The sequence below is a fragment of the Benincasa hispida genome, chromosome 7 (assembly GCF_027475165.1).
Source record: "Benincasa hispida cultivar pf3 chromosome 7, pf3_genome.v1.1, whole genome shotgun sequence".
NCBI classification, from domain to species: Eukaryota; Viridiplantae; Streptophyta; class Magnoliopsida; order Cucurbitales; family Cucurbitaceae; genus Benincasa; species Benincasa hispida.
Window position 1 is genome coordinate 49,326,332 of NC_143484.1, and position 72,089 is coordinate 49,398,420.

At 35.5% G+C, this 72,089-nt stretch overlaps 3 protein-coding genes across 3 annotated transcripts; all 3 read right to left on the reverse strand.

Moving 5' to 3' along the window:
* Positions 1-22,904: 22,904 nt before the first annotated feature.
* On the reverse strand, positions 22,905-24,421 carry LOC120081728 (aerobic coproporphyrinogen-III oxidase (DUF1218)). Its single transcript, XM_039036827.2, has 3 exons — positions 23,776-24,421; positions 23,465-23,670; positions 22,905-23,332 (listed from the first exon to the last, which is right to left on the reverse strand). Exons 1-3 carry the CDS (start codon positions 23,866-23,868, stop codon positions 23,038-23,040), a joined length of 594 nt encoding a protein of 197 aa, XP_038892755.1. The 5' UTR covers positions 23,869-24,421; the 3' UTR covers positions 22,905-23,037.
* Positions 24,422-27,222: 2,801 nt separating this feature from the next.
* LOC120081811 (uncharacterized) lies at positions 27,223-30,765 on the reverse strand. The gene is made up of 6 exons (XM_039036981.2): positions 29,973-30,765; positions 29,687-29,892; positions 28,638-28,926; positions 28,476-28,561; positions 28,306-28,397; positions 27,223-28,059 (listed from the first exon to the last, which is right to left on the reverse strand). Exons 1-6 carry the CDS (start codon positions 30,282-30,284, stop codon positions 27,809-27,811), a joined length of 1,236 nt encoding a protein of 411 aa, XP_038892909.1. The 5' UTR covers positions 30,285-30,765; the 3' UTR covers positions 27,223-27,808.
* A 3,700-nt stretch (positions 30,766-34,465) lies between these two features.
* Positions 34,466-36,692, reverse strand: LOC120080880 (putative F-box protein At5g55150). The gene is made up of 2 exons (XM_039035546.2): positions 36,460-36,692; positions 34,466-35,990 (listed from the first exon to the last, which is right to left on the reverse strand). Exon 2 carries the CDS (start codon positions 35,959-35,961, stop codon positions 34,711-34,713), a length of 1,251 nt encoding a protein of 416 aa, XP_038891474.1. The 5' UTR covers positions 35,962-35,990; positions 36,460-36,692; the 3' UTR covers positions 34,466-34,710.
* Positions 36,693-72,089: the final 35,397 nt, after the last annotated feature.

Sequence of the window (72,089 nt, forward strand, 5' to 3'; positions counted from 1 at the left end):
TTGTTATTATTATTGAATTGATTTAAGATGTATTAAAATTATAGGGACTAGATTTTAACATTAAAAGTAAGAGACTAAAGTAGAATTAAATCAAAAGTAGAAGACTCCCCATGGTAATTTTAACCAAAATGATATCACAAATCCATCTTTATCAGTGTTGTAATTCTTAATGTAGGGAGAGATCTGTATTTGGAAAGACAGTTATGTACTAATGAGCACAGTACACTAACATACATTATATACTAATAATTCCACGAAAACAATTTTGTCCCATAAAAGTTGGATGGGACGTTGGAAAATTTTAATTTATTTCAGTTAGCTAAGGACCCATTTGGTAACCATTTTTTGAAAACGAAGCTTATTTCATCATCATTTTTTACTAAAAAATTAGGTAGATCTAATACAAAATATAATGTCAAGCATCACAAACAATATGTATGACAATTGGGCAACATGAAAGCAAACAGAAAAATAACAACACAGAGATTGGTCACCCAGTTTAGTGAAAAACACCTACGTTTAGGGATAGTCTACCCAGTGGAATGAAACTTCACTATAAAGAGTTTAATAACTATAACGAAAGTACTTATCTGATAGACTCTATCTTCAGTGACTCACATTTAACTTCATTTTCAGTTTAACCTTAGACTCCCCCTAAGTTTGGGCTCCCCCACTTCCACAATAATGCTTCTTCAAGTTTTATATGAGATCCCCTCAATACAACATACTTAGACTCCCCTTAAGAGTGAGATCCTCTCACATTCATCATTTTTAGGCTCCCCTAAATATGAGTTTTCATCATCTTCAACGTACTTAGGCTGCTTCTAAATATAATATCAAATCAAACTCCTCCCGAGTTCTACAATGGCTGCCAAAACAAAAATCTCAATGACAAATACAAATATTTTCAATAACAATATATAGAGGTTAAGACTTAGACAAACCTTAAGCTCAAAACTCTCAATACACACTTTTCTAATAAGGCGACTAACCCTAAAAATGAATAAGAGTACAATATAAATAAAACTAGCTATGAGAATATATTTCTTGAGTGAATAAATATTCTATACAGGAAAATAAGGAAGGCAAATACGGAAATCTGCAAATCACGCAGACAGATATAGAAAAGATATTTTGTAAAATCTGCTGCCAAGCATGTAACAATATTTCTGGCAATGTCTTTATGCACAACATGTTGTTCAAGTTCTGCATGTAATAAAACCAATAAACCTGTAGTCCTTTAATAAATTTAGCCAATCACACTGCAGTAATAAGCTCCCCTTTTGGCTATTTTTTGAGGCAAAACATACCAATCAGAAAGGTATGACAATGGAAGCAAACCAACCAGACTAAAACAACTATCAATCCACAAAACAAATCAAAATAACCATCACAACTTCTTCTCCCCCTTTTGTTTGGTTTAAAAAAGCAACCAAAACTAACGAAAACCAAGACATTAAAAATAAGCAACCAACCAACAATAAGAAGAGTAACCTAAATGCACAAAACCTCTGACCCATCAGCAGAGCTATCAATATAGCCATCAGACTGTGTATCATCTAACACACGTTCAGAGCCATCAGCAACTAGCTCTGCTTAATGAAGTTTCCAACATAAGGAGAAATAGGGAGAGCACTATCCAAGACATCAATATCATCAGTAGGAAAAATATCCTCATCAACCAATAAAAGAATGCCTTGGACAATGATAGGCAAAAGATGTCATTGAAACAAATTACCACTAACATAAGTAACATTAAGATCGACAATGACGAGCTACCCATTCTTAAACTAATACTTACGAACACCTCTAGAGAGTCTAATAACCGTAAGAGTAAATCAGCATGCAGCGGAAGTAACAAGGATCAATAAACACTCTAATTCATTAATTTTGGCAGAAACTAAGCATGCTCATCTAATATAAGAGGGTTTGAAGTCATACCTTTGTAGAACTCTTCAAGATCTTGATTTTCAGTTGTTGTCTTCTCCGAAACTTGCTGTGAACTACCTCAAGATCTTCCTCACTATCCTCTTGGAGCTTTAGAATGAGTTATGGGGCTTAAGAACAGTTTGAACAACAGGAAATATGGAGTAAAGCTCACTGCTACAGAACCACTTGAAGAACAATTCTTCAACCTGAATTTTTCTGAAAAAACTTTTTGAATGCATGTCCCAATTCCACTCCAATCTTCTTTATTTATTACAGGTTATCATACAAAGAAGATGTCTGTATGAGATGTAGCTCATGCTTGGAATTAATGAAGCAAAAGTAAAATGTGTTTTGAGTGAGCTAGTTGAAGATGATAATAGAAAATCTCATTTTTCCATTTTGTGTAAACTTTCCAAATTTTCACTTTTTCATCAAAAGATTTCAAAATCAATTTGATTTTAAAATTAAAAATATTATTAATTTTATAAAATTAATTTATGCTAATAAAATTAATAAATAATTATTTAAATAATTCAATTAATTCTAATTAATTTAATATCAAATATTAAATTAATTTTTACACAAATCCACCTTCATATATTTAAATCATATTTAAATATAAATTCTCCTATTCCGCTTAATTCTAATTTGAACATTTCAAATTAACTTATCATGCTACTCTAAAGCTAATCCATTTACGAACTAGTAGGGGGACCTCGCGGACCTACAGATCATGGGCTTCAACAATCCGAGATTAATTGGCTAAACTTATTATACCGAATTTGCCCCTATTCGTTAACTAATAGGTCACTCAACTAAAGCTCATAGTTGAACTCCCCTCACTGTAGATATATTATGTCCACTTGATATAACCATGATCAGTAAGTCGATCCTTCACAAGTTGTTCGTAATCACAGCTGGGTCATGATCACCGTTTTACCCCTGTGAATACATATTGTTCCTTAATTTCCTACTTACCCTCTAATGAACAATTTTTTGTTCATAATTCTACGAATCAAGTCATTTCTTTATCATGAGAAGACGGGGCCTCGATTGTTCAAGACCTAGAATCATTACTTAAGAGAACAACCTATCTGCTAACCCTAAATCGGGTAGGAGTGAATTCCATCTTGTAGGGCTATATCCCTAGTTATTTATCTGGTCTTATCTCCAAAATGGAAGACTTATTGAGTAGTGCTGTTTGACTACTCTCACTCATGCAGATCAAAGGATAATATCGAACAAACAGGAGTTCATAGCTAGCTCTGGATTAAGATCGAGTTAACCTAGGTTACTCAATAATGAAATAGTCAGTTTTAACAGTAAACGATCGTTATAAAGAAAAGTGACTATTTCCATGGTCCAGTCTATATGCAAACTCATTGCATGGGATGCTCCACTCACATGTCTCTACATGAATGATTTGTGGATCACATCATTTGTACTACCTACAAAATGGGCCACATCCAATAGTGTTACCAGAATAAGATACCTAATTTCATTCATATACTTATTAGACCATTTAGGCTATATACTATTAACTTGATCTTGTTTATGTCACCACATAAAGTTAAAGTATTCAGACTATAGCCATGGATATGTTTATTGGATTTTCATAATAGAATGCAAAATCAACAACTTTATTGAATAAGTTACTCAATAGTATTTTATTGATAAATAGAATGTTTAACACGAACTGCGAGTTCTAGGACATTCCCAACAATCTTCCACTTTGACTAAAACTCCACTGAGAATAAATATATAAAACATAATGTTGAGAAACATAAAGGGAAAATACAATAAACTAGGGAATCTCTAATACCATAGATATCCTTTGTATGGAGATAAGGATCTGATCCTTATAGGATACACAGACTCTGACTTTCAGACCGATCGAGATTCTCGCAAATCGACATCAGGGTTAGTGTTTACTCTGAATGAAAGGGTTGTATTCTAGTGAAGCATCAAGCAAGGATGCATCACGGACTCCACTATGGAAGCTGAATACGTAGCCGCTTGTGAAGCAGCTAAATAGGTTGTTTGGCTGAGGAAGTTCCTTTCAGATTTGGAAGTCGTTCCAAATATGGATTTGCCTATCACACTATATTGTGATAACAGCGGGGTTGTGGTAAATTCAAAGGAGCTTCGGAGTCATTGTCGGGGTAAGCACATCGAATAGAAATATCACCTGATCAGGGATATTGTGCAACTATGATACTGGGGTATGCCCTAGTTTATTGTATATTATACATTTTTATATTGTATTGTACATTAGTCTCCTGAGTCATTAAGACAAGTGGGAGATTGTTGGGATTGGTGTCCTAAGTCTCCCGGAGTCTCGTTGTTTTGTAAAGATACACATTGTTAAATGAATAAAATAAGTGTTATTTAATTCTGGCATTTACTCATATCCAATAAATAAAGCTCCTTGGTTATCTTATGTATAATTGAAGGAAATTGGAATCAGGATTTCCGTGAGTAGCGGAAGCAAGACTATTCCAAATTACAATTATGAATCAATAAATTATTTATAGTCGACTTCAAACAAACGATTATACAAAAAATTTCAGAAATTACAGCATGAACAACAAATGCATAAAGAGAACTCTACGCACATATGTAGAACGTCTCCACGCTCCGATGCGTGACTCTGATCGTGCAACCGCAACCACGAGCGCTCGATCTACACGACTGCAACACCGCACGAACACTTCGCGCACGTCCTCAACGATCTCCTCGATCACGAACTCCTCCGCAACAGCGAATGAACACCACGTTCGTCCTCAAAGACACGAACGGCCCCCAGAAAACCTGACGGTGTTGAGTTGAGTCTGACACCACGAACAAGGCGACCGTGGTATTCTCATTGTGAGAATCTAGAGAGTGGGCTCTGTTCGGATTTGGTATGAGGTAGACGAACGGAGGAAACAACAATCGCGTACACGACTGGGCAAGTGGGAGAAGTCGGAGACCTATCGTATAGGTCGATACCCAATCGTTTAGATAAAACTATGCGATCGTCTAGCAAAAGCTATACGATCGTCTAGCTCTATCGTTTAGTTCGGTTTGTCGCCTACTAGCAAAATTATGCGATCGTTTAGTAAACACCGCACGATCGTTTAGCTCCCACCTGCACGATTGTTTAGCTCGCCCAGTTGTCGTTTAGTAAATCTGTATTTGTTTGACGACTTCCGTGAGTTTCTTTTCATCTAAAAGAAAACTCAAATTCTTTTTCAAAATGTTTGTAAAAACTTCTTTTTCAAAAGAGGAAACCACTTTTCTTTTAAACTCACGGTTACCATGATCCAATAACCACCCACTACTTTGGTTATTTAAAAGAAAAAGTATTAATTATCTAATAATTAATATTATTATAAATATAAATGATAACAAATTTATCCTACTATATTTATAACCTATAGTTTTAATATTTCATCTCATGAAACATATAAACCATAGTTCTTTTTCTATTCCATGGTACTTAATGTAAATCTCATTTACATCAATCCTCCACTAGATGTATCTTATACATCATACTGATTATATCATATATAATCAAAATACCTCTTGTCAATTGAACATTTCAAATCAACACCTAAAACTGATCCTCATCATGAATCCAAGCTCCAAGGGGACCTCATGGACCTGTAGATCCGAAGTTCCAACGGTACGTGAATAGCTGACTAAACTCTTTAGTCACAGGATTCACCATCTGTTAACTACCAGGCACTCCACTAAAGACCGACAACTGAACTCTCCTCACTACAGATATATTATGTGTCCATCTTAACCAATCAGCAGTGCGACAACCCGTCACAAAACACTCATAAGCATAGCTGGGCCAATAACTGTTATGCCTCTGTAGTTACATCTGTCTCCTTAAGTACCACTGATCCCTCTAATGAACATAAGTCATAGTTTTACTATGACCGAGTCTTCTCTTCCAAAGAGAAGCTGTGGCTACTATGTTCAAGCCCCGGAATCAGCCCTTAAGGGATAATCTCTCTGCCTATCCCTGCTTCGGAAAAGAAGTGAATTCCATATTGTGGATTGAGTTCCCAGCTCCCAGATCAGACAAGTCCCCAAAAAGGTAGGCATGTTGAGTTGGCAATCTGGAAAAGTCTGAACCAAACCAGCAAAGTCTAAACCGGACCAGTCAAAAACCTTTTGAAGCTAAATCGGATAGGACCTCAAGAAAATCGGTCGAACTGGTTGCTCTCGGTCCATGCTCAAAATCTCGATAAGGCTCATCATGTAGCACTAGTGTCTATCGTCTAGCACGATCATCTTGTGTCGACAGAGCTACACGATCGTGTAGTGTCTTCCAACTATCGTGTATCACCATCGTCTAGTGCCGAGTGGAGCTACACAATCGCTATCGTCTTGCAACTATCGTATATCGCCATGGTCTAGTGCTGGGTTAAGCTACACGATCGTTTAGCGCCATCACATAGCGCCTCTTCTTTATCATTTAGTATGCACATAAAACTACATGATCATGTAGTGCTATCTCATAACATCTCAACACATCGTCTAGCTCCCATGCAAAACTACATGATCATGTAGCACTATCGCATAGTACCTCTACACATCGTTTAACTCCCGCAGGTACACGATCGTCTAGCGCACAACACTACAATGACTAGTGCCCATAGCTACACGATCGTCTGACTTTTCTTCACATCATTTAGCGCCCCTCGCTAGACTATTGTCTAGCATTTAAACCTCAATTACAGTATTTGAGCAGAAGCTAAAAAACTAGAATCTGCAGCTCAACCTTCTTCACTTGTTTTTTCAATTACATCTTAATTTCAACTCTAATGACTCCAAATAAATTTCAGACTCTTGATAATACATATAAGCTCATGAATCAAGAGTCAATTACAAATTTAACCAAGAAATTAAAGAGAAATAAAATGCCAAATCTCAGAAAACCATATCAGTGCATCAGCTTCATATAACTCATGAAAAACACCCACCACACCAAAATTAAACCAAATTGAATGCTTATATGATGCTCTGATATCAATTGTAAGAGTAAATCAGCATGCAGCGGAAGTAACAAGGATCAATAAGCACTCTAATTCATTAATTTTGGCAGAAACTAAAGCATGCTCATATAATATAAGAGAGTTTGAAGTCATACCTTTGTATAACTCTTCAAGATCTTGATTCTCAGCTGTTGTCTTCTCCGAAACTTGCTGTGAACTACCTCAAGATCTTTTCCAGTATCTTCTTGGAGCTTTAGAATTAGTTGTGGGACTCGAGAACAGTTTGAACAACAAGAAATATGGAGTAAAGCTCACTGCTACAAAACTACTTGAAGAACAATTCTTCAACTCGAATTTTTCTGAAAAAACTCTTTGAATTCATGTCTCAATTCCACTCCAATCTTCTTTATTTATTGTAGGTTGTCATGCAAAGAAGATGGCTGCATGCTTGGAATCAATGAAGCGAAAGTAAAATGGATTTTGAGTGAGCTAGTTGAAGATGATAATGGAAAATCTCATTTTTCCATTTTGTGTAAACTTTCCAAATTTTCAATTTTTCATCAAAAGATTTTAAAATCAATTTGATTTTAAAATTGAAATATTATTAATTTTATAAAATTAATTTCATAAATTAATTTTCTAATAAAATTAATAAATAATTACTTAAATAATTCAATTAATTCTAATTAATTTAATATCAAATATTAAATTAATTTTTACACAAATCCACCTTCATATATTTAAATATAAATTATCCTATTCCGTTTAATTCTAATTTGAACGTTTCAAATTAACTTATCATGCTGCTCTAAAGCTAATCCATTTACGAGCTAGTAGGGGGACCTCGCCGACCTACAGATCATGGACTCCAACGATCCGAGATTAATTGGGTAAACTCATTATACCGAATTAACCCTCATTCGTTAACTAATGAGTCACTTCACTAAAACCCATAGTTGAAATCCCCTCACTGTAGATATATTATATCCACTTGATATAACCATGATCAGTAAGTCGATCCTTCACAGGTTGTTCGTAATCACAGCTGGGTCAAGATCACCATTTCACCCCTAAATCTTGTTCCTTAAATTCCTACTGACCCTCTAATGAATAATTTTTTATTCATAATTCCTATGAATCAAGTCCTTTCTCTATCATGAGAAAGTGGGGCCCCGATTGTTCAAGACCTAGAATCAATACTTAAGAGAACAATCGATCTGCTAACCCTAAATCGGGTAGAAGTGAATTCTATCGTACAGGGCTATGACCCCAACTATTCATCCGGTTTTATCCCCAAATTGAAAGGCTTATTGAGCAGTGCTGTTGGACTATTCTCACCCATGCAGATCAAAGGATAATCCCGAACAAATAGGAGTTCATACTAGCTCAGTATTAAGATCAAGTTAACCTAAGTTACTTAATAATGAAATAGTCAGTTTTAACAATAAACGGTCGTTATAAAGAAAAGTGACTATTTTTGTGGTCCAGTCTATATGCAAACTCATTGTATGGACGCCTCCACTCACATGTCTCTACATGAATGATCTGTGGATCACATCATTTATACTACCTACAAAATGGGCCGCATCCAATAGTGTTACCAGGATGAGATACCCAATTTCATCCATATACTTATTAGACCATTTAGGCTATATACTATTAACTTAATCCTATTTATGTCACCACATAAAGTTAAAGTATTCAGGCTATAGTCATGGATATGTTTATTAGATTTTCATAATAGAATGCAAAATCAACAACTTTATTGAATAAGTCACTCAATGGTATTTTATTGATAAATAGAATGTTTAACACGAACTCTTTTATAGTAGAACAACGCTCTGACAATCTTCCCTTTCTCAAATAAACTTTCTAATAATATTTTTTTGTAATTTTTTCTACAAGTTTCGATGTCTGTCTCTTTCACAAAAACTTTAGTAGAACAACTTGCACAACAATGTGCAGCTTACCCTAAAATTAAAAGCAATAACACCTCTAGATACAATACACAAAAGAAAGGAATACCATAGACACAACAAGAATAAAATCAGAAAGAATCACCCAGTGGATCTGCAACCAAATAAGGAATGAAAATTGAGTCAAATATTTGCCCATAAAACCAGAGAAAAAAGTCCGACAAGATAAATAAGAAAAATATTATCTTCCAACCAAAACCATAACAACCCATACCAAAAAAACCATTACATAAGAAACTTATATCATACCAAAGCAGCAAAAAACACGATCTCTGTCTCACGATCACAACCAACACATTTTCTCTTTTTTGCATGGAAAAAATCAGTCAATATAAGGGGGCTCAGAAGAAGACGTATAATTAGAAGATGTATCCCTCATGTTAGGCTTAACACTGAGAACAACAGAATCAACAACATCTTCAGCATCAACATGATCAATAGTAGGATTATTAGATATACTTTCTTCCTTAATCCTCTTGGAGCCTAAATTTTCCATGCCTAAATCTGAAACTGTTTTATTGATAACAAATAAATATCAACTTTTTCCACAATTGATTCATTGCCACAAGCATTCAACTTTGAAATATCTTCACATATATTCAAATCGGAAAGGAGATTGGGAATAATTGGATAAGTATAACAAAGAATATCTTCATCAGAGATAAAATAATCAAATACATCTTTATCAAAGCTATTTTTACCACCATGTGGACCATCATGACTCACAACCGTTTGATTAACCAAACCACTATCAACATTCATTTTCTCAGGCACATTCAAATCCGCAGGGCGATCTATATTAGTAACGCTAGCAGATACATCAGTAGAAATAATGTCATCCTTTAACACAATCTCAGAATAATCAACCAACTGACTAGTTGAAGCAATATTAACAACTTTATTAACCTAAAAAACACAAATAATGTCAGCGGAAGCATTATCAACAACAGATACGACGTTCCATATAACATTCTTAAAAAAAGCAAGATCAACAGCTTCTTGGGAATCAATGAAAACAACAACTAAAGCAGTGAATTCAATTTGATCAATAGTCAGAGACATATCATTCACAATATTTTTAAAGGAGATAATAAATACATGGCTAACATTTTCAACGCTTCTAATTGGAATAACAGATTCAACAACAATATTGAGAGACACGATGAATTTACCTAAAGATTCAGCAGGAGCACCATTATCAATAACCCCATCACATAACATATGAAGCTCAACCAATGTCTTAGCAGCTACAATACGATCCACCAAAGTTTCAACATAAGTAACATGATTAATATAATTCATATAATTAATCTCAGTACTTCCAATGATAAGCTTTGTAGAGACAATAGTATGAACAACACAAGCTAACACAAAAGGTTTGGCAGGAAATAACAGAGGAAACAAGCAGATCAACATTCTCATAAGTGGGTTCTATAGGCGCAATAATCAAAACATCAGATAGCTTAGCATGATAACTAATAGAGACAGATTTTATCACGATATTATCAAAATTATTAATAATTTGATCCCCACTCTCAACTTTAGTTTTTTCAATAAACACAAGCAAATCAAAAAAGTCAAATTTCTAGAAATCTCAATAGAAAAATAAGATTAGCAATAGATGTGTATCATTCAAGATCTTTAGTAGAAGCAGATACCTAATATGACGAATCAATAAACACATACTTGGTGAACTCAATGACATTACTTATGAGGTATTTCATTGTTAGGACAACCCGTTTAATATCACGCCTTTCCTTATTAGTTTTATTATGTATCTAGGCTCAACACTGAAAAAGAAAGAAAAATCCTGCACTTGAACGCCATAGGTATTGACTCTTGATGAAAATGACCCTTATTGAAATTATTTTTCTTCTTTACTGATCTATTACCATTTTACTTTTAGAAACCTGAGTATCTTGACAAGAATTCACCCTAGCGATAAAAAGTAAAATATGCACAATTGAGGGCAAACCAAACACAATACTGACTATCTCAGTATATTTCAGAATCACAATCGAGATTTTCCTGCTTATAAAAACTAACTTGATCCACTTTGACTTTCTCTGATAAGATATATTTAGTTTTTATAAGACAGTTCTGCAAAGATATAAGGTTCTTATAAGAAATTCATATTGTACAATATCCCCAGCTTCCATTTGTTTATTCTGAGATCTCAAAAAGTAAGTAAGTTGTTTGACCAATCTCATTTCAAGCTCAGTTTGCGTGTGTTGGATAGAATGTTCCACCATCTTCTGAGACGAAGGATATGTCATCACCCTAAATTTAAAAAACAATCAACTTTCCTTCTGACTTATTGAAAAACAGAATATGCTTCAGTTTGTACTCATGATGCACTCGACTATTGGTGGAATATCTCAGAATTATATTGTAATCACTATTTGGAACCCATTTTTGTCTCAAGGCACAATTAGCCAGAATATAACTCATGCTACCAAAAGGGATGAAAATATTTAACATTATCAGAACATTTAGAATTCCTTCCCCACCATATTTCATCATTTGAGCATGTTAGGTCTTTAAAAGACGTATATTTTCTATGTTAATTCCCCCAAAATCGTGTTTACTATTTTCTTTTAATGTTCATTTTGTAGGTGAAACGGTCTTAGAGGCGATTAGGAGTCATTCTGAGAAAATTGGGCCAAAAGGATAAAAACAAACGACCAAGAAAGTCAACAAAATTGAAGAGATTCAGAAAAATTACTAAAATTCCATCAAGCTTCAAGAATCATGACCCTAGGAGAAGCGTCGAGCAACGCTTGAAAACAGAAGGCTCACCTTTGCTGCAAAACAGGGCAGCGTTGCAACGCTCCGAAATTTGATGCGATTCATTCCCCGTGTGCCTCACGCAACGCAGTATCAAGGCTACCATCATGTCTCAAGTGCAACATTTCTTGGCTTTTTTGCGATTTAGCATTGTAACGTTAACCTCAGCGTCGCGACGCTACCCTACAAGTATAAATAGTTTTTCTTTCACTTTTGCAAGAGAGGGAGCACGATTTCGATGGAGGCTGGAATTTCTCTCTGTATCAATTAGTCTCAATGGTAATTTTGTTTTCTACTTAGGTTAGATTTTGATTTCTTTTTGGATTGTAATCAACAATTTGTAATTCTTCATGAATTTGTCTATGGATTTGTGAAGTAATCAATCTTGTTTCTATTTCAAGAGTTGTCGCAATTCTTTTGACTTTTCTACCTATCTTCATCATTTGTAATCTGATTTGAGCATTCTTAAATCTATTTTTAATTCTTGAAGCATGTTGAATGATCTATATCTTGAACATGTTTAACCTAGATGCTTGGTTTTGTCACACTCATGATTGAATGCGTTGCTTTTAATGTGTTCGATAGAATGTCTAGCCAAGATCTACAAAAGGCATTAGTAATTGTGTGTTTAATGGCTATCCTAGGATGCACTAATTACTAGATTTGAAGAAAATTCTGTTAAGTGAGTAAGCTATCTTGACAATTAATCGACACAATTGAATCCTAGAACTTAATGCACATTTTTTCTTTTTTATATGGCCACTATAGAACCTAATAAAGGTAGAAGCATGTAGATTGATTAAGGTTAGAGCTATCCAACCTTAATTGTTGATTATGACACTCTCTTTACTATGTTAATGCTAATTGTCTGCCTTTGTAGATACTAGTTTAATCTAATTAAGTGGGTAGTTGTGAGCTTAATCTGATTGTGAATTAAATTTGTAGAATTCAATGATAGGAATTGCATTGAACGTCTAACTTGGATTGGAAGCAAGATTGTTCTAAACTTGTTTACAATTATCCTTTGTCTTTTGATTTTTAACATGTTTCTTGTGTTAATAAAAAAAAAACCCACATTTTATAGCTTTCATAGTTAAGCCTAGTCAAGGAACAGATTAAATAATATAGATCGGCCTCTTACTTCCACTTTAACTACGAGTTAGTTTAGGTTGTTGTTCGAGCTTTACAAATATTGTTTGTTTCGGGTTAGATAAAACTAACGACACCTACTTAGCTCCAAACAGAGCACACACACCTTGACTCAAGAGCAAGGCAATTGGAAACGTGACAACTAGTACATTCCATCATATCAAGAGTTGTCTCTTTAAGAGTATTAGTCTTGCACTTGACTATTCCACTTTTCTGGGGAGAGGACAACTTCATTGTGCTTAAGATTGTTAAAAAACATGATTAACAACATTAGAAGTCCACAAGTAACAATTATTAGATGAGCTCGTACCTGACATGATAGTCACATTGTCTTTGTTAGTCACCAAAAATTTGTCTTTTGAGAAGTTTACAACAAGACTTTGATCACATAGTTAACTTATGCTGATTAAGTTTGTTGTTAACCCTTCTATAAGAATGACATCCTCCAGTTCCGGAAAACCAGGGTACAACAGTTGTCATTTTTTGAGTACTTTTCCTTTTGCTCCATCTCCAAAAGTAACATGACCAGAACTACATGACTGTACATTTGTGACAAATGACTTTTCGCCAGTCATGTGATGAGAATATCCACTACCAAAGTACCAATATTCTTTTGCTGAGGAACGAAGAGATGTGAACGCCACTTGGCTTCGAGACTCAGAAGAAGATCTAGACTTTTTAATTTTTCATTCAAATTTATTTCTATGTACTGGTTTGACAGGATTAGCAATCATCCAGGTCTTTCTAGAATAATTCCAGTAAGATAAATGACTCATTCTTCTTAACAAACAAAAATAGTAAGGACGAATGTATCCTTGCTTTCCACTGTAATGTCAAATTCATCTTCGTTTCTCATTGCAACTTAAGTGGATGTTGACACATCATTTGTCAAACAAAGGAACAAACACCGAAGAGTCCTGGGCTAGAACAACATGATTTAACAAAGATGATTCACCTTTATAGAATCGCTTATCCTGCCGGGTGAACCCATTGCCATGCTTATCATAAACTTGCTTTCCAGAAGATAGAATCATGTTAAGATCATCGATGCTTGAGCTCATCATGCGAACAGACTTTAACATCGAGTCAAGTTTAGCTTCTGACGCCTTCAACTTTTTCAGCCCAGAAAAGGTGCTTAACAGACAATGATTATCTTCAATTAATTTTTCTATTATCTTCTTTTGAATTTTCAAGACTTTAAAGTCCTCCGTCCACAATTGATATACTTCTTCAAAAGATAAGTTTTCAGAGGTAACTGCATTTTGTTCTGTTTCTTTTCCTGCCACAGAAATTCATTCATTAGAATGATCAATCACATTAGAACATTCAAGAGAAAGACTTCCTATAAGAGCTCAAACTTCTTCATTAGAATCACTGCTTGACTAGTTTCATCTTTTGACAGGGTAGCAGAATATTCTTTATTTTTTCTTCTCAGAAAGTTTGGACATTCATTTTGAAAGTGTCTGAACCCCTCACATTCTCATTTAAATTTTTTTCCCTTTGATACCTTGACTACTACTGTTCATTTGTCACTTTCAAACCTCTTTGCAAGAACTTTCGAGAGCTTTGGATCAAGGTTAATGCTAATGTTACTAATGTCCTTGACATGGGAGGACACATAGTTTCCATGGGATACTGAATGTTTGTCCTATCGTCTAAGAGCTTTGCCAAAAGGAGAATTAATTCAACTAGATCACCAGTTTCTTTGCTCTTGCTCTTAAAACTTTCATTGCTCACTGAGGACTGTAGTGCAATTCCCTTGAACTTCTTCTCAGGTTGACCTTCAAAAGACATTTTAAATGCTTGAAGGGAGCTAAACAATCATTAACTTTCATGTTGGCAGTATTATGGGCCTCATCAATAGCTATGACCTTCGTATCAGATCTTTTAGGTAAGGAGCACAAAACTTTTCTTACAAGCTTTTCCTATGAAATTTTCTCTCCGAGGGCAAAATAATCATTGGCAATGTCTAGAAGACGCATGTTAAACTCTGCAATAGTTTCATCATAAAGCATCTTCAGAGATTCAAATTTGGTAGTGAGGTACTGCAGCCACCTTAGATGTTCCTTCATGAACAACAACAAGTTTATCCCAAGCCTCCTTTGCTGAAACACAAGTATTGATCAGTTTGAATGCGTTATTATCCACTCCATTGAAGATTGCATTGAGGGCACGAGAGTTTCCTAACGATGCTTCATTTCAGCCTCTGTCCAATCTCTTTGAGGATTTGGACTAACAATTCCATTCTTATCAACAACTTGAGGAGGAGATCATCCAATCACAACAACCTTCAATGACTTGCTATCAATAGATTTGAGAAAAGCAAACATCCAATTTTTTTAATATGAGTAAGTCATTCCATCTAAAACAAGAGGACGAGTAGTTGATCCACCTTCCTTGATCGACTCTATTGAATACTCAATGAACTGGCAGTCAACCCACTCTGATACCAATTGAAATATTTGATGGATCTAACACAAAATACAATGTCAAGCACGATGCTACAAACAATATGTATGACAAGTAGGCAACATAAAAGCAAACAGAAAAATATGACAAAAAGATTGGTCATCCAATTCTATGTGAAAACATCTATGTCTGGGGGGCAATATTCTCGGTGGAATGAAACTTCACTAAAAAGAGTTCAGCAATGACAAAGAAAGTACTTATCTGATAGATTCACTCTTCAGTGACTCACATATAGCTTCCTCTTTAGTTTCTACTTAGGCTCCCCCTAAGTTTGAGCTCCCCTCACTTCCACAATAATGCTTCTTCACGCTTTGTATGAGATCCCTCGAATACAACATACTTAGGCTCCCTTTAAGAGTGAGATCCCTTCACATTCATCATATTTAGATTCCCCCATAATATGAGTTTTCATCATCTTCAACTTATTTAGGCTCTTCCTAAATACAATATCAAATTAAACTCCTCCTGAGTTCTACAATGGCTACCGAACCAAAAAGCTTAGCGACAAATACAAAGATTCTTAATAACAATACATGGAGATTAAGGCTTAGACAAACCCTAAGCTCAGAACTCTCAATACACATTTTTCTAATAAGACGGCTAACCCTAAAAATGAATAAGAGTACAATATAAATAAGGCTAGTTATGGAAATATATTTCTTGAGTGAATAAACATTATCTGCAGGAAAATAAGGAAGGCAAATTCGAAAATCTGCAAATCAAGTAGTATGTATGGAAAAGATATTATGCAGAATCTGCTGCCAGACATGTGACAATGTTTATGACAAAGTCTTTGACATGATACACAACATGTTACTCAAGCTTTGTCTATAATAAAATCAGCCAACCACACTGTAGTCCTAAATAAAATTAGTCAATCACACTATAGTGACACGACTTGCATCTTTCTTAAGTACAATGGTTGAATTCTTGGCCAAATTCTAAAAATAAAAACAAGTTTTTAAAAGCTACTTTTTTTAGTTTTCAAATTTTGACTTGGTTTCTTAAACTGGTAAAAAGTTAGATAACAAAAGAAGAAATTTGGAGGTAGAAGTAATGTTTATAGACTTAATTTTCAAAAACAAAAATACAAAATCAAATGGTTACCAAACAAGGTCTAAATTATATAAAATATAACAAACTTTTGGGTTGGTTTATTCTTAAATTTTAAATTTGCTTTAATTAGAATGAAGATAGATAAGTGATATGCGATAGCGAAAATAGTGGTGTATGTAATTGGTTTCAAATATGCTTCTAGATTGTACGCTAGCTAGATTTCAATTATGCTCTTATTATTTCAAAAGTTTCATTTTATCCTTTGTTTTTTTTTTTTTCTCCCTTGTTTTTTAGCCTATCCCTTTGTTTCATAACAACACTTTTATTAATTTTGATTGCTTCATTTAAATGTGACTGAACTCTTTGTTAATTGATTTTTTATTGCTTACCGTATGTTCCAGAATGTTAATAAAATTGCTGTTTTGAAATGATTTGAATGATTAAAAGTTCATTGAATTTTGAATTCCTCGAGCGTATAGTCAAAACATATCCAAAGCTTTGAAGTATTTAAAACCTACCACTTATGTCATGCAAATCGCTATTTCATATGTTATTAGAGTGATTCAATGTAATGCAAGACTACTATCTCCCATTTATATCATGTGGTGAACATAATATATATATATTTTTGCGTAAATGTCAATACATATCGATTAAAATCATGAACTAATACCTATATCGATTTCAATTTTGAACTTTCATAATTGTATTAATTTACACTCTCCTTCATATTTTGTTCGACCAATATCATGTGAAACTTATAATTTCTTTTAGTACAACAATTGCGGAGATGGGAAATTGAAACTCCAACTTCCAAGGAGGAAGACCATGGCAATTACCGTCGAACTAAACTCATTTTTTGTTCCTAATTTTCATAAGTCCGTCAATTTAGACCTTTCATTACAGTTACTTTTGAAAATCATATGTGTACTAATTAATTCCCAAACTTGTGTTGACTTCTTGAGATGTCAATTTAATAAAATCTATAGACGATTTTTAGAAAAAAAAATTGTCTAAGAATTCTAAATTGATTCATTTATAAGTTTAATTGATACAATGAAAAGTTTGACACAATATTTTTATAAACGAAACGTAATGGAAGGTATGAATTGATACAGTAACAAAAGTTCAAATTTTAAATGGATACAAATTATTAGTTTATGATTTAAATTGATATCACCTTAAAGTTTAGAAGTATAAATGAATATTTTTCCATGCCTTGAAGTCATTTTGCCATCAAGGCATGACTCACATACAGGTAAAAAATTTTCTTCTAACTCGCTTAGAAGTCTATTCTTAACCAGTCTCTCAATTCTATTCATATTTATGTGTCATAATCTTAGGTATCAAAGATGGACATTTTCTTTAGGAGAAAATTTTTGTCTTTTATTTTGAGTTACCACAATTTTAAATAGTTCAGTATTTAGGAGAGCTTTAGTTGCTAATGGTCTTAACAATATAGATTAACCTCCAGATTAGCATAACAAATATTAATACTATTTTTGTAAATAAATACTTTATTTACATTAAAAGATAAAGTATAATTTTGTTCAAGTAGACATTAACAGAAATTAAGTTCCTCTTTAAATCAGGTACATATACATTTTCTAACATGTAAAGTAAGCCGGAGTGGTGCCTGAAATGAAGAACAAATGTGGTTAGTGGTGCCTGAATCTATTATCCAAGCCGAATCATCATTCTCCACTAAATAAGTTTCTAATACAAGTAAATTATATTTATCTTGTTTGGCTTTCTTCTTTTTTGCCATGTATTTGGGATAATTCATTTTCTAATGTCCATCCTAGTTGCAATGGAAATATATTCCATTTGCATCCTTAGCCTTCTTGCCCTTTTGGGCAGCAGCTGGTGGATTAGCCTTCCCCTTTCTACCTTTTTTCTTCTTTCACTTTTTAGTGTCGTAAGAGGAAGGTACAGACTTAGTTCCAGAGGTCGAACTTCTGTAGAACTTTTTAAAGAACGAGGCAACAATTACCTCACCCTTAAAGTCAAGGGTTGAAAAGTCCGTAGCTTGTTGAGCAAGGTGGTCAGGTTGTAGTCAATCTTGTTCATAACAACATTGCTACGGAACTGTATGAAACTTTCAGGTAAACTTTTTAGAATGAAGCTAATCTGTTGGTTTTCTAGAGAGGGAGAGAATTTTGAGAGAGAAAAATTTCTCTAGGAGAATTACGTTGGGAGATATAAAAAAAAAAAAAAATCACACAGACTGTCTGTGTTCTCTAGTGAAGAAGAAGATGAATTCGTAAAAAACCAACTCCTAGATTTTTCCACTGAGTGATTGAGAGAGAATTAAGGGGGAGGGAGTTACAACCCCCTCCTTAATTAAAATTAAAATTTAATAAATTATTTAATATATGTATACATATATATATGATAATTATTTTACCATATAGTATATATTAAACTAAATGTTATATCAAATATTACACATAACCTATAATCCTTATATTGTATCAAATATAATATAATTTATAGTTTGAATTCTCTCAATCAATCGTGGTATTTAATATAAATCACGTTTATATTAAATTTAATTATATGAATCCAATCCATAGAATTAGTATTTGGAATCATATTCAAATATTTAATTCCTCTCAAAATAAACTTTATATTATAATGTATTAATTATATTATATTAATTACATCATATATAGTTAATTCCCTCAATTAATTTGAACAATTCAAATTAATCTAAAATTAATTCTCAATAATCCCAGTTGAGCCACAGAGAGGACCTTATGGACCTGTAGATTGAAGCTCCAATGGTACTTGAATAATTAATTAAACTTTTTTAATTAAATTACTAACATCCATTAACTGTCAGTCGCTACTAAAAACCGATAGTTGCACTCTTTCCACTACAGATATATTCATGTATTCATTGAATATAACTAGTCAACAGTGCGGTGACACTTCACAAATGTACCAAAATTATCGTTTTGACCCTGTAGTTACATCTAACTTCTTAAGTACCATTAATCCCTCTAATGAACAATAAGTCATAGTCCAACTATGACCAAACCCCTCTCTGGCCAAGGAAGAGGGTGTGGCACCACATTATTCAAGCCCTGGAATCAACCCTTAAGGAAACAATTTATCTACTTACCCCGGTATTAGGAAAGGACTGAATTTCGTTTTGTATAGCTGTGTTCCCAGCTCTCCAAACATATGAATCACTAAAAAAAATCAAAGGACTGTAGCATAGGCAGGAGTTCACAACTCACTCAGGATTTAGGTCCTGTCACCTATAGTCATCCTGATGAAATATAAGTCTCTATTATTGATGACTTTATATAATGAGACTATTCATTTCGTGGTCTGATCTTATACAAACCCTTTTGTATAGAACACTCCCGTTCACATGTCTCTACATGAATGATTAGGATCAGGTCATTTGTAGAACTTTACAACAATTGTAACATCTACAAAGCGGGTTGTATTCGTAGTGCCACCAAAATAAGATACGCGACTTTATCCATCTACTACAGACCATTTAGATTATCACTTAAACATGATCTACCTGTATATCTCTACATCAAAAGATAACCTTGGATGTTAGTTTATTGGTTTTGTGGGTTAATGCTACTAAATGTTGAATAAAATAGCTCAGATTTTATTAAATAAATAAATTGTTTATATAATACAATTACAAACTACAGAACCCACGAGATTTAGGACATCAACCCCAATATGTTGTTCATAAATGTCTCCCTTAACTTTTAATACGCCTCAACGCCTATCATGCGTTCACTTAGGTAGACTTAACTGCCCATATACTATCCATTTTAGGCCTTCATTGGCCTCTAAGGCACTTGACGCATACCTCATGTTATACTTAGACAATTTCCACCCTTAGGCTCTTAAGCCTACAGTCACTCATGCATTCCTCACTTCTATATTTCTGATTCCCTTCTAAGTGTTAGCTCTCTTATCTCGTCCAAGACATAACTTCTAGCACTTAGACAAATTCCTACTTCCCTTTCAATCTGCGTCACTCCTACCTTCATCTGACTTAGCTTCCCCAATATTTTGTCAGTGTTGGCTGCTCTTTACTACCGAAGAGCACCCCATTTCAATACTTAGCAAGTTTTTTTTCATCCCTATCTCACATGCATACTCATTATAACTTTCGTATTATTTTCACTACTACAAACGTTATAACTACTTGCTTACAAGAATTAGAACACATACTAGGGTGATTAAGTACGTAATTAAGGGGACCTAAACATGATTAACTAGTAAAATAGGTTTAGGGGTTTACAGTGTTCTTACTCGTTGCTCACTATTCTACTATGCAAGTTCTTCATTCATTGAAGTGCAACAATTTGAAGTAAATCACAATCTTAGAGGGAGCCTTAGACTCAGCTTTGGAGAAGAAATTCTCCATCTTACGGAGATCCTAAGATTAATTAGTGATGGAGTTCGCTGACTAAGAGGAAGATATCTCAGTAAGAGGAGTCTCACACATTGTCGAAGACCAAAGTGTTTAACACTAATATTATCGAACTTAAGAGGAGCCTAAGTACACTTGAGAGAGAGTCTCACATCTAGGGGGAGTCTAGATGGTTAGTGAGTTGAGTTTTACTTGAGTCACTATAGTAATCGTGTATTACAAATAAGTACTATGTTGTAAACTGTTTTACTCTTTGATATTAATTTACTTGCTACTAGTATTTTTTGTTGTTAGAGTACTTGTGAGTGCTTTCTATTTAACATCCGTATTTCAAGTGGGGAGTCGTCCTATCGTTTTTTCACTATTCACCATCATTTGAAAATCTCACAAATTAGTAGCCAAAGACAGTCCAAAACCTTAATTTAAAACACACACATATTACATACTACATGAAGTGGATTCTGCTGCTACCTCCTCCTCCAGCAAGGAGGCCAAGGCTTCCGACAATTGGCCGAAAAATTGTTGTTTAAGATTGTCATCATGGTTTTGGCGAGGTGTGGCCATGTATTGAAATTGTTATTACGAATCTCATAGTCATCACCGTTGATGAGAAAGATGAAGTCGATATCGTTGGGAGATTGAAAAATATGCCCCAGGCGATGGGAACATAAACAAAAAACAAAATCTAGAGGTTTACTGAAAAAAGAAAAAAAAAATCTAGAGATAAAGAGAGAGATATAAAGATAAAGGATAAATTAAACTAAAAAAATCTTTTAATTAATTAAAAGATACAATCTTTAAGTTTTTAAATATAAATCAAATCTTAGTCAAATTTAGTTGTAAATATCGTATCAAAACTACCTAAAATTCGTGTAACAACATACATCCTTCACATTTGTAAGGATAAATATGGAAGAGTTTTATGAATGGTGGATCCCTTCTCAAATACACTGACTATATTTCAATAAATTCAAAAAATTGTCATTTTTCAAACCACACTCATGTTTTGGCCATTTACAACCATTTTTCTAATCCATATTACATTCCCTTCCACCGATTTCAACCCAACATTGTTTATCCGCTTCATAATCTCATTTCAACCCTTGTTTTAATATTTTATCGTAATCCTGATTCTCAATAATCTTAATTAGATTTCAACCTCCTAAACAGGTACTCATGAAACTTTAGAAAGTCCATATTTTAATAAATTATATCATAAACCTTAAAGAGGTATTTATATAATGTACCAATCTCTTTATATGAGATAATTCTAATCTAAATCCCAAAGGAAAACAAGCACATGCAGCTAAGTTTCATCATCGAGAGGTGGGATTCTATATCCAATTTATACTATGTGGTTACTAAGAAATAGAACATAAAACATATATATATTTGGACAAATATTGATTTATACTCCTAAATTTTAAGGATAGTATAAAAAATCAATGAAAATCATGAACTAATAATTATATCAATTTAAACTTTAAACTTTCGTAATTGTATTAATGTATATCCTCATTCAAATTTTGTTCAATTAATATCTTGTAAAACTTATAATTTTTTTCTCTATAACAATTATAGAGATGGAGATCCAAACTCCAACTTTTAAGGAGGTAGACTGTGTCAATTACTTAAGCTCACTTTTGGCTTGAAACTTATAATTTAAGTCAATTAAGTTCCTAATTTTTCAAAAGTCAATTAATTTATACCTCTCATTACAATTACTTTTAAAAATCATATATACATCAATTCTCAAACATGTGTTTGACATTTTGAAAAATCAATTTAATAAAATTGATGATTAAAGTAAATCTAAAAGAAATTCTATCTAGAAATTTTAAATTGATTCGTTTATAAAAATTTAAGAGTTTAATAGATAGAATTATAAGTTTAACACACAATTTTTCAAACACAATTTTTCAAACCGTAATTAAAGCGGTAAATTGAAACATTAATGAAAGTTGATGGTTTAAAAAGGTAAAAATTGATATCACCCCTAAACTTTTAGAAGTAATCGATAAATTCAATCTCTTAATGGCAAAATTCAAAGTTGGAACTTCAAAACGACGCGTTCTAAAAGGAGAGAAAAAAACTCCTTAAAATACGAGACACACTCGAATAAAGAAAGCAAAAGACAAGAAAAAAAAGCCAAAAGCTTGATTGATGATTGATACGAGTGCTTTACAAACACTTTCCCATTATAATAACAACAATAATCATCTCAGAAATCACAAAACCAAAACTAAAAACCAAACAAATCTAAGCCCTACGCCTTCTCAAATTGAACATTTTGTTTCAGATCATGAACACCCGCCGCCATGCCCACACCTTCATTCTGATGCTTCTCCCATCCCCCTGTATCAGCTTTCGAATGCATCCAATAATACAAAATTGAACCCACCATCGACAGCACCGTCATGGCGGCGGCGCCGGCAAACACCCCCTTCCGGAGAGTCGTACACGACAATTCTTCAACCCCAAATGCCGCCCTGTACTTTGTGTGGTAAGCATTTCTCGCCGATCCGGCCAACAGTGCGATCTCTGCTCCCACGAAGCTGATCCTATAACAACAGAGTCATATGATTAAAACTAATTTCGCCATCAAGTTTGGATTTTTCTTTGATGGGGTTGGTGGGTTTTGTGTCGTTTTCAAAACCCATATAAATAAATTAACCAATTTTCAAACAACATACCAAGAAAAGACAAAGAAGAAAATGGCGACAGTGGTGGTTTTTCCACTAATTAAACCTTTCCCACAGCAGAAACATCTAGTAACGCCGTTAACCACCGCTTGGCTTATCAGAAGTAAACCGAACGCCGACAGTCCGTACACCGTCGATGCGTCGGTGCCGTACAAACAATAGGTCTTTTCATCGTACTCATCTGGTACAACCTTAGCCTTCACAAAAAGAAAACAAAAAACAGAGTACAAAGAAATATAAAAGCTTTTCAATTACAGAGATCAATGAAAAGGGTTAGTGAATCAGTGAGCTCAGAAACTTACGGTGCTGCGGCGGCGCTCGGCGCCGACGGCGAGGACGAAGGCTATGAGATGAAGAGAGGTGATGGTGGCCAAAACAATAGCTGAGAGTGCCATTATTGGCCCTTTTGTTGAAGGAGGAAGAAGAAAAAGAATTGGGAAGGCTTCAGAATTTGAAATTTAATTTGATTTCTGATGAAATTTGGGGATTTTGGTATTGAAGAATGTGGCGGAGCTGGGGCTTTTGCTTTTCTTGGGATGGCTGCCGAGGTCTTGATTCAGTGGCCCCTCTGACTGTTGAGTTTTGATTCTCTGCATTATCTTTTTTACTGTGTTCCATTATCATCACCAATAAGTTTGGTTTAAAATTTGAGCTTCATACGTGGCAATATTTCATTGGGTGACTTTTCTTAGTTATGGTGTTTACTCTATTACATGAGTTTTGCTTTTTTGCTTCGTTTATTTAGAAGTGGGACCGCTTTTTGGACTATTGAAGTCCCTGTTTTCCGGTTATCTCACCGGCTATAGGAGGTTATCCTCCATGCTTGGTTTATTAATTAAAAGAATATTTGGATATAAGATATGGTCTATGGATGGTAAATAAGAAATGCTTTTGAGGCCAACGTGAGCTTCTCCGACATTTAATCTCTCTCCACAAGTTGAATAGACTATGTTAAAATACTATAGAACCACCTCTATATATATATATATATTTTTTAATTTTAAAAGGTCTATTTTTACTCCTTTATTATTAAAAATTAAGAAAAAATATTTTTTCAGTCTCTAGATTTTGGATCTAGTTTATGTTTAATCTCTAGATTTCAAAATATCACACATTTAGTTCTTAAGTTTTGAATTTGGTTTTAATTTAATCCTTAGGTTTTAAAATGCTATAATTTTACCCTTGACATTTGAATTTTGCTTCAATTTGGTTCCTATGTCTCGGGGTTTACACTTTTAACCTCAATTTTTTACTACATACTTATTTTCTGTCTTCTGGAGTTAATTTATGTTTGTAAATTAAAAAAGAGTAAAAGAATTACAATTAATTAAGTTTTACTATTTTTATCATTTTTAAATTAAATTTAAAATTACTTCTAATTATTTTTAATTAATTTATAGAAAATGACGTCAATAATTGAAAGTAAGTATTTAATGAAAAATTGACGTTGAAAATGTAAAATCTCAAATGGACCAAATTGAAATAACATTCAAATTTCAAGGGTAAAATTATAATATTTTGAAACTTATGGACTAAATTGAAACAAAACTCAAAACTTAAAAACTAAATGTATAACATTTTAAAACCTAAAGATCAAATAGAAACTAGAACTATAACATAGAGACCAAAAAAGTATTATTCCCTAAAAACTAAAAGTAACTATTTTAGTATCAACTTATACATTTCTAACGGGAATTTTATTAGGACTCTTAACGGTTCGGTTTCGTAACAAAATTGAATCGAATTGAACTAACCCTTCAGTAAAAGTCGAATTGTTGGTTTGATTTGGTTCATTTTTATCAATTAGTTCAATGTAGTTGATTTTAGTGTTCCTCTCCCAAATTTATGGATGCATTTTAAAAAAATATAGTGAACGAATCGTTGTGTTAAAATTTAATTTCAATTGAAAAAATAGATTAAAAAAAATGAAAAATTAAAATGATCCAATTTAAAAGCATAGAGACCAAAATTGATATTTTAAAAACATAAACACTATAATAAAAAAAATTCGAAAATATAGAGAGATTTAATTTCCATCCCACCGTTGTTTTGCATTAAAAAAATAATAAAATAAAATAAATTGTATTTTACGATTAATTAGGGTTAAAGACAGCAATTATTATGAGTCCGAGGCTTTTAAATGAATTTTGAAGGGGTAATCAGTAACGCTGTGTCAACTTGTAGTCATTTAAATCTTATTCTATTAATTAATTTGATTTTCTTTTTCTTTTTCATGCATTATTGGTTTCGAGAATCCCTTTTGTTTTATACCCTTTTATTCTTACATTGATGTTTCTTGTTTATTATCTTTCTACGAGAGGGAAATATTCTCTTCTTTTTCCTCAGAAAGTGAAAGATGTGAAAAATACCAAATGCTTAAAGGGATGCCAAGGTTAATAATGATAAGAAAAATATTCAGATGTAATACTTACCTTTTTTACATTTTTTTAAAAATATTTTAATTTATTTTTTATATGTGATGAGAGTAGAATACATAAAAATGCATCTTCAAATTCACTTGCTCTAATCAAACACTCCAAACAAGTTATACATAATTATAAGGGATATTTTAAATTATAAAAAAAGTATTTACTTTTTATAGCAAAAAAAGTTGAAAAAAAAAAAAATACAAACAAAATTTCAAGAGTATAAACACTCTTGAAACATCCAGCTTGTTAAGGTACTCAGCACTTCCTTTTTCCCTAGAATTATTAAGGAAAAATTTATTGCTTACCATATAAAAACACTTGAGAGTTACGTTAAACTCCTAAAATATCATAATAAATTATTTAATGATGTGCCACATATTAAAAAAATTTCTGATTGTGAAGGTGTGTAAGGTTAGTCGCATAACACGTGGCCAACCAAGAGAGCAATATGGACAGTCACATTATTTTACTCATTACTTTTCAATAGTTATAGGAATGTGTGTGTGTGTGTGTGTGTATAATGTCTTTGGTTTATTTTTCTCCTCTCCTCTCCGGTAATCTCAAATATTATTCTCTAAACAAATGACCACCATTGACATACTCACATGTCAGGATATTATTTAGAGAGTTGGTAAAAGAAAAAGGAAAAATAGATTGAAACCACCGCTAATCCTATACAAATTTGGAGGAATTAGTAGGAAGCTAAGGATTTTAAATGCCCTAATTTCAACTCTGAATTTGTACCAACTCACTAAATATTATAATAACACCATGTGAGCTTATAATAATCCAATTTTAACATTCATATACGAGAAGAGTACTGAGAGAAGTTAAAATATCAATAATATAATTGAAACTTTTGACTCAACAAGGACTAAATGGAAAAAAAAAAAAAAAAACTACACATTAATACTATAACACCGAAACTTTTTTTCCAATTCAACTGCAATATCAATCACTCAATCAACATTTAGCATCATAATTCATAGACATCGTAAACAGTTAATTAGAATTAGAAAAACTTGCCTAGATTGGTAGAATCAGAAACTTTGTAATGAGTCTTCTGGCTTTGGCTGCGTAAAGCAGAAAGTAAGTCTGGGGTTCCAAAGACTTACGATTTCGACAGATGAGAATAGAACACGAAGTCATCAAGCATCAATCGGAGTCACGATACCTGACATTGACAAAAACGAGCAGTAGAAAACCCAAGGAAAAGACTCATATCTTCAAGTACATGTTTAACTAAGAAGGGTATGCACATGCCTTCAAAATTTCACCATTTCTATTGAAATGGAAGAAGAAGAAAACCAACCAGGCACGGAAATAAGCCCAAGACCAGGGCGTATTTTACGCTTTCCATAAACATTTCTAATCGTTATAACCAGTTTATGGTCAAGGATACTCCTGCAATACAGATCAATACCTGATGCATCCGAGATCCTGAATAAAACCTATTAAAATCCCCTTAAACAACATTACATTCTAACAAAATTAGGACCATCAGTCAGAGAGATCAAAGAAGGCCTCATTTCTCAATGATGGCACTTCTGGGGATAAATAAAGAGAGGCGAAAGCAAACAAGAAAACCTGCTTATTAATACATATTGAACCAACATCTACCTTGCCAAACCAGCGTGCCTTACAGCAATGTTTTCTAACGTTTTACGCCTTCACTTTTTTTCGGTCTTTGTTACTACGTCAGGCATGTGCTCATCGACCGTCTAAAGCCTCCAAATTTTGTGACCTATCCCATGCTTAACCTTCCTCCAGTCTTCCACCTTAGCGAAAGCAAATGAGTGAACCACCCCACCTTCACCAAGCATACAGCAAATCCACCAAATTTCGGGATTCTTTTGCAGGGCCACAACATGCGAACTTTAGTTTTCTAGTAGGTAAGAGTATTGTATCAGTAAGGTGTTGCATCTCGGCGGCTGAAGAACAGGAAATCTGGGTGATTGACATGGAGATCTCTTAACCACTTATCAGCTGCTCGTGAGAGGTCATTTGCCAATTGATGCTCAACTCCACCATTTCGCACCCACAATGACGACCCGTTAAACTTGTATGAAGCAAGTCCAAAAATTCTTAAAGAAACCTTTTCGGCACCATCTGTCTTACAGCGATATGCTACAAAAGGTATTGGTGGGCTTTGAGAATCTAAAAAATATAAAGAAAATGATTATGCTATTCTCAGATATATCAAGATGCCATGAAATATTCACACGATACTATAAACAAAATATATATATATATATATATATATATATATATATATATATATTCTCAAGGACACAATAGAATAAGAAAATTAACTCAAATTGAAATAGTAAAAATTATAATAATAAGACAAAAGCATGCACGAACAATGGACTTGCATGTCAAACTGGCAAGAAATTCAATTACCTCTGATTGGTGTGTGTAGAGAATGGTATGTGAGAAAGCAAGCATCAAGATCCTTCAATGTTTGCCCAGTTGGTATCCTGTAAATTGGGTACCTAAAACGTTTTGGGTTGGAAGCCAATTAGTCCATGGATATTACAGTGCTTTCATAAAAAATGTGAAGATGCTGATACCATGCCACAGATATCCAACTATACGGTAGGAGGTCACAGCTTCTCATTGTTTTCAACTGTGGGAAGCAAGAAGCAAGGTCCGATATCTGTATGTCAAAAATAACAGAGAAAAATGTGAAGCTGAAAACCTAAATATGGTCTCACAACCAGAAAACCACTTGCCTTGTCAGCCAAAGGTTCACGTGAATATGGTAGGTCTCTTTCAAGATACTCAAATACAAGGCAACCTTGAGAATTGCAAGATTCAGCCTCATCACTGGAGCAGTCCTCATGAAGTCCCAACTGCTGGTCCCTCAAAGACAATCTATCCATTCTAAGAGGATCTGTGATCGTCGGATCATTATGGTGGGGTGGTTCTCTACTGTGTTTTATTCTTCTCTTTGTTTCAGAATCACTACTACCATCACTACTTGAATCTCTGTAGTCGCTGTCACTTTCCTCACCCCATCGCCTTTCAAACAACCAAAGCATATGCATCAGTATCACAAAAAGTGTAAGAGAACAAAACAAATGGCAAATTTCACAATGAAATTCATAAAACTCAGGGACAATATCCTGCCCCAGCAAGCACATAAATTTTTCTTTCTTCATGATGTCAAGCAACAATCAAAAGCATAAGAATATGATGAACCAAAAAGATGAAATGGCCCCATCTACGAGCAATAGCAGTTAAATTCTAAAAGATTTATCCAAATGAGTGTGTTTCCCTTGACCTCTATTTTCCTGAATGACCTTTCACACCATATTAGTAAACACAATATGGCGTTCAGATTCTCAATCTCTAAAAAGCTCTTGATACTACCATTAATCAAAATGAGATATTAACTACGCAATCATATTTGGTTTGAAGTTGAAAAAGTTATGCAACAGAGAAGGGAGGAACTTTTGTCTAGATACGAGGACTATCTGGGTAAAGCTAAAATGACTCCTCGGTAGAAGAGAAGCATTCTCTGCGAACCATGAGCACAATGGTCCATAGGATAAAGCTACAAAATATAGGGATAAAATAGAAGTAGAACATCAAATCATTTGATATGAAAAAACTATCCTTCATAAAGTTTCAAAAAAAAAAAAAATCAGACCAAAAAAGAAAAAAACTGGAAACTCCCAGGTTAAGAAGTCTCGTGTCAGATATGCACCAATGAAGAATAACATATCAAGCTTATATATTAAAAGAGGTAGAAGACAATCGATTCCAGCATATTGAATACCTTGGCATTGTAGACGATTCCATGGCGTACAATTGTATGCCAGACAAGTAAGGAACATAATACTGAACCACACCATCAGTGTTATTCAATAAAAGAGGCACTCCTGCCCCATAAGCACTCCACTCTTTGAAAGCTTCCCACAAATCCCCAAGCACAAAGTAAGGCTGCGTCTCCAAATCGCACGTCCTCCAACCTCTCAACGCACTCTGCAAGAAAACAACACACAAACTTTCTCAAAATCAAGAAGTGAAATTCCAACTAAAAAGTAAAAGAAATCTGCTCAAACCTTCGAGAGAAACTGAGCAGACAAAGAAGGAGTAACCGACTGCAAGAACCGCTCGAGATTACTTAATGGTGAAACAACAGGCTGTAGATTAGAAAAAGGAACTGGTTTAGTAGCTTCATCAGAGACTAAACGATCCCCAGGGCGTGTCGAAACATCCTTATCCGCATAGGATGGAGTAGTAGCAGAAGCGTCTTGTTGAGGTGTACATAGCCTATCATTTTGACGACTGAGAAGGCCCTTCCTCGCTCTGGATGAATCGTAAAATCGGTCCTCCCCTTTGCCGCGACCAAACCGTACACCTGCTCCTAACATTTCGACAGCCTACCAACAAGAAGTGACGAAGAACACCACTAACCTCTGGAAGTTGCAGTAAGAATCCGTATTCAAAGTCAACGAGGAGGAACTGGCAGTTGAAGAAAATAAGGAGCGATGTGATTATCGGAAATCCAAACAGCAGAAACAACAATTCGTGAGATCTGCTTAGGAAAACAGATCGCCGATGAAGAAATTTCAGAAAGGAAAAGAGAATGGAAGCGATCGGAGAATCAGTAGCGATGAATAAACGGAGAATCGAAAGGAAGGGGAAAAGAAGAACACAGTGAATCGAATGGGAAGAGGCGGGTTTTCAGAAAGGGTGAGAAATGAAGAATGGCAAACAGATCCAAACGGTTCCACGAAAAAACGACTTGAATTAAGAGACCTCTTTTTTTCACTTTCTTTTTATGGTCAAGAAAATCAATATCTCCTTTTTTTCGTTCCAAAAAGTTATTTTCTTTTTTTTAAAAAAAAAAAAAAAAAAAAAAAAAAAAAAACTGTCACTTACTAACGTGCTGCTTTGGATTTTCCATAATTTTTAACATATTCAATTATAAAATTACTCTCTGACTATGTAAAAGCTAAAAAAAATCAGATCCTAAATTTGTAATTAGAAATTTGATTTCCAATTTTAAAATATAAGGGACAATAACTAAAAAGGGAAATAATGTAAAAGGAGAGAGGAAAAGACGAAAAGAGACAAACTATTATAATTTTATAGAATGTAATTTTTTAATATTTAGAAGTAGCGGGTGAAGTGAAGTCCCGCCACACGAAAATTCCAAAAACAAGTTGAAAAAAATTCAGGTTTTGGACTACGTTGGTAATTTTTAAGTTTTGTTTAGGGGCAAAAAGTGTGAAATTGGAAACGTATAGGGACAAAAGAGAAAATAAATCCGAGGCGCAGATGTGGTTAGGTGAGGATGGAGGAGGGATTATTTACGGGGCATCTCGGAATCGCAACTAGAATGTGGTCTGTGGACCCCTTTGGATTGACAGCTCTGAGCCACGTGTATGGTCCAAACACGAGCAATCAAGTATATATCATTTATTTATTTCTTTATTTAGGATTCCTATATAGTCTATCAATTGGATTTTTTAAAATGTTATATTTATTGAAACAAATTAGACATATTAGACCATTTTAAAAATTTTAAGATAGATATACACAAATTAATTCAAAGACTTAAATTTGTAGTTTAACCCATGGATAAAGACTCAAAAGACGGAAAGGAGGATGAAAAATAGTCTCATTAGGGAACAACATTTACATCTTGTACAAGTAATGATGGAAAAATAAGAATAATGAGCTTTTATTAATTTGTTTGAAATTGTGTATTAAATTTTAATATTTATATAAGCTCTGACATCCACATAAGGATTACATCAACATTTTTATTATTTTGTAAAAAAAAAAATCACAAAACATCAAAGAATTAACCAAGTATATATATATATATATTGCATAAAATGTTTATTTGTCAATTTAGATATTTTTTATTTCTATAAAATTAAAAAATCAATTAATATCGATATTTTAAACCTCTTGATTGAGACCAATAAAAGGAAATAAAATAAACAACAAACGTCTACGTACCGTAACGTACCATATGCCTGCTATAGGATCGAATTTGGTGTTATTGAGTTTAGGATACTTGAGACTCGATTTATTTGTGAGTGAGATTTAGTTCATTACTTTAATAATATACGTATTAAATGATATTAATTCATTAAGTTGTATCGAGTTCAATATGGGAGAAAATATTAGAAAGAGAAAAGGTTCATTTAAAACATGGGTTCCCAATGTTCCTTATCCAAAGAAAAAAAGAAGCGTGAATATCAGTCCAAAGTACAAAATTATAAAGTTAAATTAGAAATTTAAGTGTTTAATTTAAAAAAAAATTTATTAAAAAAAAATCAGAGTGTTTGACAACCACTCAAAATAACTATTTCAACATATTTTAATTTTTTTTTTTATCAGAAGTGTTTAAATAGAATTGACTTAAAAAAAAACAATTTTTTCTCAAGTGAATTCAAATGGGTCCTTATTGCAGAAACTTCATGAATTATGTCTATTTGGCTTGAACTTTCAAACTCGTAAGTTGATTCTTTGGAATTTGAAAATTTAAGAATTTATTAAAAAAATTTGAAAGTTCATCGTCAAATGGATAGAAACCTCACCATTCATAAACTAAATTTATAATTTAAATAAACAATAAAAAGGAAAAACATGTTCCATCTTTTTGTATACCAAATAATTAAGAAGTGAGTTGATGTTATTAAAAAAGGAAAAAAAAAGGTATACAGAATAGAAAAGAGTTAATTTAGTTTTCAAAATACATATATAGCTATAAAACTACAAAAACAAATGCTTTGTTTGGGGGTGAGAGGAGTAAAAGTGAAACCATATTTTAAGTCTTGAGAAAGAGAAATAAATGTCACCAAAAAATTGAAATGAAACAATGGAAGATAGAGAGAGTCTCATCTAATAATAAATCCCATTATCTTTTAAAGAAAAATTCTGAAAAGATGAGCAATTTCCCTTTTACCACCAGTAACAAAAAGGCAAAAAGACCAAAAAACATGAAACTTTACCTAAAAATAAATAAATAAAAGGTAGCAACTGAATATTTATTTTTAGAAAAAAATGGAAATAAATTACATCAAGAGGCTGCAAACTACAGAAGTGTGCTCCATATTTGAACAGTCAGACAATTATTGTGGACAACAACATAGGAAAGAAACAACTAGGAAATGATTCTTCTTCACATGTATGTTTATTATTATCACTATATTATATCGTAAATTTAATTAATTGAAAATTTCAGCAGCCAAAATCCAGTTGAAAAATGTAGCAGTTGGAATAGTATTATAACATTATTTTATTATTATTATTATTATTTTGAGAAAGAAAAATAATATGATATGATTTGACCGTTGAAAAATGTGGCAGCCAAAAAGTTTACAAGTTTCCTCAAAGAATAATGGTTTTATGGAAATTATGATTATGTCAAATTTTATTTCAATTTGGAATCCAAAACATATTCTTAAATATGTAAATACATAAGCCATATCATCAAAGGTCCGATGGATAACCATTAAAAAAAAAACCATACATATCTAATATCATCATTGCTTTTATTGCCAACTAAGAAGTATAAATATGGATACGAGACACAAATACGACACGACACGGACACGGACAAGATGATACATCATATTTTTAAAACCTAGGATACGACACAACAAGGACATGATTATTAAAATATATATTTTAAAAAATATATATCATTTTATACCAAAAGAAAGTTCAAAGGTAATTAAGTTGATGCATTCATATGTTTAATATGTTTAAGAAATTTAGTTTGATGTATTTCACACTCAAAATTTATTATTATTGTCATATATGTGTCTTTTTAATCTACTTAACAAGTGTTCTATGCATGTCTAATATATTTGTTGTACTAACAAGTGTCCGATACGTGTCAAATAAGTATTGGAGCGTCCAACTGTCTGATACGTGTCGGACATAGAAACACTAACCAAGCTAAAGTGTGCTCTTTATGGCAAGAAAGAAAGTGATAATCAAAGTTAAAGTTTGGGAGTAAGATTTTGAAAAACATAAATATATTGTTTCTCAAGAATGAAAATGGAAAACCAAAGTATGGTTATCAATCAAAACCAAAATTATACAAACTTATGTTTGTAATGAACACTATCTCCTCACTACCACTATAAAGGAATACCCCTAAAACTTTTAATCATTGCAATAATACCCTCGACCTTTTATAAATGTTTCAAAACTATCTTGAGTAAGTTTCTTAGAACGTTTTATGAAAATTGGGACCTAAAAGGTATAGTAATGATCTGGAATGGAAACTAGAGCCCGAGAACACCATCACACCGTTTCAAGTCACCATCACACCGTTTCAAGTCACCATTACACTAGTTTTTCATTATCAGTTTCAATCAAAATTCTAACAGATTAATACTCTAATGATAGTTTTAAAACATTTATAAAATATCAAGGGCATTACTACATCTTACTTTTGAAAGAATATGAGTAGTTTTGAAACATAGGGTAAAGTTAATGGTAACCAAAAATAAACATACCTGTTACCCTCTTTTCCAACAAGTTCATTCCAAGAACATTCAAATGGACAGCCAGTACTCTGCTATTTCATCAGTAAGCAAACATCATCCTGAGCATTGCCATATATATACTGACAAAATAAGAGCATATACAAAAGAGAAGTACTAATCCTACGCAGTTCGTTCTAAACGCTACTCTTGAAGCTTGAACAATTTACATGTAAGGCATGTACATTCTCTATCGCATGACATAATCAAAAACTTCAGTTTCTTTCATTACCAACCATCTCAAGCACTTAAACCCAAAATCATGATAAGTTTCATCATAATTTTATCGATATCGAGTTGACTGTCTAGCAACGTTCTTGCTATACCACCATAGAGGTGCAGTGAACCAGATGGGCGCCCAATTGTCACGGTTACCACGGAAACAAAATTTTCCACTGTTGTCTCTGTCGATGTGAAAGGTTCCCCAATCTTTTCTCGAGGAGTTGTCAAGTCCAAAAAGAGAAGACAATCCTTTCAAATGATTCGAATCCCATTCATTCCACCAAGGAGCGATATCATCATTGGAGAAATAGATACGGTTACTGATGCCGATCCCAAGTTCAGTTGAAGAAAGAGATCTAGAACAACATTTACCTAAAAACAGAATCCGATCATCCAGACACTCAACCTTTTCCCACGACATCTGAGAAAGATCAAGTGAATATATCTCAAAATTGATTGTTTCAAGTACGGCGTCTGGTCTCTCACTGAAGTACCTACAGACCAGCAAAACATCCCCTGAGGACTCCACGAGATACTTCAACACATGTTGACTGTTTATTTCCAGGCCTCTAACTTTATGGAACTGTGCTTTGATCTCAGAAATAGATGTAACACATTCATCTTCTCTAATATTTGAGATGATACTTGTTGCTTCGATTTGGAATATGTTACCGTCATTGCAGAGAAGAAAAAGACTTCCATTACAGAAGACAGCATCTTCAAAAGGCGTACCTTCGAGTTTATACTTGTGCCATGCTTCTATCCCTTGAACCCAAAAGGCAATTTCACAATTCTGACTATGAATGGCTGCATAAACTGTGTTTTCCTCAGTGGGAGACCCTGAAAGGACCATCTTGTGATAGAAGTTCCAAAGCCTTGGCAGGTTGATCTTCCTTATAGAGAAAGGGTTCAACAAACTAACTTCAAGAGAATAACAACCAAGATCCTTCACCATTATTAGCCAGTCCTGAAACGATCCCCAAACATAAGCTCCATATGCCTCAAGAAGCTCTATTTCCCAAATTCGATTGTCTAGAATGTTGGCAGAAGTTCTCATCTCTCTATCTTTTTGACCTGACATCAAAAGCCATGGAAATCCACCCCTTTTCCAATTTGGAAGTTCAGCAAGGATATTGCTCCACAGCTTACAAACATTATCGACTGATACGCAATCCGCAAGAGATAACTGCTCAAAGATCGAGACAAGAATATCACGCGGGAGCCCAGCCCAATCCATAATAGAAATTCCCCGTCCATCCTTTAACTTTCGCTTTTTCCTCTGCCTTTGATTCCTCCTTTTACTCTTCAACATTTTCCAACATTAAGACTCCAAGTCTATATCTATAAGAACATGAACCGTTTTATAAAACTTTCAAGAAAATAATAGGAAAATAACTAACGAATGCCACATGTTGGAACAAAGTTGAGGAGAAAGCTCAAACGATTAGTTTGACATCAAAACAACATTGAAGAATGGAAAATGCAACTTCAAGAGTTGAATATGCTTGCGTCACTAAAATTCAATACACGGGTTCCTTACAAATGAGCAGAAGGTAAATGAATAGGTTTTAAAACCAAAATGTTGTTGTTTAACGGCAATCAATAACACTATGTGCCCCTTGATTTCACCAAGATGTAAATAGCAAATGGCACAAACAATTAGTAAAATGAATATGCATAAAAAGAAACTCCCACATAGAACGAAACATGAAATAGAGCAAATGAATCGCCTCGCAAGACCCATTACTTGAAATTGTCAAATACAAAAAGACCCAAGTAGAATGGCACAGAGTGAAGAGAAACCACAAACCTAAGGATTTGGGGGCGAACGAAGTGGGAAGTTGCCAGTTGACTCGCGAGAAGAAAATATGAGGGGTGACCCTTGAATCAGAATCCACTCTAAGAAATCGACGATCGCTAAGGGCAAGATTTTTGCATAAACAGAACTTGGAGGCGGAATAGCCGCAACTCGGCCCCCACTGAACTCGATTCTTGTCTCCCACAGTGTCCCGGTCTTTTTTGACGCCAATGACTTCCTCTTCTTACCAAACCCACCAAAACTAAAAACTCTTCATTCAAATTTTCCAAGGCTAACGACTTCGTATCGCTCATAAACTAAAAAATTCTTTAGAATCCATCATTTCGGCTTGCAAACGATCTAATGTCGCCGACAAATCAAATCTGATCGGTAAATCTATCAATATGTGCCTGAAAATGTCTTACACTATCGGTAATGGGACTTTGTGGGTCATTATGGGTTTAGAAATACACTGATATGGTTTTTTTTGTTTTTTTTTTAGTTTTCGATGTGTTCTGTGGTTGAAGACGAGTAGAAAGAGCTTGTGAGCGAGATAAGTGAGAGTGAAATCGGTAGAGCGACATCGGAGAGAGCGAATGTGAGCGAGATAAGTGAACCTATGGTTTTTTTTTTTGTTTGTTTTTATGGTTTTCGATTTGTTATATGGTTGAAGATGAGTAAAAAGAGAGAATTTGAGTGAGATAAGTGAGAGCGACACTGGAGAGAGTGAATCCAGCGAGATTTAAACAAAATGTTGTTTTACAATTTTTTTTTCTGAAGGAGTAAACTGATTGAATCTTTATTTCATGAAGAGTGATTTAAGATGGCAACACGTTTCAAAATACCCGAAGCCGATCGATTTCCCGGTCAAGTGATGAGCTTGGCCCACATTGCTAATGCAAACAAGATTGTGAAAGATAAGCTTACGCCAAGGCAGTTGGACATGTTCAATAGAACAGTTTTTAAGCGATTTGTAGACGTTGACATGATGTTTAATAGCCCAATTATCCATCACATGTTGCTGAGAGAAGTGAAGAGGACGAGATCAGACTCAATGTCATTCTCTGTTTGTGGAAAGGTTGTCACTTTTTCGAATGATGACTTTTTGTTGATGACTGGTTTGTGGCAATCCCCAACATGAGTTGATCAGAACCAACAATCCTCGTATGAACTTGCTATCAAGTATTTTGGTAATCGAGTGATGAAGGACACCTTACATCTCCGTCAACTTGAAGAAAAATACAAGGACTTGGAGTTTGAAAATGATGATGATGCTGTGAAGATCACAGTAGTTTACTATACTGAGATTGCAATGATAGGGAAAAACAAACAAAAAAATGCAGTGGACCTTAAACGTTTTAAGGACGTTCAAAACTTAGAGTACTACAACAGTCTTGATTGAGGTACCATTATTTGGGAGAGAACATTGGATGCCCTAAAGACTGCATTGAATGATAAGAACAGTCTATACAAGATGAGAGTCAAAGGAAATAAAAATTATGTTGTGAAGTACTATTTACGTGGGTTTCCACAAGCGTTCCAGGTAAATTTGCTTAACATAATAATCGTGTTGTTTGATTTAACATTACTATTGTTCTTAATATATTTTAAATTTTATTTAGGTATGGACGTACGAGATCCTAGCTTCATCGATAGCTGGGAACATTGCGGAGCAAGGTGGCTTTGCCCCGCATTTTATGATGATCATGCTCCCACTCAATGTCCTTCAAAGTACTCGAGAGAGAGATATTCGATGTACGTTTACTCTATGCATAATATGTTTATCTGGTTGTTAAATTGACATAACTAGTTTACTGGATTGTTAATGCAGATAAATGTTAAAGAGGGTACTGTCATGTCAGATGTTAAGAGGGAGTCTTGAGATACCCCAGTGGACGACCGACCTATATTTGAGGTGCGGATGATGATAGTTCTGAAAGTGGAAATAGGTCGACTAGTGATGGGGGTATTCCTGAAAGTGAAAGTGACAGTGATGATCATCGTGGAGATGACAATGATGAAGTTGTCAGGGTGGAGGGAGGGGATGAACCTGAGTATTCTGAGCACGAGGATGCTGAATATGGAAGGGTGGAAGGAAGGACATACACACCTAGTGATGATATGTTCCATGATGTGATGGGGAATGTACACGATGAGGACGAGTTGAACTAACTTGATGTCTATCTTACGGACTCCCGTAGAGAGCGACCTGTGGATGAGGAGTGTCTTGAGTGTACTGCCTGCCATAGGGAGGGAGCCAATCCCGAAGAGTCTATTTATTCGTACCTGCGGACCATTGACAACTTACTATTGAGGTTGGATGGCCGTATATCGGGTTTAGATAGTCGTGTATCTAGTATGGAGGAAAACATGACGGACATGAAAGGGCAATTGTCGGCCATCCTGTCACTGTTGCAGTCTATGTGCAAGGTTTGCATTTACTATCATTTTATGTCTTTATGTGTTTAGTTTTTACGTATTCGTGAACTCGTCATTTTACTTTACTAATTGAAGGGTTCCACAGTGAATGAGGAGACGACCAGGTCACCCATCCCATATCCGGATCCTGATGCCAATAATGCGACTGCCTCTGACACTCTCATCCCTCATCTACAACCCGATACCACCACTTCACCTACTCCCACCTCCCTCTACAGCCTGATACCACCACAACATCACCAATTGATGTCGAACCTGTAGAGGTTGACGTCCCACAAACAAAGCCCGACATGTTTGCCTTACTCACCATGCCACATATAGAGGCTGATATGTCTGGCATCCCAGAGGCCGACACTTATGGGATTGTTACGATCACAGAAGGAGTTACACTAGTGAGTAATTTATGGATCGGTAATCTTTGTTTATATTTTTATATTTCTTGATGAGTAACATTTTGTTATCTGTTTATGTAGGAATCTCGAATAATTAGTCGTAAAAGAAAACCTGTTGATAAATATACACCTCCAACTCAAGTAAAGAAGAAAAGTGTGGTTAAGCATCCTTTCCCAAGTGTAGCTACGTCACTATCCAGAGCGTCATATATAACGTAGCACATGATGTTCCACACAATATCTTTACAGAAATAATGGGCTAGATCTCGGACGATAATACAGACAACGAGGTTCGAGAGAACTTCTTTAAACCACTCGCTAAGCAAATCTTCAAGGAATTGATTACCCCGAATTTGTTGGTCAAGTTCGATGTAAGTTTCCTAGTTTTGACTTCTTTACATGTTGGCTATCTTGTACTTTTACTAAAACAGTAATTTTTCGTGCAGACCATAAATACTTTATTTTATTTTATGAAAGAAAAATTCTATACCTGACCCGACATGTGCATGCACAAGTTCACCATCTTGCCAATTGGTGTAACGGTAAATTTTGATATTTCATTTCTTAACTTCTCATTATATTCATTACTTAACTTCTCATTTTATTTGACAGAGTCACCTTAATGCTCGTAGCGGGGTATTTAAACGAATAAAGAATAAGACACTTCTGGAGGTTGCCCTAGCATGGGAGGATTAAGACACGTATAAGGACTACGTCACTAGTAAATTTGTTGTCAAATGGGCAGATGTGGATTTCGTTTATATGGCGATGAATATCAATGACCACTGGATGGTCCTTGCAATGGACATTAACAGAGGCCACATATTCGTCTTCGATTCACTTTCGTCATACACACCAATGACAAAGCTGATGAATTGGCTAGAGCCATTGATGGTCACAGTACCATCCCTACTTCACTACTGTGACGTGGATTGTTCAAAGTTGGACCTATCCACAACCCGTTGGAAAATCTCGCGACCTATGAACGTCGACATACAACACGGGTCGCTTGATTGTGGCATCTTTGCAATCAAATTACTAGAACACCTGGTGACTGGTGCTGATCCGTTCATAATCACTCAGGAGAAAATGAGTGAATATAGGATGCAGTTAACATGTCAACTATGGGCAAACACTCCATATTTTTTTATGTGTATAGAACATGTATTTTTTATTGTATTTTTTGTGTATGTAAAAACATTTATTTTTTATGTATAATGGAGCTACTACTCTTTTCATTGTATAATTGAACATGTATTTTTTTATGTAAGTTCAAAGTTCAAAGTTCAATATCAGAATTTTATCAGAACATGCATAATTGAGCTACTGCTCTTTTCATTGTATCAATGGTATGTACAATATTATATGGTTCAAGGTTCAAAGTTCAAACATTGAGAGAGCGAGATTTTGAGAGAGAGCGAGATTGAGAGAGTATGAAGTTATTGTTTTTTGTTACAATTATCAAGATTGAGAGAGTATGAAGTTATTGTTTTTTGTTACAAGTATGAACATTGAGAGAGTATGAAGTTATTGTTTTTTGTTACAAGTATGAACATTGAGAGAGTATGAAGATGGAGAGAATATGAAGATTAAGAGAGTATGAAGATTGCTATTATAGAAATACTCCAGCTTGTTATTGTTTTTTGTTTACAAGATGAAAGTATGAAGTATGAAATATGAAGTGTTACAAGTATGAAGTACGAAAAAGTATGAAGTATGTTACAAGTATGAAAAAGTATGAAGTATGTTACAAATATGTTACAAGTATGATATATGAAAATTTGATCAATGGTATTTATAACAAATGAAATATTACAAGTTAGTTACAAACTAAACTAGATGAGAGGTGTTTGTGTCACGGTCTCTGGCATTTTCAGCACGTCACACGGTTGTAAGCGGTTCGGTACAATTTTGGCAATTATGCCCATAATTCCCACACCGACCACATTTCATTTATCTGCGAAATTCTTCTCTAGATGGTATTCTTCTCACTCTCAATCGTCCGATTTGTGGCACAAACTTCGAAAGAAGGATAATCTTTTCTACATATCCAGGAGGTCTTTTCATTCAGATATGTGGCCAAGTGGATTTATAGGCTCCGCATACGCAATCATTAGAGAGTCCACTATATAAAATCGACTTCAAAGACTATGGATGGGTATATTTTGTTCCTTAGCAGAAAAAATTGCATGTGAACACGGGATACCAAGTGAGTCGAATTCCTTACACGTTCATTCTTTCGTGTGAAGATTGACAATACTGTCCAATCGATTATCTCGCACGTGTACCCGATAACAATCAATAGGCTCCACCCGATATCGTCTGCCCTTATCAGCCTCACTTGCCAATTGGGTTTCACAGTAGTCAGAGTGCAATGTCGTTCGAGATGCCTAGTAATTCCTCCATTCGTAGAACCACGATTGGAGCATTCCTCTAACATGTTCAATCAAGCATACTATAGGCAATAGTCGATATCTTTGGTTAACGAATTGAAACACTCTGCACTGTTGGATGTCATGTTATTATATCTTTGTTCTATTTGGTAAACCTGTGCCCACCTTTGAAGACCGATGTCTTCCAAATATTTTGTGACAACACCGTCTCGAAAAATACGACGTTCGTCCCATTTTGTCTGGAACTCTGTCATGCGAAATGCCCTTACTGCATCTCTAAATATCCCAACAACCGTGTTATCCTTAAAGTTTGTAACCAAATTTTGTTTTATATACCATGTGCACAATCCATGAAGTGTCGTGGGAAAAAATGCACGAATAGCATTACTGATAGATACCATCCAATCAGACACAAATACTAGATTATAGGTTCTCCGATACTGCATTTCAAGTTTGACATAAATCATTTCCATGATCGATCGGTTTCATTGTCCACTATTGCATATGCTAGTGGGTATAATTGATTGTTTGCGTCCATAGAAACCGTAACCAACATGGTGCCTTTGTATTTTCCTTTCAAGTTCGACCCATCAACAATAATACAAGGCTGACAGCTTGTGAAACCTCTAATATAAGGCCCTAATGCCATAAACATATACTTGAAATGCACCTCATCTTCAATTTTGATCTCAAAGACTGTACCCGGATTCTCTATTTTTAGCGTTTCTCCATAAACATGTAGTATGAAGTATGAGTATTCTGGAGTACCTCTAGTGAGATCATATGCGACTTCCCTTGCATACCACACTTTATCATAACTTATGTTCACGCCATAATCTCTCCGTATATCTTCAACGATATGACAAGGTTTATAAATATGTCATATTCCTATGAACTTATCTTTAATGAGCTGACCAACAACCGTAGTAGTTGCTTGTCTATGGTCGTGATTTAAAATTCCAATGGGAACATGTGTGCGAACTGCAGTACTTTGTGATCTTTAATATATCAGACCCTTCCATTTTGACTGCACGAAGGCTCTACTTACATGTCTCCCCAATACATTTGACAGTGAACAAAGATTTGGTTGATTTCCTGACCTTAAATTCAAAATTTTTCTTGATGGACATAATAGATAATCTCATTTTCAAGTCCTTTTTGCTCAAAAATAGTTGACCAACTTCAACGTCCTCTGTCCTAGATGAAGAGGTGCCAGGTATAATCAACTCTGTCCTATGACTTGAAGACACAGATGGTGGAACTACTGAAGCTGCTGTAGAACGACACACATCTCCATGATCACGATCCATTTCATTCAATCCTGCTGGTTGCTCATTCACTTCCACTGAAGGACCACAATCCATATAATCAAATGTTGATGGTACAGTGTTAGTAGACAATGGAATATCATCCTCTTCTCGACGAAACTGATATGATTCCTCGTATTTTCTGTCCACAGCCGTATCATCATAACTCACATTTCCAAACCCTATTCCAATATTTTTGTCCTAATTAGATTTCAACATTACAGCTATCTGAAGTCTACTAAGCTCTTCTCGTAAAAGAAGGAAGCGAACACCATCATCATTCATTATGCATTGTGGAGGGGCTTCAAATTCAAGCTTATATTTAACTTTCAGTATAAGATCAAACTCTGAAGAACTAACCCTGTAAATGCTAGATTTAAGTTCTTCATACTTCAATGTATGAGGCACAATGATTCCGTTCAACTGTCCCCCAATATACGAACTTTCATTTTCATCCCAATCACCTCCATATCAAATAAGTAGACATTTTTCTGTCATCTTACAAAGCAAGAGAATTTGTCATTAAGTTGTACAAGCAATTGAAGTGTACTCTTGCTCTCAATCTCCCACTCTCTCTTAATCTCGCTCTCTCTTAAGATCTCCCTCACTCAATCTCGTTCTCTCTCAAAATCTCGCTCTCTCAAAATCTCGCTCTCTCTCGTAATCTCTCTCTCTTAATTCATTCTCTATCTTACTCTTCCTCTTTCTTACTCTCTCCCAATACAAAATTTCGTAATGCTACCTTTCTAGAAATAAAAAAGCAAAAATAATTAAACAGATTCAAAATAGGAAACACCTTTCTGAAAAAAATTGTTCCGTTCTGAAAAAGCCTCATCTTGAAAATCCTCATTCGAAAAATCTCCATTCAACAAAACTCCGTCGAAAACCAGAGAAGTAATCACCTTTGAAATGAAGTTTAGAGTTTAAAGAAATCACCATTATATTAGGTATTATTGATTTAATTTGAGGCTTCCATCGTGAAAATTGTCAAATCATTCGTACACTGACGAGCAATCACATCAAACTAGGGAATTTCAAGGGAGAGCGAGAGCGTTTAATCAGATGAGAGCGAGATTTACCTCGTGAGGCTGGTGTAAGGGCAATTTACGTAATATGTTATGATGATGATGTCAGCAGAGGGTCAATTGACATTATTTTTTAAAAATGGGTCATTTGACATTTTGGACCCAAAAATTGGGTCATCCATACAAATTTCCCAGGCACGCCGCCACTTGCCGATTAAAGAAATGTGCAAAAAAATTGAAATTAAAATAATAATAATAATAATTATCTTCTTAATCTTGGTTTTAAACGATAAGATATATTCTTAACGTGCAATACACCTTGTCTAGATTTTAGATCTAATTTTCATTTATTCCCTAACTTTTAAAATGTTATATATTCTTAGTATTTTAATTTTGTGTTCGACTTCAACTTAGTTTTAAGTTTCAAAATGTTATGATTTCATCTTTAACCTTTGAGTTTTGTTTTAATATTTACACTTATGTTGAAGGAGAAAATTCGAACCAATCACAAATTATCACGTCATTTATCAAATTATAGACGAGTATACAAATTATCTAATGTAGGACTAATTAAAAATTGGTATGTGTCCTAAATTAAGATTGAGTAGATAATTTGGTGAATCTCGATGATGCTGCGTGTTTTTATCATGTTTGTTGAATTGAAATAAATTGATTCAATTTGATATTATTATTTGAGTTAAAGTCTAATTTAGCCTAAAAATAAGCTTAATTTGACTCAAATGTCAAATAAAGCCTAAATCCAATCAAATGGGCTCAAAGGCTAGGTCCACGGACCAACCAAGCCCACCTAAGAACTCTATAATTGAGGAACTCTCTTCATTTATGGGAGTAAGCAAATCTACACTCTAGAGAGCCTAGAGAGAATTCTTTACAATCAGAAAACTTCTTAACTCCTGAAGACTGAACCACTCCTTGAAGCTCAAGTTCTGAAGATCCAAAGACTCTTCCAAGACTTAAACTTCAAGAACATCTCGCACTCTACTTCCCCAAGTCAAGTGTACGCATCCAACCAAGAGAGAATTAGAGGATCAAATATTAGAGATCAAACCACATTCGCATCACATCAACATTAACTCAAGTTCAACTCCACGAAGCAAGTTTCTTCGGAAACCTCGTGCGAACAAATTGGTACGTCTGATGGGACCTCACTACCCCTCATCTCTCTTTCAACGTTCAAACAAATTAATGACACCAAAGAAAGTTACACCCAAGGTAACTGCTGCAAGCAACTTCTACACGGTACCTATAACCCGCAATCATTCAAAAAAGGTTATGCATGAGTAAGAGCAAGGTTCCATCATCACAAATAACATCTTGAAACAGATGACAGAGTCTCCGAAAAGTGAGATTGTCATCAAGAAAAAATCCTTTGTTTGACAACTCTACTTCTTCCTCCAGCAAGTCAAAGAGGGAATCACAACTGAATGTAATGTCTATCACGATGGTGGATGTAACAGCCAAGGCGACCATGGTAGAGATGAAAAGAAAGATAAATTTCCTAATGAAAGTTGCAGATGAACGAGATCACAAAATCTCTACCTTAAGAGAACATATGCAAACTCATGAAATCACTGAGTCGAGCCAAACTCTTGTTGTCAAAGCCAATGACAAAGGGAACATTGTGTTGCAAGAAAATCTATCACAACAATCAACTTTCATTGCCTCATTGTCGATCCAACAACTCTAGGATATGATCACTAACTTCATATGAGCTCGATATGGAGGCCCATCTCATAATTCTTTTATGTACTCCAAGTCGTACACTAAGAGAATTGACAATTTGAAAATGCCTATTGGGTACTAAGCCCCAAAGGTTCAGTAATTCGATGGAAATGGAAATTCGAAGCAACACATTACCCACTTTGTTGAAACATGTGAGAACAGGGGAACCATAAGAGAACTGCTAGTCAAGCAGTTTGTCTGAATTCTGAAGGGAAACGCTTTTGACTAGTATAATGATCTAGAGCCAGAGGTGATCGACAGTTGAAAGTAACTTGAAAGAGAGATACTAAATCACTTCTACAACATTAGGCGTACAATTAGCATGATGGAGCTAACGAAAGCCAAACGGCGAAAGAGAGAGCCGATCAACGACTATATGAACCGGTGGAGAGCTTTAAGTCTTGACTGCAAAGACAGACTCACCGAATTGTCTGTTATCGATGTTGGGATTGATGCCCTAAACTCTCGTTGGGTCCTGTAGTTTGTAAACACTGTATTGAACAAACGCTTGTGATGTAATAATATGAGATATTTTCATCACTATTGTCTATGAAACATGAGATGTTTTAATTGCTTTACCACAAACCAGTAAACAAAGATCCCTGGTTGTCGTTGTAACTTAAGCATATATGTGGAGACATACAGGTGGATCATACCTTAAGTGATAACCAAAATGGTCTGTAGTATATGGATATAGGAGGGAAACCTTATCCTTGTGACACTACGGATGTGACTCGCTTTATAGATAGGTACAATTGTTGTGACATGCTACAGATGGTCTGATCCTCATCATTAATGTGAAGACATATGAGTAGAGGTATCCTATACAAAGGAGTTTGTATAAGACTGGACCACGAAGTGTTATAGTCTCATTATATAACATCATTCATGCAAGAGACTTCACTTCACTAGGATGACCATAGATAACATGACCTTAATCCTGTGTGAGTTGGGAACTTTTTCCTTTGAGGGTGGTCGTTTGAATTGCATGGGTGTGAGTGGCCAGATTGCTGACTCAAACCTACCACTTTGGGGATTCGTCTGATTGGGGAACTGGGAACTCAGCTACACAAGATGGAATTTACTCCTTCCCCGAAGCAAGGTAAGTAGATAGATTGCTCCTTTAAGGGCTGATTCTGAGGCTTGAACGATGTGGCGCCACACACCTTCTCGTAGCCCGAAAAGTTTCCACTCATAGTAGGACTATGAGATATTGTTCATTAGAGGGATCAGTGGTACTTAAGGAGTTAGATGTAACTACAAGGGGAAAATGGTAAATTGGCCTAGCTGTACTTACGAGCATCTGCGAAGGGTTATCGTACTGTTGGCTGGTTATATCTGATGGACATAAAAAGATATCTGTGGTGAGAAGAGTGCAATTTTCGGTCTTTAGTGGAGTGCCTAACAGTTAATGGATGGTGGATCTCGTGTCTAAAGAGCTTAGTCAGCTATTTACGTAACGTTTGAGCTTCAAGCCACAGGTCCATAAGGTCCCCTTGGTAGCTCAATGGATTCAAGTTGAGAATCAGTTTTTGGGTTAGTTTAAAGTATTCAAATTGACAAGAGAGAGTTTGATTATATATGATATGATTAAACTAGTTTAGTTATATATGATATAGTTGACATGATGTATGGGATACATTATTTGCAGGAAAAAGGATATAAATGTGATTTATATCTAATAAAGGAGAAAATGACTATGGTTTAAATGTTGCATATGATCTGATATTAAAACTATAGGTTATAAATATAATATGATAAGTTAGTTATTATATTTAATTATAATTAAAGCAATTATGAGATAATTATTGGTGGTTTTCTCCATAACCGTACATGAAAGTGGGGGGGTTTCATTTAGTTTTTCATAACTGAAGGATAAAATGAAAATAATTTTCATTTTGCTAAAGAAACAGATAATCGCTTCACAAGTTGTACACTGTCTATCATTTAGCTAACTAGAGCCTACACGACAGTCTCAAGTGTTTCCTAAACGATCGTGTACATGCGTTGTTTCCTAAACGATCATGTAACTTTTACTAAACGATCGCGCGCAAGAGCAAGATTCACTAAACGATCGTCTAAACGATCAGACTTGTTTTACTATACGATCATGTACCTTTAGTAAACGATCAAGTATCAGTCTATACGATAAACTCTAAACTTTCCCACTTGCTTGGTGATAACGGTCAGAAATGTAAGTTATAAAACAATGCAGGATTGCATTGATAAAAATATACAATATTGCGTGCAAAAGCATTAAGTTCACAACATTGTGATCGCATGCGTCCATCGCATTAAAACAACTAACTTATGTATTTTTGTGCAGAAAATGCGTTGACGCAAGGTGGAAATGTAATCCAAAGAAATTAACGTCCGAGCACATTAAGAGATTGCGTTGACGCAAGGCTATGTGATCATTTGCGCTCACGAATATTTGCTCAAGAAGATGGCCGCATAGAGTTGGCGCATCTGGATGAAAAGCATAATAAATCACGATGGACAGAAAGCTGATGACGATCGATTTCGAATTAAGTCAACAAACCGTTAACGACCTACTGTAGCAACTACACTTAACTTTTCGGTCACAAACATTTGGCGCATCAGACAAAGAATTAATGTCATCACATCAGTGCAGTCATAAGAGAGAAAAATCCTTTCACCCCGAAGCTCTATAAATACCGAAGGCCACCTTCAGTGAAGGAGTTCGCGAAGTTACAGAATTTTCCCTATAGATAGAAGTTGCCTTGTTCATAGTTGCCTTCTAAGTAAAAGAAGGCGAAAGCAAGTGAAGGGAGATTATATCGAGAGATCGTTCCGGGCAACTTAGAAGAGTGTTGGGAAGCATCGAAACCAGAGAGAGGGCGGAATAGAGATAACACAGTGTAAAGGCCTTAAGAAGCAATGAATTACTACCAGGCTCTCTACCCTTATTTCCATTGTCATTTTGTACTCTGAACTTATTTATAGAAATGGAAACTACATCATTATATCTATTCACTCTCTGTACATTACGCAGGAGTAGCTAAATTTGTCGAATAAGCACTTAGCTAGCATAACTTGGAATCTTCATTCTATGTGATTATCTTGTATTATGTATGTGTCATTCATCCATTAGAGATACTCGGGAGGGTAGTCTAAGGATAGAATTTAGGCCTCGAAAAGTCAGATTAGAATTTAGACTCGAGAAAGTCAAATTAGAAATACATAATCAAGAGATAGAAGCTTAGGAATAAGTTCTGTTTGCTATTAACACATTGCATGCACCCTAGAGATAGGTTATGATTGTATACGGTCACCTTGTCCTTGTGTGCATCTTGCATCCTCACATAGGCAAGAAGTAGAGACTTAGGAATAAGCTCTATAGACATTATCGCATTCATCGCATACGTCCTAAAATTAGGAGTCATCACATTTGCATTGAAAAATGAGTTACGGTCGCATGAGTGTAGGATGATCTCATAACTTGAACGCATTCTCGGGAAACGCTAGCTAAAGACCTTCTCAACCCGTTCCGTCGCATACTCAATGTATCTATCGCATAATTACTCTTATCTCAAATCTGCCGCATACTTTTTGTACCTTAAATAACAAACTAACCAAACCATTGATTTATTTGTTACCGCAAAATGTTCCAAAAATTACCACTGAATAAAGTTTTCCTTAGTCCCTAAATTCGACCCTTGGCTTACCAGGAAACTCAGTAGGATTTATACTTGGATCTAACTGAGAAAACTTGCATGCTCAACACATTTTCCATCAACGCAATCCTTACCATTATTTCATCGCATAAAATAACGTATCACTTGGTCGTTGAGTATGATCGTTCTTTCCTTCTTCCCTTTACCAAATCCAAAAGACCCCATACCTCATGGATTATCACTCGGAGAATACCAAGGTCACTAAATGGTGGTGTCCAAATTGCTGCTTGTTAATGTAGAAGGTGATTCATTTGCTGAACGAAAGCGAGAGACTTGGGTAGACGTTTGGCTTGGCGTAGCAGCGACAGCGAGAGAAAGACAGAAGAAGAGTTCTTCAAAAGTATGTCTCTCATTCTTTTGTATTTGTTTTATGAAAGCATACTATAATTTATTCTAAAATGCATAACTTGTATGTATGTTTGTGAATGTTGTTTTTCTGTCACAATGAATTTGGAACGATTTTACTTCCACTTATAAATACTCTTTGTTAAGAGTTTCGTCAGTGGATATGTGTACCCAAGGCATGCATTGGGATCTCCTCTACATTCTACAGGGGATAAAACCTGGGCGTTTGAACAATTGGCGACTCGCGCTCATGACATGGAGCTAAGAATCACCAATAGGGAAACTGAGGATTTCTTGGTCTCTGAAGTGAAGAAAGATAAGAAGGAAGTAAAAGGCACCAAAAAGATTGTGAAGAATGCCACAAAGAAACCAATGATTGTTAATACTACCCCGCTGAAATTTTCTTCTCAAGGAAAGGAGAATGAAATTAAGAAAAGGGATGACGGAGGCAAAAGACGTTGCCTAACTCTGAAAAAAAGGCAGAAGAAGGTTTATCCGTTTCCTAGTTTTGATGTGCAGATATGCTTGAAAAATTGCTGGAAAAGCAACTTATTCAGCTGCTGGAATGCAAACGACCAAAACAAGCGAGAAAAGTGGATGATCCTAACTACTGCAAGTATCACAAGGTCGTTAGCCATTCAATCAAAAACTGCTTTGTGTTGAAGGAGCTTATTCTAAGGTTGACTCGTGAGAAGAAGATTGAGCTAGATCTAGATGAAGTGGCTCTAGCAAATCACATTGCAGTCGTAGTAACTTCAAGTGTTCCAGCATCAACTACGCTTTGTGATGAAAGACCCCTTTAATAAAGGATGGAGGTGAACCCAAGCAAAGATCACAAGCAGGTGTAAGGAAAGATACACTAGCACTACAAATATTATAATTTTAAAATATAAGAAAGCTCCAAGCCCTCCAATGTTGCGTTATGTCCCTTTGTCGAGACGTGAGAAAGGTGAGAATCATTTGTGGAATGCTCGAAGAGTTTGAGGGTCGGTGATATCGAAATCTTAAAGAAGAATTTTGTTACACCGCTTACAAAGATAACGAAACAGGAAATCCATGGGCTAAAGATAGACTTGACAAAGGTAAATGTGCCTGAGTAACAGACGAAAGATGGATTCGACCCTAAGGCTTGCAACTCATACTGAGTTCAAGAGCTTGAATATCTATGAGCGACCTAAGCTTTCTTCGACATAGAAGAAGCTTTTGCAGGAAGGGCATGTTATACCTACATTGAGAAAAAGACTTGGATATAAGTCATCTAGCCAGTTCATATCACCAGAAGGTTAAAGGGAAAGGTAGTTGACAACAATCATATAACTGTAGAGAAGGTCGATGATACAAAAGAAAATGAGGGCAATAATTGAAGAGCCTCAGCCTTTGACCGTATTAGACCACCTGCTGCACATGCTTTAGTCTTTGAAAAATTAAGCATGACGGTATAAGAGAAAGAAAGTTAACACCCAATGCTTAGCCTTAGTCGATGCTTGACCTTTTGAAGGTTGACCATACCTTTAAAAGTAGAAGAGTTCATTTGTCAAATGTTAGGGGGAACACGACCATTGGCTTTCGAAAGATTAAGCATGGCTACAAAGAAAAATGAGGGAGTGCCTCGTGTGTCAATTTTTTATTGTCTTAAACGTGAAGGTGTTGAGAGTGGCTCCAAAAAAAATGGTCCGATAAGGTAAAGGGTGAAGGAGAAATTCGCAGCAATGTTCCTAATGTAGCTATAAAGAAGAAGGAATCGATATCTAGTGAAGAGGAGGCCAAATACATGAGTTTACTCGCTAAGTACAGGGACATATTCGCTTGGTCATACAAAGAGATGTCGGGGATTGATCCAAAGGTAGCAGTCCATCATCTTGTGGTTAAGCAAAAGTATTAATTAGTTAAACAAGCTCAATGATGCTTTCGACCAAAACTTATTCCCCAAATTGAAGCCGAAGTTAATAAGTTGATTGAAGCAGGATTTATTCACAAAGTCAAATACCCAACATGGATAGCCAACATTGTTCCTGTTATAAAGAAGAATGGACAGCTTCGCATCTGCGTAGACTTTCATGATCTAAATAACGTGTGCCCGAAAGATGATTTTCCATTGCCCATCACAAAGATCATGGTTAATGCGACTACGGGGCATGAGGCCTTACTTTATGGATGGGTCATCTAGATATAACCAAATATGAATGGCCCTTGCATCTCACCTAAATGACCATAGGTGACACGACCTCAATCCTGAGTGTTTTGTAAACTTCTGCCTTTGAGGGCGGTCCTTTGATTAGTATGGGTGAGAGTGGCCAAATTGCCAACTCAACATGCCTAATTTTTTGAGGACTTGTTTGATCTGGGAGCTGGGAACTCAATCCATAATATGGAATTCACTCATTTCCCGAAGTAAGGATAAGTAGAGAGATTGCTCCCTTAAGGGCTGATTCTGAGGCTTAAACATAGTGGCCACAGCTTCTCTTTGGAAGAGAAGACTCAGTCATAGTAGAACTATGACTTATGTTCATTAGAGGAATTGGTGGTACTTAAGGAGACAGATGTAACTACAGGGGCATAACGGTTATTGGTCCAGCTATACTTACGAGCGATCTGTGAAGGGTTATCGCACTGCTGATTGGTTAAGATGGACACATAATATATCTATAGTAAGAAGAGTTCAACTGTCGGTCTTTAGTGGAGTGCCTCGCAGTCAACGGATGGTGGATCCCGTGACTAAAGAGTTTAGTTAGTTATTCACGTACTATTGGAGCTTCAGATCTACAAGTCCATGAGGTTCCCTTGGTAACTTGGATTATGTTAAATATCAGTTCTTGGTGTTGATTTGAAATGTTCAAATTGACAAGAGGTATTTTGATTATATATGATATAATCGGTATGACGTATAAGATACATATAGTGGAGGATTGATGTAAATGAGATTTACATTAAGTACCATGGAATAGAAAAAGAACTATGGTTTATATGTTTTATGAGATGAAATATTAAAACTATAAGTTATAAATATAGTATAATAAGTTGGTTATCATTTATATTTATAATAATATTAACTATTAGATAATTAATACTTTTTCTTTTAAATAACCAAAGTAGTGGGTGGTTATTGGATTTGGTTATTGGATCATGGTAATCGTGAGTTTAAAAAGAAAGTGGTTTATTTTGAAAAGAAGTTTTTTCAAAAGTTTGAAAAGGATTTTTGAGTTTTCTCTCCAGCAAAAAGAAACTCACGTAAGTCATCAAGTAAATACAAATTTACTAAATGACGGCTGGGCGAGCTAAACGATCGTGCAGGTGCGAGCTAAACGATCATGCAGTGTTTACTAAACGATCATATAGCTTTGCTAGACGATTGCTGGCCCAAGGTAAATGATCGTGTAGAGTCTGTAGGCGACAGACTGAGTTAAACAATCACATAGCTTTTGCTAGACGATCGCATAGTTTTATCTAAACGATAGGGCATCGACCTATGCGATAGGTCTTTGACTTCTCCCACTTGCCCAGTCGTGTACGCGATCGTTCTTTCCTTCGTTCGTCTGCTTCATACCAAGTCCGAATAGAGCCCACCCTCTGGATTCCCACACCGAGAATAGCAAGGTCGCCTTGTTGATGGTGTCAGACTCAACTCGACACCGTCGAGGTTTTCTGGGGGTCGTTCGTGGTACTATGGAGGCCATTCGTGTCACTGAAGACGAGCACGGTGTTCGTTCACTGTTATGGAGGAGTTTTTTATTGAGGAGATCCTTGAGGACAAGCGCGAAGTGTTCGTATTGTGTTCGTGCGGTATTGCGGTCGTGTAGATCGAGCTTTCGTGGTCACTGGTGTTCAAGTGATCGTGCAACAGAGCGTGGAGACGCTTTGCAGATGTGCATAAAGTTTTCTTTCTATGCATTTGTATTTATTCATGCTGTAATTTCTCTGTATTATCGTATAACCGTTTGTTTTGAAGACGACTGTAAATATATGTTCATTCATGATTGTAATTTGGAATAGTCTTATTCCGCTGCTCATGAAAATCCTAATTCCAATTTCCTTCAATTGGTATCAGAGCCAGGTTCTCTGATATTCCAAATTACAGACCAGAATCGAACGTTTTTTTCAGTCGAGGTGGGTTTCTACATTTGTGGTTAACCGTTTTCAGCATTTGTGGATGGATTTGATGAATGTTTCGGGTTTAATTTTTTTTTTTTGTTAAGGCTTTCAGTATTACAAAGTGTTAATTATAAGGGCCCCTATGTTTTTGGGTGAAATTAACATTGCGATCGAGTCTATAATTCGAAAAGTTCTAGTTCGTCGAGTCATTCGTGATGAAGCTTCGGCGCATGACAATGCAGTTCTCAACGAAGAAGAAGACCAAGCGTTGGTCGGATCGTGTAGCCTTAGGTAAACGATCGTAGGGATTTTACTAAGCGATTGTTTAGATTTTTCGTTCTAGATGATCATATAGTATTTTCTAATCAATCATTTAGCTAATGCTAAGCGATGGGGTAAATCGTTTACCATATCGCGTGGCGTTGGTTGCGCGATCGTGTAGGCGTTGGAGGTAGACGATCGTAGTGAGAGCATGCGATGCTCGTCGTTTAGTAGAAGGCATGCGCTAGATGATCGCGTAGTTAGCAAGCTTCATCGCTTAGTTACTACCTATGCGATCGTACGTATGCGATACAAAGACGTTAGCTAAGCGATCGTTAAGGTGATGGTGCTTCGCGACATCGTAGTCGCTTAGACGATCGCGAAAGGCAAGCGTTGTGCAAAGCGTGCTAAACGATCGTGTACTTTAGGCTTCATCGCTTAGTAAAGGTACACGATTGTGTTGTAACAGCTCAACAATCATTTGGATATTTCTAGACGATCGTATAGTAAAAGCTAAACGATTGTTTAACTCTGGGAGCACTGGTAAGCGATAGAACGAAATGTTTGTTTTATCGTGTAGATGATTGCGGGGTGCTTGTTACATGATGGTTAAAGAAGCGATGCTTTGCTGAGCGGTTCAAGATCCGGTTCGCCTGTTTGAACCGGAGACTCCTTGTCTTTGTAATAGTTAGCTTTCCTTTTGTGTTTTAAGGCAATTTTACCCGGTTCATCAACTTTTATTCCTTATACATGTGATGTATGGTACTTATATGTCAAAGTGTTTGTCATATAATTAAAAACCCACCTTAGGTTTTGCAATTATTCATACATCATGTATTATAAATATTATAATATTGCATGAAGAAATTACTTGATAGCATGCGCATGCATCACGAAATATAAGAGTTATATTTTGCATGCCGTGAGTATTATCATGCATCATCCTTTTATTATAAATGTTATAGTCTAAGCATGTGTTTTGCTTGTTTCTTTGCTATTTTGTATAAGTGTTATATAAAAGAAGTAGCAATGAATGGATAATGCATTGAGCTTGACACTTAGGTTGTTTATAATCGTTATGAATGGCTTGCATGTGTTAACTTCGCATTGGGGTGGTTGTTTCTGTTTATAAGTGTTATAAAGGAAGTTAGACCTAAAATCAATAATTCAGAGTTGTATGCGAACTTAGGATGAACTTAAGTTTTTTTAAAAAGGGTTTTAAAATTGGATTGAGATAGACCTAAGTTCAAATGGTTCTAAAGAGTTTAGTAGCCTAGATTAATCTTTTAAAATCGGTTTAATAGGATTAAATTGGTTGGAATAAAAGATTAAATTTGTTGTAAACCTATTTATAAGGGACCTTTTGTCTAAGGTGGGTTCTGGCTAGGCTAGGGTTCTTAAGTTGACGGAAACATAACACCCCTACCTGGGAACCTACCTGGAAAGGTAAATTAGATAGATTTTCAACAAGCATGCGACGTTTTGGTCAAAGACTCCGTTAAAGAGTTTAATGGATGATGATCAAAAGTTGTTCAACTATCCAAGGTAAAAGTTACTCTTGGGAAAACCTAAAAGTCACTTAGTTAAAATCCTTAGCCGTGTTTTTTCTAAGTAAACTAAACCCTAGGTTATAAAATACTCAGTGGGAGGAGGAGGCATATCAAATATGTCTATGATTCCATTCACGTTTCTCCCTGTATGTTCACACCATGAGATTCATGCTTGGCCTCGAGATGCCCCAAGATGCATCCCCCTTAGGATGGTATTTGCATGAGTCAATATCAAGGTGGACGGAGAGAGTGTTTATAGTAAGTGGGTGAAGGGTGTATGTCAACACGTCCTATGGTCTCTGTCATTGGTTCACACCGTGAGATCATTTTGTATGCCCTCGTGTCGCCCTGGTTGCAGCCCCCTTAGGAAGGGTTTTGTGCAGTTGGTTAATATCAAGGTGAACTCTAGAAATGGATAGGATCGTTTTAGGTTTTGCCCCAATTGGATTTTTTCCTGAGGATTGGCCTTTTGGGACGGACCTCTAGGGCTTAAAATGGCGGGTCACACTTACGGGAGATTTTTAAGTAAGTTAATGATCTCTTGGCCAAATCAATGATGGCTAGTCGTTATAGAAACAAGAGTTGTTTTGGTATTAATGATTGGTTGAGATCTTCTCAATTCAGAGGAGGGATAACTGACCTCCTTTAAGCGGCTTTTGTCCTAAACCTTTGAAGCATCATTGCGAAACTAGATGTCACACGGGGTTCATGTTAGTTTTGCTAAAACTTTATTAGATGTTGTTTTGTTTTACAATGGGTATTTGCTTAAAACCTAACGTAGGTAAATGTGTTTTTCTTTTCAGCAACTCGTTAGTATTTCCGTTTAAAGCTTTTAAAAATGACCGATTTATTACAGTGGAAAGAATCGTGTGAAACAAATTTTGTGGCAAACGACCTCCATCCCACTACTCTCCAAAAGAGGAGACAAGATAGTAAACACGATGTATTGGTCTTGGAGACATGTCTGGTAGAGAATGATGATTCTTCCTGGATCTTTGATTCAGGTGCTACCAATCATATTAGTTCCTCTTACTAAGGATTTAGTTCCTAGCAAACGTTGCCACAGGGAGAGATGACTCTTCGAGTTGGTAATGGTGAGGTTGTTTCAGCTGTTGCTGTAGGCAGGCTGAAGTTATTGGTTGACAAGAAACGTTATCTATTACTGGATAATGTTTTTGTAATTCCTTATATTAAGAGGAACTTAATCACAGTTTCTTGTCTCATTGAACAAGGCTATACCGTCTCCTTTTCTGAGAATAAAGTATTTATTTTCAAGAATGGAATGGAGATTGGTTCTAGTTCAATGAAAAACAACTTATATATACTAAGGACGTTAGTCATAAAAGCCTTGTTTAACACTGAAATGTTCAGTACGATAACAACAGCTAAAAGACCAAAGGTTTCTCCAAAGGAAAACGCCCATCTTTGGCATCTAAGGTTAAGTCACATCAAACTCAATAGGATTGAGAAGTTGGTGAAAAGTGAACTTCTAAAGAGTTTAGAAAAAAATCCTTGCCGGTATGTGAATCATGCCTTGAAGGCAAGATGACCAAACGACCTTTTACTGGAAAAGGTTACAGAGCCAAGGAAACCTTGGAGCTTGTGCATTCAAACCTCTGTGGTCCGATGAATGTTAGAGCTCGAGGTGGGTATGAATATTTCATCTCTTTCGTAGATGATTATTCAAGGTTTAGATATTTTTTCCTAATACAATGCAAGTCTGAAGCCCTTGACAAGTTTAAGGAGTATAAGGCTGAAGTTGAAAACTTGTTAGGTAAGAAGATAAAAACACTACGATCTAATCATGGTGGAGAGTATAGGACCTCCAATTCCATAACTATATGATAGAACATGGGATTGCGTCCCAACTCTTGGCCTCTGGTACACCTAAGCAGAATGGTGTATCAGAAAGGAGAAATAGGACCTTGTTGGACATGGTTCGATCTATGATGAGTTATGCTCATCTTCCAGACTCGTTTTGGGGTTATGCAGTGCAGACTGCATGTTATATCCTGAACAACGTTTCCTCGAAAAGTGTTTTTGAAACACCTATTGAGTTATGGAGAGGCCGTAAAGGTAGTTTACGCCACTTCAAGATTTAGGACTGTCCGACATATGTGCTAGCGACTAACCCAAAGAAGTTGGAACCGCGTTCGAAGGTTTGCCTCTTTGTGGGCTACTCGAAGAAAACAAGAGGAGGATACTTCTATGATCCAAGTGAGAACAAAGTTTTTGTTTCCACTAATGCTATCTTCTTGGAAGTAGATCACATGAGGGATTATAAGCCACAAAGTAAGCTCGTTTTACGTGAGATCTCTAGTGAGACTGAGATTGTTGAGGGTTCAACAAGAGTTATTGAACAGACCGACAGATCAACAAGAGTTATTAAGGTTGGAACGTCTAGCCAACCAGCTTAAGAGTTGAGACTGCCTCGACGTAATGGGAGGGTTATGAACCCACCGGATCACTACATGGATTTGACTGAAGCCTATAACGTCATTACGAATGATGGGGTCGAGGATCCATTGTTTTTTAAGAAAGAAATGGAGGGTGTTGACAAAGATGAATGGATTAAGGTCATGAACCAGGAAATGGAGTCTATGTACTTCAATAACGTCTGGGAGCTTGTTGATCCACCTGATGGGGTCAAACCTATTGGGTGCAAGTGGATCTATAGGCAAAAGAGAGGTGTAGATGGAAAGGTGCAAACCTTTAAAGCTAGACTCTTGGCAAAGGGTTATACCCAGGTTAAGGGAGTTGACTATGAGGAAACTTTCTCACCTGTTGTCATGCTAGAGTCTATCAGGATTCTTCTGTCCATAGCCACATTTTATGATTATGAAATATGAAAAATGGACGTCAAGACTGCCTTTCTGAATGGTAATCTTGTGGAGACCATCTATATGACTCAACCAAAAGGGTTCATAGTTCCAAATCAAGAGCAAAGAGTTTACAAGCTTAATAGGTCCATTTATGGGCTGATACAAGCATCTCGATCTTGGAACATCAAATTTGACACTGCTATCAAGTTGTTTGGCTTTGACCAGAACGTTGATGAGCCTTGTGTTTATAAGAAGATCATCAATAACTCAATAGCTTTCCTGTTACTGTATGTGGATGATATCTTACTCATTGGGAATGATGTAGGATATCTGACTGACATTAAGAGTTGGCTAGCTGCCCAGTTCCAAATGAAAGATTTAAGTGAGGCACAATATGTTTTCGAGATCCAGATTATTCGGGATCGCAAGAACAAACGGTTAGCCCTGTCTCACACATTGTACATGGATCAAATGTTGATCAGGTACAGGATGCAGGATTCCAAGAAGGGTTTGTTACCTTTCAGGTATGAAATTATTCTGTCTAAGGATCAATGTCCTAAGACACCTCAAGAAGTTGAGGAGGTGAGATGGATTCCCTATGCTTCTGCTGTAGGAAGCTTGATGTATGCAATGCTGTGTACTGACTCGACATTTGCTATGCAGTAGAGATTGTCAGTCGGTATCAGTCCAATCCAGGATTTGATCATTGGACGGTAGTCAAGACGATCCTCAAATATCTTTGGAGAACGAGGGACTACATGCTTGTGTATGGAGATAAGGATCTGATCCTTACAGGATACACGGACTCTGACTTTCAGACCGATCGAGATTCTCGTAAATCGACATCGGGGTCAGTGTTTACTCTAAATAGAGGAGTTATAGTTTGGCGAAGCATCAAGCTATAATGCATCGCAGACTCCACTATGGAAGTCGAATACGTAGCGGTTTGTGAAACAGCTAAAAAGGCTGTTTGGCTGAGGAAGTTCCTTACAGATTTGGAAGTTGTTCCAAATATGGATTTGCCTATCACTCTTTATTGTGATAACAGCGGGGCTGTGGCAAATTCAAAGGAGCCTCGGAGTCATTGTCGAGGTAAGCACATAGAACAAAAATATCACCTGATCAGGGAGATTGTGCGTCGCAGTGATGTGATAGTTCAACAGATCGCATCGGAGCACAACTTTGCTGATCCCTTTATAAAGGCCCTCACAACTAAAGTGTTCGAGGGTCACCTGGAGAGTCTGGGTCTGCGAGACATGCGACATCTTGTCTAGGGCAAGTGGGAGATTATACTGGGGTATGCCCTAGTTTTTGTATATTGTACATTTTTATATTTTATTGTACATTAGTCTTCCGAGTCATTAGAACAAGTGGGAGATTGTTGGGATTGGTGTCCTAATTCTTCTGGAGCCTCGTTGTTTTATAAAGATACACATTGTTCAATGAATAAAATAAGTGTTATTTAATTCTGGCATTTACTCATATCCAATAAACAAAGCTTCTTGGTTATCCTATGTGAACTTAAGCATGTATATGTGATATACAAGTGGATCATGCCTTAAATGATAACCTAAATCGGTCCGTAGTATAAGGATTAAGGTGGGATACCCGATTCTGGTGACACTACGGATACGGCTCGCTTTGTAGAGGTTTGCAAGTGTTGTAAACTACTACAGTTGGTAGATCTTAACCCATTCATGTGGAGATGTGGAGCGGGGGTGTCCTATACAAAGAGTTTGTATAAGACCTGGACCACGAGATGACTAGACTCTGTATATAACGCCATTGATACTAGAGACTTGCATCTCACCTAAACGACCATAGGTGACACGACCTCAATCCTGAGTGTTTTGTAAACTCATGTCTTTGAAGGCGGTCCTTTGATTAGTATAGGTGAGAGTGGCCAGATTGCCAACTCAACATGCCTACCTTTTTGGGGACTTGTCTGATCTAGGAGCTAGGAACTCAATCCACAAGATGGAATTCACTCCTTTCCAGAAGCAGGGATAAGTAAAGAGATTGCTCCCTTAAGGGCTGATTCCGAGGCTTGAACATAGTGGCCACAACTTCTCTTTGGAAGAGAAGACTTAGTCATAGTAGGACTATGATTTATGTTCATTAGAGGGATTAGTGGTACTTAAAGAGACAGATGTAACTACAGGGGCATACCGGTTATTGGCCCAACGGTACTTACGAGTGATATGTGAAGGGTTGTCGCACTGCTGATTGGTTAAGACGGACACATAATATATCTGCAGTGAGGAGAGCTCAGCTGTCGGTCTTTAGTAGAGTGCCTGACAATTAACGGATGGTGGATCCTGTGACTAAAGACTTTAGTCAGTTATTCACGTACCGTTGGAGCTTCGTATCTACAAGTCCATGAGGTCCCCTTGGTAACTTGGATTATGTTGAGGATCAGTTCTTGGTGTTGATTAGAAATGTTCAAATTGACAAGAGGTATTTTGATTATATATGATATATTTGGTATGACGTATAAGATACATCTAGTGGAGGACTGATCTAAATGAGATTTATATTAAGTACCATGGAATAGAAAAAGAACTATGGTTTATATGTTTCATGAGATGATATATTAAAACTATAGGTTATAAATATAATATGATAAGTTGGTTATCATTTATGTTTATAATAATATTAATTATTAGATAATTAATACTTTTTCTTTTAAATAACCAAAGTAGTGGGTGGTTATTGGATCATGGTAACCGTGAGTTTAAAAGGAAAGTGGTTTCCTATTTTGAAAAGAAGTTTTTTCAAAAGTTTAAAAAGGATTTTTGAGTTTTCCCTCCAGCGAAAAGAAACTCACGTAAGTTGTCAAGTAAATACAGATTTACTAAATGACGGCAGGGTGAGCTAACGATCGTGCAGGTGCGAACTAAACGATCATGCAGTGTTTACTAATCGATCGCATAGCTTTGCTAGACGATCGCTGGCCCAAGGTAAACAATCGTGTAGAGTCTGTAGGCGACAAACTGAGCTAAACGATAGAGCTAAACGATTGCATAGCTTTTGCTAGACGATCGCATAGTTTTATCTAAATTATTGGGCATCGACCTATGCGATAGATCTCCGACTTCTCCCACTTGCCCAGTCGTGTACGCGATCGTTCTTTCCTCCATTCGTCTATCTCATACCAAGTCCAAACAGAGCCCACCCTTTGTATTCTTGCACCGAGAATACCAAGGATGCCTTATTAGTGGTGTTAGACTCAACTCGACACCGTTGAGGTTTCTGGGGGTCGTTCATGGTGCTGTAGAGGCCGTTCGTGTCGCTGTGGATAAGAGCGGTGTTCGTTCGCTGTTGCGAAGGAGTTCGTGACTGAGGAGATCGTTGAGGACGAGCGCAAAGTGTTCGTGCTGTGTTCGTGTGATGTTGCGATTATATAGATCGAGCGTTCGTGGTCGTTGTTGTTCGAGCGGTCTCGCAATGGAGCATGGAGACGCTTCTACAGATGTGCGTAGAGTTTGCTTTCTATACATTTATATATATTCATGCTGTAATTTCTCTGTATAATCGCATAACCATTTGTTTGCAAGTCGGCTGTAAATGATTTGTTGATTCATGATTGTAATTTGGAATAGTCTTGCTTCCGCTGCTCACGAAAATCTCGAGTTCGATTTCCTTCATGTATTTTATACATTATTAATTAGAAGAATTAATATAAATATGATTTATATTAAATACCATAAAATAGAAAAAGAACTATAGTTTATATGTTTCATATGATGAAATAGTAAAACTATAGGTTATAAATATAATATGATAAGTTGGTTATTGTATGTATTTGCAATATATTAATTATGTGATAATTAATTAATCTTTTCCTTTAATAACCGATTTGAGTGGGAGGTTATTACAAGTTTTATGGTAACTATGAGATAAAAGGAAAATGGTTTTCCAAGTCGAAAAGTTGATTCATTGTATCGGTTTCAAAAAAGAAAGGCTATTGAGTAAAAGAGTTTTTCTAAACGATAGTTACTCGTTTACTCGTTGCTACACGATCGAGTAGCAAGTCTATAAAATAGGCTTCTTCTTACTACACGATCGAATATCAAGTCTATGCGATAGACTTCTTCTTTCTCTCACTTACTCTTTACTCAATTATTTTCCTCCATCATTCCTCTATCCAAAGTCACACAGAGCCCACAACTCCTGGATTCTCACACCGAGAATACCAAGGTAACTCTTGTGTTGGTGTTCTTGTTCCATTCGAGGGTCGAGGATCGAGTTGGACTCGATACTAATTGAGGATTCTTCAGTTCATGCTCTTGGTTATTCTGATTGTAGCGTTCGAGTTCGTATTGTTTTGAACGAGTTGCTGAACGATCAAGGGATACTTGAATAAAGAGTTCTTCAAAGGTTTACATACTCTATCCCTTGTTCACGAACGAAACATTATATATACATTTAAGTAATATAGGATTCCTACTACGGTTGTTAGCTATTAAAGAAGTATGCTTGTAATTTATTGTTTAAGCATAATCTATTCTTTTAGACTGTAATTGTTTATGTTCTTTCTCAATGAATTTTGGAACGATTCGCTTCCGCTCACTGGTTCTCTATTTAGAGTTCCTTCATTTATGAGGTCCCCTCGGTAGCTCAACGAGATTTAATGAGAATCAGTTTTTAGATTAATTTGAATTGTCCAATAATTGAGGGGATAAATTATATATGATATAATTAATTATATTTTAATTATATTTGATATAATTCTTATAATACATTTGATACATTATAATAATAAGTGATTTAATTGAGAGAAGTTAAATATTTGAATATGATTCAAATATTAATTATATGAATTAGATTCATATAATTAAATTTAATATAAATGAGATTTATGTTAAATATCGTTGTTAAGAGAATTAAACCATAAGTTATATTGTATTGGATACAATATTGAACTACAGGTTATATGTTATATTTGATATAACATATAATTTAATATATATTATATGATAAAGTAGTTATCATGTCTATATATATTCACCTTGCATACCTCCGAATATATATATATTAAGGTTTATCATTAAATTTATTTTTATTAAATTTATTTTTAATATTAATAGCAATAAACCATTTTTAGGGAGGGAGTTACAACTCCTTCCCTATTATTCTCTACACGTTTGCAGGAGTGGGTTGGTTGGACTTCATTCTTCTTCTTCAAAAATTATTAAGAGTGTTTTCTGTGAGGGGGAAAAAATCCTTCCTTCCTCTTCATTCTCTAACTCTATTCTCTCTCTAAATCCAAAATAGACAGAGCCCCACACCCTTCTAGATTCTCACCCAGAGAATACCGTGGATTCCATCGTGGTGGTGCCCAATTTGGAGATCGAGGGGGTTTTTTTTTATGTGAAGATTCTTTCTTCAAAGGTAACGGTTCTTTAACCCATTTTATTTCTCTGTTCTTTGTTTGATGCATGCTGTATTTTCTGGGAAAAATGCATATTTTCTCTTCTTTTGTAAAATTTTTATGTTCAGTAAAATTGTGGGAGTTAGGACGATTCATCTCTTCTGCTCAAGGTCCCTTCATAGGATTCCTACAATTAGTAGCAGAGCGATGTTTTAATGGCCTAATTTTTTCAAAATTTTTAGAATAAATTTTACAGTTTTGGTGGGTTACTGCATTCAATTTGTTCATATGACGTGTTGTATTGAATAGGGTTTGCAATTAATGGATATTTACGGGATTAGGCAGTATAGATTTCATTGCTGTATTTTACAATTTTGTGATGTGAAGGCCCATGTTTTGGGGCATAAATAAGCAATCGAGACTATAATTTGATCCTTGAGTCGCTTGTGCTCTTCCCAGTGATGATCTGGTGAAAACAAGGCCAAGATCGGAGGCGTTTTGAAAGAGTTCAAAATTGTACAATGGGCGATTGTACAGTAGCGTCGTGACGTTGTATCCTAGTGTCACGACGCTGCGATGTGGCAGACGAAACTGTAGAGTCGCGACGCTAGGGCATGGCGTCACGACACTCTGAGACGAAGAGGACGCACGGTCTGGTTCCGGTTCACACGCGGTTCGTGGTTTGCTGGTCGAGTTCGATTCATGGTTTCTCCAGTTCAAGTTTGTTGGGTTCTTCTAGACTAGTTCATGGTTAGTTCGAGCTATTTGCGGTATGGTTTAGACGATTCAAGATCCGGTTCACCTGTTTTGAACTGGATGGATATTTATTTTGTAACAGTTAAATATAAATTTCCTTTTAGGTTTCCAATCCCAATCCGTTAATTGCTTTTATTTTATACATGTGATGTATGAATTTTATTTATTTTTATATGTCATAAAGTTTGTCACATAGTATAAAATCTCACCATAGGTTATGCATTTAATTTCATGCATCATATTATAAATGTTATAATTTAATATGCATAATTTAATTTTATAGCATGCTCATGCATCATATAATATAAATGTTATGATATATGCATGCATGCATTAATAGCATATCCATGCATCATTTATATTATAATTGTTATAATATATGGTTCAATGAAAGTATGGATGAATGCTATAGCATGTTTCATTACTTTATTATGTAAATGTTATATATGCTAGTAATGAAATAAAATTGCATGAAGCATGACACTACCATAGTTATTTTATAAATATTATAATTATTGAAGTATGTCAAAGCATGCAAGTTATATATTAGTTTGTTTCATTTGTTTATAAATGTTATAACAAAATGAAATTAGAAATTAAAATCTATAATTAAGAGTTGCATGCAAACCTTAGGCTAAAATCATTTTTTTTTTTAATTTTTTAAAAACATGATTCAGATAGACCTAATATCACATTTCTAATGAGATTAGAAATATAAGTTTAATCTTTTAATCGATTTAATAGGATTAAATTGATTCTTAATAAAAGATTAACTATGTAACAAATGTATCTATCAGAGACTTTTTGTTTAAGTCGACCTGAGAACTTACCTGAAAAGGTGAATTAGATAGATTTGTTATATACATGCACGTTTGATTAAAGTTTGTTAAAGAGTCTAATGGACCTTAATCAAAATTGTTTAACTATCCAAAGGCACTGTTGTTTTTGGGCAAATTAAACTTTCACTTAGTTAAAATCAGTAGCCAAATTTTCTTAAGTTAATTAACTCTAGGTAAAATGCTCAGTGGAGGAAAATGGGGTATATAATATTTCATTTTATCCTCTTCACGTTTCTCCCTTAAAGTTCATACTGTGAGATCTATAAACTTTGTCCCAAAGGCTAAACCTCTGTGAAACTTTTTAGAAGATGAAGCAACATTTGTTTCACCTTTCTATTCCTTTTTTTTTCATCGAGGGTTGGAAGGTTTGTAGCTCGTTGAGCAAGGTGGTCAGGTTGTAGTCAATTCTATTCATAACAGCATTATACGGAATTGCAGGAAACTTTTAGGTAAAGATTTCAGAATGAAGCTAACCTGACTGGTTTCATCGGTGACAAACCCATTCATCTCCGACACGTTGAAGTGGACCATTATGTTGAGAACATGTTCTCGCACAAGTGCCCCTTCTTGCATACAAGAAATGAAGACGTGTTTGAGAGCGCAATGCCAGAGTTATGTAAACGGTTGTCCAAACATTCCCTTCAGGGGACTCCATAATCTAACGAGCCGTGGGTTTGGGCTCATGCTTCTTGGCCAAGACTTCGGAAAGGCTTGCCAAGATGTATGCTTGGGCCTTTTCGTTTGCCCGTGTCCATCGCTCGTATGCTTCTCGAACATTTCGAGCAGCACTGAGAGCTGGAATGGGAGGACAATCCTCCATTAGGAAAAAACGAAGGTTATCGATGATAAGGGTTGTGTTAATCGTGTTTTTCCAAGAAGTGTAGTTTTCATCCGTTAATTTATCAGCAGCAAGTATATTTAGTGTAGCGAAAGTCATATTGAAAAGATTGCTGAAACCATACAAATTATTAATTATTCTATTTGCATTAAACCATCAAGACACCCAATAAATTTTAGCAAAAAAGTCTAGTGTACCCTAAGTGACATCTATTTTACAATGATGTTTCAATGAGACAGGAAAAAAGCCACCATAGGGTAATCAGGTATCCCTTCACTAGAATGAGACAATCTCAATCAATAGACAGAACAACTCCTTGTTACTATCACTATTAGTCACCATTGTTCGATCCAGAATTTGTTAAGCTCTTTAACAATTCTTGTAAGTGTAACGCCTCATGTTAGGTCCTAAAGTTCCATTCCAATGAGCCAACCGTAGGGAAAAGCCCATTGGGACATGAAACTAAAGTAACCCTATCCATTGCTGGAGTTTAAATAAAGCGTCATGCGAAAATTCCATCCTATAAGGGGACACTCAAGGAGTAACGAGGCTATGCACGAAACTTTACTTCAAAATAATGAGAGAGACTGAGGAATGTGTTGTCACACATCCCGCTTCCACTTACTATAAACACTCTCTCCATTCACCTTGATATTGACCTATACAAATGTCATCCGCAGGGAGATACTTAAGGTGCCTCGAGGTTGCAAAGGGAATCTGTTTCCATTGCAACCAGGAGGGACATTGGAAAAGGAACTGTCCCAAGTACTTGGCAGAAAAGAAGAAGGCCGAGCAAGGTAATTTATTCAGGTGCCACTAACCACATTTGTTCTTTATTTCAGGAAATTAGTTACTGATAGCAACTGGGAGCTGGGGAGATGACGATATGGGTTGGAATTGGACACGTTGTCTCAGTTGTGGCAGTGGAAGATCTCTAGTTAACTTTACAGAATAGATATATTTTGCTGGAAAGTATTTGTAGTTCATCGTCTGAAGAGGAACTTAAATTCTGTAAAGTGTTTACTTGAACAATCGTATTGTATAAATTTATCTATAAATAAAGTGGTTATTTCAAAGAATTGTGTCAATATTTGTTCAGCTGAACTGGAAAATAATTTATATGTGCTAAGGCCATTAGCAACTAAATCTCTCCATAACACTGAAAATATTTAAAACTACGATAACTCAACATAAAAGGCTTAAAATTTTTCTTAAAGAAAATGTCCAACTTTGGCACCTGAGATTAGGACACACAAATCTCAATAGGATTGAGAGGTTGGTGAAAAATGAACTTCTAAGTGAGTTAGAAGAAAATTGTTTATCTGTGTGTGAGTCATGCCTTAAAGGTAAAATGACTAAAAGACCCTTTACTAGAAAAGGTCACAGGGCAAAAGAACCTCTAGAGCTGGTACATTCAGACCTCCGTGGTCCAATGAATGTCAAAGTAATGGGAGAATTTGAATATTTCATCACCTTTACTAATGATTATTCAAGATATTGGTATGTTTATTTAATGCAACATAAGTCTGAATCTTTTGAAAAGTTCAAAGAATTCAAGTCTAAAGTTGAAAATGCATTAAGTAAAACTATTAAGACATTTCGATCTGATCGAGATGGAGAGTTTTTGGATATAACATTCCAGAACTATATGATAGAACATGGAACTATATCTCAACTCTCAACACCTGGTACACCTCAACAAAATGGTGTAACAGAAAGAAGAAATCGAACCATGTTGGACATGGTTTAGTCTATGATGAGTTACGCTTCCTTACCTAATTCCTTTTGGGGTTTTACAATACAGACTGCAACATACATTTTGAACTGTGTTTCATCCAAAAGTGTTACCAGAATACCTTTGGAGTTATGGAATAGTCGTAAAGTTAGTTTACGTCATTTCAAAATTTGGGGTTGCCCAACACATGTGCTTGAGGCAAATCCTAAGAAACTGGAACCTCATTCAAGACTGTGCCTATTTGTAGGCTACCTTAAAGAAACGAGAGGTGGTTACTTCTATGATCCTAAAGAAAATAAAGTGCTTGTATCGACAGACGCTACTTTTCTGGAAGAAGACCACATAAGGGAGCACAAGCCTCGTAGTAAGGTTGTGTTGAATGAACTTTCCAATGAATCTACTAAACCTTCAACAAGAGTTATTGAAAAACTCAACACCTCAACAAGAGTTGTTGAAGTTGGTGAAGGAACCCTAATGATAGAATCCTTTGAGCGGAAGTGGGATCGTCCTAAAATTCCCCAATTTTACATAATTAATTTTACAGAGAAGAAAAACAATTATGCATTTAACACAAAAAAATATAGCACACTTATGAAAAGAAAGAAATAGATTAGGGTTTCATAAACCCTTACCTTTGAAGATGATCTTCGATGGAATCCTAAACACTACAACGAATGGCGACCTCAGTATCCTCAGGTAGAGAACCCAAGAGGAGCTAGTGCTCTGGCTATTTTGGATTTAATAAGGGAAGGAAAGTTTTCTGTTAGAGGAGGAGAGATCACAGGGGAATTCTACAAAGAGCACTTTTGCCTATGTGTTTTTGCAGGAAGAAGAATAACTGACTCATTCCCATTCCCACTTCCACGATTAAGAGAGAAAAAAGAGGGAGAGAGTTACAACTCCCTCTCTTAATTAATTTTAAAATAATTAAATAATAATTAATTAAATAATTAATTTAATATGTATATTAATATGACAACTACCTTATCATATAATATATATTAAATTATATGTTATATCAAATATAACATATAAACTATAGCCTTTCTTTTCTCTCACTAATGACATTTAATTTAAATTACATTTATATTAAATTCAATAATATGAATCCAATTCATATAATTAATATTTAAATCATATTTAAATATTTATTTCTTCTCAAATAAACTTTATACTATAATGTATCAAATACATTATAACAATTATATCACATATAATTAAAATTTAATTAATTATATCATATATAATTAGTTTCCTCAATTAATTTGAACAATTAAAATTAATCCAAAAACTGATTCTCATTAAATCCCGTTGAGCTACCAAGGGAACCTCATGGACCTGTAGCTTGAAGCTTCAATGGTACATTAATAATTAATTAAATTATTCACCATCTGTTAACTGTCGAGCACTCTGCTAAAGACCGACAGCTGCACTATTCGCACTACAGATATATTTATGTGTCCATTGGATATAATCAATGAACAGTACGATGATCCTTCATAAATTGCTCGTAAGTACAGTTGGGCCAAAATTACCGTTTTGCCCTTGTAGTTACATCTAACTCCTTAAGTACCACTGATCCTTCTAATGAATAATAAATCATAGTCCAACTATGATCAAACCCCTCTTGGGCCAAGAGATGGTGTGACACCACATTGTTTAAGCCCTGGAATCAGTTCTTAAGGGAGCAATTTATCTACTTGCCTCGACATTAAGGAAGAAGTGAATTCCTTCTTGTGTAACCGTGTTCCCAACTCTCCAATTAGAAGAATCCCCAAAATGGTAGGCTTGTTAAGTCGGCGATCTGGTCACGCTCACCCATACAAATCAAAGAACTGTCCTCATAGGCAGGAGTTCACAAATCACTCAAGATTCAGGTCATGTTACCGATGGTCATCTTGGTGAAATGTAAGTTTCTATTATGAACGGTGTCATATAATGAGACTAAATATTTTGTGGTCCCGTCTTATAAAACTTCTTTGTATAGAATATCCCTACTCACATGTCTCCACATGAATGATCAGGATCAGATCGTTTGTAGCACTTTACAACAATTTTAACACCTACAAAGCGGGCCATACTCGTAATGTCACCAAAATAAAGTATCCAGCCTTATCCATCTACTATAGACCATATAGGTTATCACTTAAACATGATCCACCCGTATGTCTCTACATACATATTTAAGCTACAAGATAACCTTGGATGTTAGTTTATTGGTTTGTGGTTAATGCAACAAAAAATGAAATAAAACATCATATATTTTATTAAATAAACAATAAGTTTGTACAGTACAATTACAAACTATAAGTCCCTACGAGATTTAGGGCATCAACCCTAACAATCTCCCACTTGACCTAAAGCTATTGGGGTGTACAGTGTAAAAGTCAAACTGTAATACAAGGTACACAAAACAATAAACTAGGGCACAAATCGCCCAACACAAAATCTCCCACTTGCCCTTGTCTAAATGTAGCATGTTCCATAGACCCATACTCTGTAGATAGATCCTTATAACCATACATGAGCATGTAGTCCCCCGTTCTCCGTAGATACTTGTGGATATTCCTAACGGCAGTCCAGTGATTAAATCCTGGATTATACTGCTATCTACTGACTATCCCCACTGCATAGCTGGTGTCAGGTCTAGTACATAACATCACATACAACAGGCTGGCAACAATCGATGCATAGGGGATCCATCTCATCTTCTCAATTTTTTTAGGTGTCTTAGGACACTATTCCTTAGACAATATCACACCATGCCTGAAAGGCAATAAGCCTCTCTTGGAGTTCTGCATTGAATATCTGCCAAGCAACTTGTCAATATATGATGCTTGAGACAGAGATATTGTTTGGTTCTTTCGATCTCTAAAGATTTGAATTCCTAGAACAAACTGAGCCTCTCCCAAATCTTTCATTTGCAATTGGGTCGCTAGCCAGTTCTTAACTCCAGTCAGTATACCTACATCATTTCCAATGAGTAGGATATCGTCTACATATAACACTAGGAAGGCTACTGAACTATTGTTGATTCTCCCAATGAGTAGGATATCGTCTACATATAACACTAGGAAGGCTACTGAACTTTTGATGATTCTCTTATATACACAAGGCTCATCAACATTTTGATCAAAGCCATAAAATTTGATCGTAGTATTAAACCTGTGTTCCAAGACTGATTAAGCCTGCTTCAATTCATAAATGGACCGATTAAGCCTGCAAACCTGTTGCTCTTAACCTTGGGTTATGAATCCCTCGGACTGCTCCATATAGATGGTCTCCTCAAGATTGCCATTCAGAAAGGCAGTATTGACGTCCATTTGCAAAATCTCATAGTCATAATCTGAGGCAATGGATGAGAGGATTCTGATAGACTTCAGCATGGCAACAGGCGAGAAAGTCTCCTCATAGTTGACTCCCTCAACTTGGGTATAACCCTTTGCCACCAGTCTAGCCTTGAAGGTTTGCATCTTCCCATCAGCACCCCGTTTTCTCTTGTATTTGCAACCTATAGGTTTTACCCCATCAGTTTGATCTACAAGATTCCATACTGAATTGAAGTATATTGACTCCATTTCGAGATCCATAGCTTTGATCCACTCATCTTTGTTAACATCCTTCATTGCCTTCTTATAAGATAATGGATCCTGAATATTTCCTTCAGCAACCATAGCTAGGATTTTAGTTAAACCTTACAAGTGGGTTTGCAACTCTACTACTGCGTCGAGGTTCCCTCAACACTTGAGGTGGATTTGACCTACTAGATGACTCAACTTCAACAACTCTTATTGAGGTGTTGGGTTCTTCGATAATTCTTGTTGAAGATTCAGTAGTTTATTCGAAAAGTTCGTTCAACACAATCTTATTGCGGGGTTTGTGCTCCCTTATGTTGTCTTCTTCAAGAAAAAGTAGTGTTTGTTGATGCAAACACTTTATTTTCTTTTGGGTAAAAAAAATAACCACCCCTCGTTCCTTTGGAGTAACCTACAAATAGGCATAATTTTGAACGAGATTCCAATTTCTTAGGATTAGC

Bases quoted from the DNA above. Each gene is read 5' to 3' on its own strand.
- LOC120081728 (XM_039036827.2), bottom strand. From the start codon at position 23,868: ATGGCACTCTCAGCTATTGTTTTGGCCACCATCACCTCTCTTCATCTC. The intron at 23,671-23,775 runs GTAAGTTTCTGA...CTTTTTGTGAAG, and splicing joins CCGAGCGCCGCCGCAGCACC to GCTAAGGTTGTACCAGATGA. The intron at 23,333-23,464 runs GTATGTTGTTTG...CTGTTGTTATAG, and splicing joins TTCTTCTTTGTCTTTTCTTG to GATCAGCTTCGTGGGAGCAG.
- LOC120081811 (XM_039036981.2), bottom strand. From the start codon at position 30,284: ATGTTAGGAGCAGGTGTACGGTTTGGTCGCGGCAAAGGGGAGGACCGA. The intron at 28,562-28,637 runs GCAAGTGGTTTT...TTTGACATACAG, and splicing joins GTGAACCTTTGGCTGACAAG to ATATCGGACCTTGCTTCTTG. The intron at 28,060-28,305 runs GTAATTGAATTT...TATATTTTTTAG, and splicing joins TCTACACACACCAATCAGAG to ATTCTCAAAGCCCACCAATA.
- LOC120080880 (XM_039035546.2), bottom strand. From the start codon at position 35,961: ATGTTGAAGAGTAAAAGGAGGAATCAAAGGCAGAGGAAAAAGCGAAAG.